This window comes from Pleurodeles waltl, chromosome 5 (assembly GCF_031143425.1).
Source record: "Pleurodeles waltl isolate 20211129_DDA chromosome 5, aPleWal1.hap1.20221129, whole genome shotgun sequence".
In the NCBI taxonomy this organism is placed as follows: domain Eukaryota; kingdom Metazoa; phylum Chordata; class Amphibia; order Caudata; family Salamandridae; genus Pleurodeles; species Pleurodeles waltl.
This window is the reverse complement of record NC_090444.1, coordinates 1,566,982,994-1,567,053,888: the sequence shown is the minus strand read 5'-3', so window position 1 is coordinate 1,567,053,888 and position 70,895 is coordinate 1,566,982,994.

Here is a 70,895-nt window from a genome sequence, read left to right as displayed (position 1 = left end):
TGTCCACGTTGCGCTTTGGGGCGTTTCCTGTCGCGGGCGCTAGGCCTACTCACACAAGTGAGGTATCATTTTTATCGGGAGACTTAGGGGAACGTTGGGTGGAAGGAAATTTGAGGCTCCTCTCAGATTCCAGAACTTTCTGCCACAGAAATGTGAGGAACATGTGTTTTTTTAGCCAAATTTTGAGGTTTGCAAAGGATTCTGGGTAACAGAACCTGGTCAGAGCCAGACAAGTCACCCCATCTTGGATTCCCCTAGGTCTCTAGTTTTCAGAAATGCACAGGTTTGGTAGGTTTCCCTAGGTGCCGGCTGAGCTAGAGGCCAAAATCTACAGGTAGGCACTTTGCAAAAAACAGCTCTGTTTTCTTTCAAAAAATGGGATGTGTCCACGTTGCGTTTTGGGGTGTGTCTTGTCGGGCCGCTAGGCCTAACCACAGAAGTGAGGTATCATTTTTATCGGGAGACTTGGGGGAACGCTGGGTGGAAGGAAATTTGTGGCTCCTCTCAGATTCCAGAACTTTCTGCCACAGAAATGTGAGGAACATGTGTTTTTTTAGCCAAATTTTGAGGTTTGCAAAGGATTCTGGGTAACAGAACCTGGTCCGAGCCACACAAGTCACCCCATCTTGGATTCCCCTAGTCTCTAGTTTTCAGAAATGCACAGGTTTGGTAGGTTTCCCTAGGTGCCGGTTGAGCTAGAGGCCAAAATCTACAGGTAGGCACTTTGCAAAAAACACCTCTGTTTTCTTTCAAAAAATTGGATGTGTCCACGTTGCGTTTTGGGGCGCCTCCTGTCGCGGGCGATAGGCCTACCCACACAAGTGAGATATCATTTTTATAGGGAGACTTGGGGGAACGCTTGGTGGAAGGAAATTTGTGGCTCCTCTTAGATTCCAGATCTTTCTGCCACAGAAATGTGAGGAACATGTTTTTTTTTAGCCAAATTTTGAGGTTTGCAAAGGATTCTGGGTAACAGAACCTGGTCCGGGCCACACAAGTCACCCCATCTTGTATTCCCCTAGGTCTCTAGTTTTCAGAAATGCACAGGTTTGGTAGGTTTCCCTATGTGGCAGCTGAGCTTGAGGCCAAAATCTACAGGTAGGCACTTTGCAAAAAACAGCTCTCTTTTCTTTCAAAAAATGGGATGTGTCCACGTTGCGTTTTTGGGTGTCCCCTGTCGCGGCCGCTAGGCCTACCCACAGAAGTGAGGTATCATTTTTATCGGGAGACTTGGGGGAACGCTGGGTGGAAGGAAATTTGTGGCTCCTCTCAGATTCCAGAACTTTCTGCCACAGAAATATGAGGAACATGTGTTCTTTTAGCCAAATTTTGAGGTTTGCAAAGGATTCTGGGTAACAGAACCTGGTCCGAGCCACACAAGTCACCCCATCTTGGATTCCCCTAGGTCTCTAGTTTTCAGAAATGCACAGGTTTGGTAGTTTTCCCTAGGTGCCGGCTGAGCTAGAGGCCAAAATCTACAGGTAGGCACTTTGCAAAAAACACCTCTGTTTTCTTTAAAAAATGTGGATGTGTCCACGTTGCGCTTTGGGGCGTTTCCTGTCGCGGGCGCTAGGCCTACCCACACAAGTGAGGTATCATTTTTATCGGGAGACTTGGGGGAACGTTGGGTGGAAGGAAATTTGTGGCTCCTCTCAGATTCCAGAACTTTCTGCCACAGAAATGTGAGGAACATGTGTTTTTTAGCCAAATTTTGAGGTTTGCAAAGGATTCTGAGTAACAGAACCTGGTCCTAGCCACACAATTCACCCCATCTTGGATTCCCCTAGGTCTCTAGTTTTCAGAACTGCACAGGTTTGGCAGGTTTCCCTAGGTGCCGGCTGAGCTAGAGGCCAAAATCTACAGGTAGGCACTTTGCAAAAACACCTCTGTTTTCTTTCAAAAATTTTGATGTGTCTACGTTGCGCTTTGGGGCGTTTCCTGTCGCGGGCGCTAGGCCTACCCACACAAGTGAGGTATCATTTTTATCGGGAGACTTGGGGGAATGCTGGGTGGAAGGAAATGTGTGGCTCCTCTCAGATTCCAGAACTTTCTGCCACAGAAATGTGAGGAACATGTGTTTTTTTCGCCAAATTTTGAGGTTTGCAAAGGATTCTGGGTAACAGAACCTGGTCCGAGCCACACAAGTCACCCCATCTTGGATTACCCTAGGTCTTTAGTTTTCAGAAATGCACTGGTTTGGTAGGTTTCCCTAGGGGCCGGCTGAGCTAGAGGCCAAAATCTACAGGTAGGCACTTTGCAAAAAACACCTCTGTTTTCTTTCAAAAAATTGGATGTGTCCACGTTGCGCTTTGGGGCGCCTCCTGTCGCGGGCGATAGGCCTACCCACACAAGTGAGATATCATTTTTATAGGGAGACGTGGGGGAACGCTTGGTGGAAGGAAATCTGTGGCTCCCCTTAGATTCCAGAACTTTCTGCCACAGAAATGTGAGGAACATGTTTTTTTTAGCCAAATTTTGAGGTTTGCAAAGGATTCTGGGTAACAGAACCTGGTCCGAGCCACACAAGTCACCCCATCTTGTATTCCCCTAGGTCTCTAGTTTTCAGAAATGCACAGGTTTGGTAGGTTTCCCTAGGTGGCAGCTGAGCTTGAGGCCAAAATCTACAGGTAGGCACTTTGCAAAAAACAGCTCTGTTTTCTTTCAAAAAATGGGATGTGTCCACGTTGCGTTTTGGGGCGTCTTCTGTCGCGGCCGCTAGGCCTACCCACAGAAGTGAGGTATCATTTTTATCGGGAGACTTGGGGGAATGCTGGGTGGAAGGAAATGTGTGGCTCCTCTCAGATTCCAGAACTTTCTGCCACAGAAATGTGAGGAACATGTGTTTTTTTAGCCAAATTTTGAGGTTTGCAAAGGATTCTGGGTAACAGAACCTGGTCCGAGCCACACAAGTCACCCCATCTTGGATTCCCCTAGTCTCTAGTTTTCAGAAATGCACAGGTTTGGTAGGTTTCCCTAGGTGCCGGTTGAGCTAGAGGCCAAAATCTACAGGTAGGCACTTTGCAAAAAACACCTCTGTTTTCTTTCAAAAAATTGGATGTGTCCACGTTGCGTTTTGGGGCGCCTCCTGTCGCGGGCGATAGGCCTACCCACACAAGTGAGATATCATTTTTATAGGGAGACTTGGGGGAACGCTTGGTGGAAGGAAATTTGTGGCTCCTCTTAGATTCCAGATCTTTCTGCCACAGAAATGTGAGGAACATGTTTTTTTTTAGCCAAATTTTGAGGTTTGCAAAGGATTCTGGGTAACAGAACCTGGTCCGGGCCACACAAGTCACCCCATCTTGTATTCCCCTAGGTCTCTAGTTTTCAGAAATGCACAGGTTTGGTAGGTTTCCCTATGTGGCAGCTGAGCTTGAGGCCAAAATCTACAGGTAGGCACTTTGCAAAAAACAGCTCTCTTTTCTTTCAAAAAATGGGATGTGTCCACGTTGCGTTTTTGGGTGTCCCCTGTCGCGGCCGCTAGGCCTACCCACAGAAGTGAGGTATCATTTTTATCGGGAGACTTGGGGGAACGCTGGGTGGAAGGAAATTTGTGGCTCCTCTCAGATTCCAGAACTTTCTGCCACAGAAATATGAGGAACATGTGTTCTTTTAGCCAAATTTTGAGGTTTGCAAAGGATTCTGGGTAACAGAACCTGGTCCGAGCCACACAAGTCACCCCATCTTGGATTCCCCTAGGTCTCTAGTTTTCAGAAATGCACAGGTTTGGTAGTTTTCCCTAGGTGCCGGCTGAGCTAGAGGCCAAAATCTACAGGTAGGCACTTTGCAAAAAACACCTCTGTTTTCTTTAAAAAATGTGGATGTGTCCACGTTGCGCTTTGGGGCGTTTCCTGTCGCGGGCGCTAGGCCTACCCACACAAGTGAGGTATCATTTTTATCGGGAGACTTGGGGGAACGTTGGGTGGAAGGAAATTTGTGGCTCCTCTCAGATTCCAGAACTTTCTGCCACAGAAATGTGAGGAACATGTGTTTTTTAGCCAAATTTTGAGGTTTGCAAAGGATTCTGAGTAACAGAACCTGGTCCTAGCCACACAATTCACCCCATCTTGGATTCCCCTAGGTCTCTAGTTTTCAGAACTGCACAGGTTTGGCAGGTTTCCCTAGGTGCCGGCTGAGCTAGAGGCCAAAATCTACAGGTAGGCACTTTGCAAAAACACCTCTGTTTTCTTTCAAAAATTTTGATGTGTCTACGTTGCGCTTTGGGGCGTTTCCTGTCGCGGGCGCTAGGCCTACCCACACAAGTGAGGTATCATTTTTATCGGGAGACTTGGGGGAATGCTGGGTGGAAGGAAATGTGTGGCTCCTCTCAGATTCCAGAACTTTCTGCCACAGAAATGTGAGGAACATGTGTTTTTTTCGCCAAATTTTGAGGTTTGCAAAGGATTCTGGGTAACAGAACCTGGTCCGAGCCACACAAGTCACCCCATCTTGGATTACCCTAGGTCTTTAGTTTTCAGAAATGCACTGGTTTGGTAGGTTTCCCTAGGGGCCGGCTGAGCTAGAGGCCAAAATCTACAGGTAGGCACTTTGCAAAAAACACCTCTGTTTTCTTTCAAAAAATTGGATGTGTCCACGTTGCGCTTTGGGGCGCCTCCTGTCGCGGGCGATAGGCCTACCCACACAAGTGAGATATCATTTTTATAGGGAGACGTGGGGGAACGCTTGGTGGAAGGAAATCTGTGGCTCCCCTTAGATTCCAGAACTTTCTGCCACAGAAATGTGAGGAACATGTTTTTTTTAGCCAAATTTTGAGGTTTGCAAAGGATTCTGGGTAACAGAACCTGGTCCGAGCCACACAAGTCACCCCATCTTGTATTCCCCTAGGTCTCTAGTTTTCAGAAATGCACAGGTTTGGTAGGTTTCCCTAGGTGGCAGCTGAGCTTGAGGCCAAAATCTACAGGTAGGCACTTTGCAAAAAACAGCTCTGTTTTCTTTCAAAAAATGGGATGTGTCCACGTTGCGTTTTGGGGCGTCTTCTGTCGCGGCCGCTAGGCCTACCCACAGAAGTGAGGTATCATTTTTATCGGGAGACTTGGGGGAATGCTGGGTGGAAGGAAATGTGTGGCTCCTCTCAGATTCCAGAACTTTCTGCCACAGAAATGTGAGGAACATGTGTTTTTTTCGCCAAATTTTGAGGTTTGCAAAGGATTCTGGGTAACAGAACCTGGTCCGAGCCACACAAGTCACCCCATCTTGGATTACCCTAGGTCTTTAGTTTTCAGAAATGCACTGGTTTGGTAGGTTTCCCTAGGGGCCGGCTGAGCTAGAGGCCAAAATCTACAGGTAGGCACTTTGCAAAAAACACCTCTGTTTTCTTTCAAAAAATTGGATGTGTCCACGTTGCGCTTTGGGGCGCCTCCTGTCGCGGGCGATAGGCCTACCCACACAAGTGAGATATCATTTTTATAGGGAGACGTGGGGGAACGCTGGGTGGAAGGAAATTTGTGGCTCCTCTCAGATTCTAGAACTTTCTGCCACAGAAATATGAGGAACATGTGTTTTTTTAGCCAAATTTTGAGGTTTGCAAAGGATTCTGGGTAACAGAACCTGGTCCGAGCCACACAAGTCACCCCATCTTGGATTCCCCTAGGTCTCTAGTTTTCAGAACTGCACAGGTTTGGTAGGTTTCCCTAGGTGCCGGTTGAGCTAGAGGCCAAAATCTACAGGTAGGCACTTTGCAAAAAACACCTCTGTTTTCTTTTAAAAATTTGGATGTGTCCACGTTGCGCTTTGGGGCGTTTCCTGTCGCGGGCGCTAGGCCTACCCACACAAGTGAGGTATCATTTTTATCGGGAGACTTGGGGGAACGTTGGGTGGAAGGAAATTTGTGGCTCCTCTCAGATTCCAGAACTTTCTGCCACAGAAATGTGAGGAACATGTGTTTTTTTAGCCAAATTTTGAGGTTTGCAAAGGATTCTGGGTAACAGAACCTGGTCCGAGCCAGACAAGTCACCCCATCTTGGATTCCCCTAGGTCTCTAGTTTTCAGAAATGCACAGGTTTGGTAGGTTTCCCTAGGTGCCGGCTGAGCTAGAGGCCAAAATCTACAGGTAGGCACTTTGCAAAAAACAGCTCTGTTTTCTTTCAAAAAATGGCATGTGTCCACGTTGCGTTTTGGGGTGTTTTTTGTTGGGGCCGCTAGGCCTACCCACACAAGTGAGGTATCATTTTTATCGGGAGACTTGGGGGAACGTTGGGTGGAAGGAAATTTGTGGCTCCTCTCAGATTCCAGAACTTTGTGCCTCAGAAATGTGAGGAACATGTGTTTTTTTAGCCAAATTTTGAGGTTTTCAGAGGATTCTGGGTAACAGAACCTGGTCCGAGCCACACAAGTCACCCCATCTTGGATTCCCCTAGGTCTCTAGTTTTCAGAAATGCACAGGTTTGGTAGGTTTCCCTAGGTGCCGGCTGAGCTCGAGGCCAAAATCTACAGGTAGGCACTTGGCAAAAAACACCTCTGTTTTCTTTAAAAAATTTGGATGTGTCCACGTTGCGCTTTGGGGCGTTTCCTGTCCCGGGCGCTAGGCCTACCCACACAAGTGAGGTATCATTTTTATCGGGAGACTTGGGGGAACGTTGGATGGAAGGACATTTGTGGCTCCTCTCAGATTCCAGAACTTTCTGCCACAGAAATGTGAGGAACATGTGTTTTTTTAGCCAAATTTTGAGGTTTGCAAAGGATTCTGGGTAACAGAACCTGGTCCTAGCCACACAATTCACCCCATCTTGGATTCCCCTACGTCTCTAGTTTTCAGAACTGCACAGGTTTGGCAGGTTTCCCCAGGTGCCGGCTGAGCTAGAGGCCAAAATCTACAGGTAGGCACTTTGCAAAAACACCTCTGTTTTCTTTCAAAAATTTGGATGTGTCTACGTTGCGCTTTGGGGCGTTTCCTGTCGCGGGCGCTAGGCCTACCAACACAAGTGAGGTATCATTTTTATCGGGAGACTTGGGGGAATGCTGGGTGGAAGGAAATGTGTGGCTCCTCTCAGATTCCAGAACTTTCTGCCACAGAAATGTGAGGAACATGTGTTTTTTTCGCCAAATTTTGAGGTTTGCAAAGGATTCTGGGTAACAGAACCTGGTCCGAGCCACACAAGTCACCCCATCTTGGATTACCCTAGGTCTTTAGTTTTCAGAAATGCACAGGTTTGGTAGGTTTCCCTAGGTGCCGGCTGAGCTAGAGGCCAAAATCTACAGGTAGGCACTTTGCAAAAAACACCTCTGTTTTCTTTCAAAAAATTGGATGTGTCCACGTTGTGCTTTGGGGCGCCTCCTATCGCGGGCGATAGGGCTACCCACACAAGTGAGATATCATTTTTATAGGGAGACGTGGGGGAACGCTTGGTGGAAGGAAATTTGTGGCTCCCCTTAGATTCCAGAACTTTCTGCCACAGAAATGTGAGGAACATGTTTTTTTTTAGCCAAATTTTGAGGTTTGCAAAGGATTCTGGGTAACAGAACCTGGTCCGAGCCACACAAGTCACCCCATCTTGGATTCCCCTAGGTCTCTAGTTTTCAGAAATGCACAGGTTTGGTAGGTTTCCCTAGGTGCCGGCTGAGCTCGAGGCCAAAATCTACAGGTAGGCACTTTGCAAAAAACACCTCTGTTTTCTTTAAAAAATTTGGATGTGTCCACGTTGCGCTTTGGGGCGTTTCCTGTCGCGGGCGCTAGGCCTACTCACACAAGTCAGGTATCATTTTTATCGGGAGACTTAGGGGAACGTTGGGTGGAAGGAAATTTGAGGCTCCTCTCAGATTCCAGAACTTTCTGCCACAGAAATGTGAGGAACATGTGTTTTTTTAGCCAAATTTTGAGGTTTGCAAAGGATTCTGGGTAACAGAACCTGGTCAGAGCCAGACAAGTCACCCCATCTTGGATTCCCCTAGGTCTCTAGTTTTCAGAAATGCACAGGTTTGGTAGGTTTCCCTATGTGCCGGCTGAGCTAGAGGCCAAAATCTACAGGTAGGCACTTTGCAAAAAACAGCTCTGTTTTCTTTAAAAAATTTGGATGTGTCCACGTTGCGCTTTGGGGCGTTTCCTGTCGCGGGCGCTAGGCCTACCCACACAAGTGAGGTATCATTTTTATCGGGAGAATTGGGGGAACGTTGGGTGGAAGGAAATTTGTGGCTCCTCTCAGATTCCAGAACTTTCTGCCACAGAAATGTGAGGAACATGTGTTTTTTTAGCCAAATTTTGAGGTTTGCAAAGGATTCTGGGTAACAGAACCTGGTCCGAGCCACACAAGTCACCCCATCTTGGATTCCCCTAGGTCTCTAGTTTTCAGAAATGCACAGGTTTGGTAGGTTTCCCTAGGTGCCGGCTGAGCTAGAGGCCAAAATCTACAGGTAGGCACTTTGCAAAAAACAGCTCTGTTTTCTTTCAAAAAATGGCATGTGTCCACGTTGCGTTTTGGGGTGTCTTCTGTTGGGGCCGCCAGGCCTACCCACACAAGTGAGGTATCATTTTTACCGGGAGACTTGGGGGAACGTTGGGTGGAAGGAAATTTGTGGCTCCTCTCAGATTCCAGAACTTTGTGCCACAGAAATGTGAGGAACATGTGTTTTTTAAGCCAAATTTTGAGGTTTTCAAAGGATTCTGGGTAACAGAACCTGGTCCGAGCCACACAAGTCACCCCATCTTGGATTCCCCTAGGTCTCTAGTTTTCAGAAATGCACAGGTTTGGTAGGTTTCCCTAGGTGCCGGCTGAGCTCGAGGCCAAAATCTACAGGTAGGCACTTTGCAAAAAACACCTCTGTTTTCTTTCAAAAATTTGGATGTGTCCACGTTGCACTTTGGGGCGTTTCCTGTCGCGGGTGCTAGGCCTACCCACACAAGTGAGGTATCATTTTTATCGGGAGACTTGGGGGAACGTTGGGTGGAAGGAAATGTGTGGCTCCTCTCAGATTCCAGAACTTTCTGCCACAGAAATGTGAGGAACATGTGTTTTTTTCGCCAAATTGTGAGGTTTGCAAAGGATTCTGGGTAACAGAACCTGGTCCGAGCCACACAAGTCACCCCATCTTGGATTACCCTAGGTCTTTAGTTTTCAGAAATGCACAGGTTTGGTAGGTTTCCCTAGGTGCCGGCTGAGCTAGAGGCCAAAATCTACAGGTAGGCACTTTGCAAAAAACACCTCTGTTTTCTTAAAAAAAATTGGATGTGTCCACGTTGCGCTTTGGGGCGCCTCCTGACGCGGGCGATAGGCCTACCCACACAAGTGAGATATCATTTTTATGGGGTGACGTGGGGGAACGCTTGGTGGAAGGAAATTTGTGGCTCCCCTTAGATTCCAGAACTTTCTGCCACAGAAATGTGAGGAACATGTTTTTTTTTAGCCAAATTTTGAGGTTTTCAAAGGATTCTGGGTAACAGAACCTGGTCCGAGCCACACAAGTCACCCCATCTTGTATTCCCCTAGGTCTCTAGTTTTCAGAAATGCACAGGTTTGGTAGGTTTCCCTAGGTGGCAGTTGAGCTTGAGGCCAAAATCTACAGGTAGGCACTTTGCAAAAAACAGCTCTGTTTTCTTTAAAAAAATGGGATGTGTCCACGTTGCGTTTCGGGGTGTGTCCTGTCGCGGCCGCTAGGCCTACCCACAGAAGTGAGGTATCATTTTTATCGGGAGACTTGGGGGAACGCTGGGTGGAAGGAAATTTGTGGCTCCTCTCAGATTCCAGAACTTTCTGCCACAGAAATGTGAGGAACATGTGTTTTTTTAGCCAAATTTTGAGGTTTGCAAAGGATTCTGGGTAACAGAACCTGGTCCGAGCCAGACAAGTCACCCCATCTTGGATTCCCCTAGGTCTCTAGTTTTCAGAAATGCACAGGTTTGGTAGGTTTCCCTAGGTGCCGGCTGAGCTAGAGGCAAAATCTACAGGTAGGCACTTTGCAAAAAACAGCTCTGTTTTCTTTCAAAAAATGGGATGTGTCCACGGTGCGTTTTGGGTTGTCTCCTGTTGGGGCCGCTAGGCCTACCCACAGAAGTGAGGAATCATTTTTATCGGGAGACTTGGGGGAACGCTGGGTGGAAGGAAATTTGTGGCTCCTCTCAGATTCCAGAACTTTGTGCCACAGAAATGTGAGGAACATGTGTTTTTTTAGCCAAATTTTGAGGTTTTCAAAGGATTCTGGGTAACAGAACCTGGTCCGAGCCACCCAAGTCACCCCATCTTGGATTCCCCTAGGTCTCTAGTTTTCAGAAATGCACAGGTTTGGTAGGTTTCCCTAGGTGCCGGCTGAGCTCGAGGCCAAAATCTACAGGTAGGCACTTTGCAAAAAACACCTCTGTTTTCTTTTTAAAATTTGGATGTGTCCACGTTGCGCTTTGGGGCGTTTCCTGTCGCGGGCGCTAGGCCTACCCACACAAGTGAGGTATAATTTTTATCGGGAGACTTAGGGGAACGTTGGGTGGAAGGAAATTTGTGGCTCCTCTCAGATTCCAGAACTTCTTGCCACAGAAATGTGAGGAACATGTGTTTTTTTAGCCAAATTTTGAGGTTTGCAAAGGATTCTGGGTAACAGAACCTGGTCCGAGCCAGACAAGTCACCCCATCTTGGATTCCCCTAGGTGTCTAGTTTTCAGAAATGCACAGGTTTGGTAGGTTTCCCTAGGTGCCGGCTGAGCTAGAGGCCAAAATCTACAGGTAGGCACTTTGCAAAAAACAGCTCTGTTTTCTTTAAAAAATGTGGATGTGTCCACGTTGCGCTTTGGGGCGTTTCCTGTTGTGGGCGCTAGGCCTACCCACACAAGTGAGGTATCATTTTTATCGGGAGACTTGGGGGAATGCTGGGTGGAAGGAAATGTGTGGCTCCTCTCAGATTCCAGAACTTTCTGCCACAGAAATGTGAGGAACATGTGTTTTTTTAGCCAAATTTTGAGGTTTGCAAAGGATTCTGGGTAACAGAACCTGGTCCTAGCCACACAATTCACCCCATCTTGGATTCCCCTAGGTCTCTAGATTTCAGAACTGCACAGGTTTGGCAGGTTTCCCCAGGTGCCGGCTGAGCTAGAGGCCAAAATCTACAGGTAGGCACTTTGCAAAAAACACCTCTGTTTTCTTTCAAAAATTTGGATGTGTCTACGTTGCGCTTTGGGGCGTTTCCTGTCGCGGGCGCTAGGCCTACCCACACAAGTGAGGTATCATTTTTATCGGGAGACTTGGGGGAATGCTGGGTGGAAGGAAATGTGTGGCTCCTCTCAGATTGCAGAACTTTCTGCCACAGAAATGTGAGGAACATGTGTTTTTTTAGCCAAATTTTGAGGTTTGCAAAGGATTCTGGGTAACAGAACCTGGTCCGAGCCAGACAAGTCACCCCATCTTGGATTCCCCTAGGTCTCTAGTTTTCAGAAAAGCTCAGGTTTGGTAGGTTTCCCTAGGTGCCGGCTGAGCTAGAGGCCAAAATCTACAGGTAGGCACTTTGCAAAAAACAGCTCTGTTTTCTTTAAAAAATTTGGATGTGTCCACGTTGCGCTTTGGGGCGTTTCCTGTCCCGGGCGCTAGGCCTACCCACTCAAGTGAGGTATCATTTTTATCGGGAGACTTGGGGGAACGTTGGGTGGAAGGAAATTTGTGGCTCCTCTCAGATTCCAGAACTTTCTGCCACAGAAATGTGAGGAACATGTGTTTTTTTAGCCAAATTTTGAGGTTTGCAAAGGATTCTGGGTAACAGAACCTGGTCCTAGCCACACAATTCACCCCATCTTGGATTTCCCTACGTCTCTAGTTTTCAGAACTGCACAGGTTTGACAGGTTTCCCCAGGTGCCGGCTGAGCTAGAGGCCAAAATCTACAGGTAGGCACTTTGCAAAAACACCTCTGTTTTCTTTCAAAAATTTGGATGTGTCTACGTTGCGCTTTGGGGCGTTTCCTGTCGCGGGCGCTAGGCCTACCAACACAAGTGAGGTATCATTTTTATCGGGAGACTTGGGGGAATGCTGGGTGGAAGGAAATGTGTGGCTCCTCTCAGATTCCAGAACTTTCTGCCACAGAAATGTGAGGAACATGTGTTTTTTTTGCCAAATTTTGAGTTTGCAAAGGATTCTGGGTAACAGAACCTGGTCCGAGCCACACAAGTCACCCCATCTTGGATTACCCTAGGTCTTTAGTTTTCAGAAATGCACAGGTTTGGTAGGTTTCCCTAGGTGCCGGCTGAGCTAGAGGCCAAAATCTACAGGTAGGCACTTTTCAAAAAACACCTCTGTTTTCTTTCAAAAAATTGGATGTGTCCACGTTGCGCTTTGGGGCGCCTCCTGTCGCGTGCGATAGGCCTACCCACACAAGTGAGATTTCATTTTTATAGGGAGACGTGGGGGAACGCTTGGTGGAAGGAAATTTGTGGTTCCCCTTAGATTCCAGAACTTTCTGCCACAGAAATGTGAGGAACATGTTTTTTTTTAGCCAAATTTTGAGGTTTGCAAAGGATTCTGGGTAACAGAACCTGGTCCGAGCCACACAAGTCACCCCATCTTGGATTCCCCTAGGTCTCTAGTTTTCAGAAATGCACAGGTTTGGTAGGTTTCCCTAGGTGCCGGCTGAGCTCGAGGCCAAAATCTACAGGTAGGCACTTTGCAAAAAACACCTCTGTTTTCTTTCAAAAATTTGGATGTGTCTACGTTGCGCTTTGGGGCGTTTCCTGTCGCGGGCGCTAGGCCTACCAACACAAGTGAGGTATCATTTTTATCGGGAGACTTGGGGGAATGCTGGGTGGAAGGAAATGTGTGGCTCCTCTCAGATTCCAGAACTTTCTGCCACAGAAATGTGAGGAACATGTGTTTTTTTCGCCAAATTTTGAGGTTTGCAAAGGATTCTGGGTAACAGAACCTGGTCCGAGCCACACAAGTCACCCCATCTTGGATTACCCTAGGTCTTTAGTTTTCAGAAATGCACAGGTTTGGTAGGTTTCCCTAGGTGCCGGCTGAGCTAGAGGCCAAAATCTACAGGTAGGCACTTTGCAAAAAACACCTCTGTTTTCTTTCAAAAAATTGGATGTGTCCACGTTGCGCTTTGGGGCGCCTCCTGTCGCGGGCGATAGGCCTACCCACACAAGTGAGATATCATTTTTATAGGGAGACGTGGGGGAACGCTTGGCGGAAGGAAATTTGTGGCTCCCCTTAGATTCCAGAACTTTCTGCCACAGAAATGTGAGGAACATGTTTTTTTTTTGCCAAATTTTGAGGTTTGCAAAGGATTCTGGGTAACAGAACCTGGTCCGAGCCACACAAGTCACCCCATCTTGGATTCCCCTAGGTCTCTAGTTTTCAGAAATGCACAGGTTTGGTAGGTTTCCCTAGGTGCCGGCTGAGCTCGAGGCCAAAATCTACAGGTAGGCACTTTGCAAAAAACACCTCTGTTTTCTTTAAAAAATTTGGATGTGTCCACGTTGCGCTTTGGGGCGTTTCCTGTCGCGGGCGCTAGGCCTACTCACACAAGTGAGGTATCATTTTTATCGGGAGACTTAGGGGAACGTTGGGTGGAAGGAAATTTGAGGCTCCTCTCAGATTCCAGAACTTTCTGCCACAGAAATGTGAGGAACATGTGTTTTTTTAGCCAAATTTTGAGGTTTGCAAAGGATTCTGGGTAACAGAACCTGGTCAGAGCCAGACAAGTCACCCCATCTTGGATTCCCCTAGGTCTCTAGTTTTCAGAAATGCACAGGTTTGGTAGGTTTCCCTAGGTGCCGGCTGAGCTAGAGGCCAAAATCTACAGGTAGGCACTTTGCAAAAAACAGCTCTGTTTTCTTTAAAAAATTTGGATGTGTCCACGTTGCGCTTTGGGGCGTTTCCTGTCCCGGGCGCTAGGCCTACCGACACAAGTGAGGTATCATTTTTATCGGGAGACTTGGGGGAACGTTGGGTGGAAGGACATTTGTGGCTCCTCTCAGATTCCAGAACTTTCTGCCACAGAAATGTGAGGAACATGTGTTTTTTTAGCCAAATTTTGAGGTTTGCAAAGGATTCTGGGTAACAGAACCTGGTCCTAGCCACACAATTCACCCCATCTTGGATTCCCCTACGTCTCTAGTTTTCAGAACTGCACAGGTTTGGCAGGTTTCCCCAGGTGCCGGCTGAGCTAGAAGCCAAAATCTACAGGTAGGCACTTTGCAAAAACACCTCTGTTTTCTTTCAAAAATTTGGATGTGTCTACGTTGCGCTTTGGGGCGTTTCCTGTCGCGGGCGCTAGGCCTACCAACACAAGTGAGGTATCATTTTTATCGGGAGACTTGGGGGAATGCTGGGTGGAAGGAAATGTGTGGCTCCTCTCAGATTCCAGAACTTTCTGCCACAGAAATGTGAGGAACATGTGTTTTTTTCGCCAAATTTTGAGGTTTGCAAAGGATTCTGGGTAACAGAACCTGGTCCGAGCCACACAAGTCACCCCATCTTGGATTACCCTAGGTCTTTAGTTTTCAGAAATGCACAGGTTTGGTAGGTTTCCCTAGGTGCCGGCTGAGCTAGAGGCCAAAATCTACAGGTAGGCACTTTGCAAAAAACACCTCTGTTTTCTTTAAAAAAATTGGATGTGTCCACGTTGCGCTTTGGGGCGCCTCCTGTCGCGGGCGATAGGCCTACCCACACAAGTGAGATTTCATTTTTATAGGGAGACGTGGGGGAACGCTTGGTGGAAGGAAATTTGTGGCTCCCCTTAGATTCCAGAACTTTCTGCCACAGAAATGTGAGGAACATGTTTTTTTTTAGCCAAATTTTGAGGTTTGCAAAGGATTCTGGGTAACAGAACCTGGTCCGAGCCACACAAGTCACCCCATCTTGGATTCCCCTAGGTCTCTAGTTTTCAGAAATGCACAGGTTTGGTAGGTTTCCCTAGGTGCCGGCTGAGCTCGAGGCCAAAATCTACAGGTAGGCACTTTGCAAAAAACACCTCTGTTTTCTTTCAAAAATTTGGATGTGTCTACGTTGCGCTTTGGGGCGTTTCCTGTCGCGGGCGCTAGGCCTACCAACACAAGTGAGGTATCATTTTTATCGGGAGACTTGGGGGAATGCTGGGTGGAAGGAAATGTGTGGCTCCTCTCAGATTCCAGAACTTTCTGCCACAGAAATGTGAGGAACATGTGTTTTTTTCGCCAAATTTTGAGGTTTGCAAAGGATTCTGGGTAACAGAACCTGGTCCGAGCCACACAAGTCACCCCATCTTGGATTACCCTAGGTCTTTAGTTTTCAGAAATGCACAGGTTTGGTAGGTTTCCCTAGGTGCCGGCTGAGCTAGAGGCCAAAATCTACAGGTAGGCACTTTGCAAAAAACACCTCTGTTTTCTTTCAAAAAATTGGATGTGTGCACGTTGCGCTTTGGGGCGCCTCCTGTCGCGGGCGATAGGCCTACCCACACAAGTGAGATATCATTTTTATAGGGAGACGTGGGGGAACGCTTGGTGGAAGGAAATTTGTGGCTCCCCTTAGATTCCAGAACTTTCTGCCACAGAAATGTGAGGAACATGTTTTTTTTTAGCCAAATTTTGAGGTTTGCAAAGGATTCTGGGTAACAGAACCTGGTCCGAGCCACACAAGTCACCCCATCTTGGATTCCCCTAGGTCTCTAGTTTTCAGAAATGCACAGGTTTGGTAGGTTTCCCTAGGTGCCGGCTGAGCTCGAGGCCAAAATCTACAGGTAGGCACTTTGCAAAAAACACCTCTGTTTTCTTTAAAAAATTTGGATGTGTCCACGTTGCGCTTTGGGGCGTTTCCTGTCGCGGGCGCTAGGCCTACTCACACAAGTGAGGTATCATTTTTATCGGGAGACTTAGGGGAACGTTGGGTGGAAGGAAATTTGAGGCTCCTCTCAGATTCCAGAACTTTCTGCCACAGAAATGTGAAGTACATGTGTTTTTTTAGCCAAATTTTGAGGTTTGCAAAGGATTCTGGGTAACAGAACCTGGTCAGAGCCAGACAAGTCACCCCATCTTGGATTCCCCTAGGTCTCTAGTTTTCAGAAATGCACAGGTTTGGTAGGTTTCCCTAGGTGCCGGCTGAGCTAGAGGCCAAAATCTACAGGTAGGCACTTTGCAAAAAACAGCTCTGTTTTCTTTCAAAAAATGGGATGTGTCCACGTTGCGTTTTGGGGTGTGTCTTGTCGGGCCGCTAGGCCTACCCACAGAAGTGAGGTATCATTTTTATCGGGAGACTTGGGGGAACGCTGGGTGGAAGGAAATTTGTGGCTCCTCTCAGATTCCGGAACTTTCTGCCACAGAAATGTGAGGAACATGTGTTTTTTTAGCCAAATTTTGAGGTTTGCAAAGGATTCTGGGTAACAGAACCTGGTCCGAGCCACACAAGTCACCCCATCTTGGATTACCCTAGGTCTTTAGTTTTCAGAAATGCACAGGTTTGGTAGGTTTCCCTAGGTGCCGGCTGAGCTAGAGGCCAAAATCTACAGGTAGGCACTTTGCAAAAAACACCTCTGTTTTCTTTAAAAAAATTGGATGTGTCCACGTTGCGCTTTGGGGCGCCTCCTGTCGCGGGCGATAGGCCTACCCACACAAGTGAGATTTCATTTTTATAGGGAGACGTGGGGGAACGCTTGGTGGAAGGAAATTTGTGGCTCCCCTTAGATTCCAGAACTTTCTGCCACAGAAATGTGAGGAACATGTTTTTTTTTAGCCAAATTTTGAGGTTTGCAAAGGATTCTGGGTAACAGAACCTGGTCCGAGCCACACAAGTCACCCCATCTTGGATTCCCCTAGGTCTCTAGTTTTCAGAAATGCACAGGTTTGGTAGGTTTCCCTAGGTGCCGGCTGAGCTCGAGGCCAAAATCTACAGGTAGGCACTTTGCAAAAAACACCTCTGTTTTCTTTCAAAAATTTGGATGTGTCTACGTTGCGCTTTGGGGCGTTTCCTGTCGCGGGCGCTAGGCCTACCAACACAAGTGAGGTATCATTTTTATCGGGAGACTTGGGGGAATGCTGGGTGGAAGGAAATGTGTGGCTCCTCTCAGATTCCAGAACTTTCTGCCACAGAAATGTGAGGAACATGTGTTTTTTTCGCCAAATTTTGAGGTTTGCAAAGGATTCTGGGTAACAGAACCTGGTCCGAGCCACACAAGTCACCCCATCTTGGATTACCCTAGGTCTTTAGTTTTCAGAAATGCACAGGTTTGGTAGGTTTCCCTAGGTGCCGGCTGAGCTAGAGGCCAAAATCTACAGGTAGGCACTTTGCAAAAAACACCTCTGTTTTCTTTCAAAAAATTGGATGTGTGCACGTTGCGCTTTGGGGCGCCTCCTGTCGCGGGCGATAGGCCTACCCACACAAGTGAGATATCATTTTTATAGGGAGACGTGGGGGAACGCTTGGTGGAAGGAAATTTGTGGCTCCCCTTAGATTCCAGAACTTTCTGCCACAGAAATGTGAGGAACATGTTTTTTTTTAGCCAAATTTTGAGGTTTGCAAAGGATTCTGGGTAACAGAACCTGGTCCGAGCCACACAAGTCACCCCATCTTGGATTCCCCTAGGTCTCTAGTTTTCAGAAATGCACAGGTTTGGTAGGTTTCCCTAGGTGCCGGCTGAGCTCGAGGCCAAAATCTACAGGTAGGCACTTTGCAAAAAACACCTCTGTTTTCTTTAAAAAATTTGGATGTGTCCACGTTGCGCTTTGGGGCGTTTCCTGTCGCGGGCGCTAGGCCTACTCACACAAGTGAGGTATCATTTTTATCGGGAGACTTAGGGGAACGTTGGGTGGAAGGAAATTTGAGGCTCCTCTCAGATTCCAGAACTTTCTGCCACAGAAATGTGAGGAACATGTGTTTTTTTAGCCAAATTTTGAGGTTTGCAAAGGATTCTGGGTAACAGAACCTGGTCAGAGCCAGACAAGTCACCCCATCTTGGATTCCCCTAGGTCTCTAGTTTTCAGAAATGCACAGGTTTGGTAGGTTTCCCTAGGTGCCGGCTGAGCTAGAGGCCAAAATCTACAGGTAGGCACTTTGCAAAAAACAGCTCTGTTTTCTTTCAAAAAATGGGATGTGTCCACGTTGCGTTTTGGGGTGTGTCTTGTCGGGCCGCTAGGCCTACCCACAGAAGTGAGGTATCATTTTTATCGGGAGACTTGGGGGAACGCTGGGTGGAAGGAAATTTGTGGCTCCTCTCAGATTCCAGAACTTTCTGCCACAGAAATGTGAGGAACATGTGTTTTTTTAGCCAAATTTTGAGGTTTGCAAAGGATTCTGGGTAACAGAACCTGGTCCGAGCCACACAAGTCACCCCATCTTGGATTCCCCTAGTCTCTAGTTTTCAGAAATGCACAGGTTTGGTAGGTTTCCCTAGGTGCCGGCTGAGCTAGAGGCCAAAATCTACAGGTAGGCACTTTGCAAAAAACACCTCTGTTTTCTTTCAAAAAATTGGATGTGTCCACGTTGCGTTTTGGGGCGCCTCCTGTCGCGGGCGATAGGCCTACCCACACAAGTGAGATATCATTTTTATAGGGAGACTTGGGGAAACGCTTGGTGGAAGGAAATTTGTGGCTCCTCTTAGATTCCAGATCTTTCTGCCACAGAAATGTGAGGAACATGTTTTTTTTTAGCCAAATTTTGAGGTTTGCAAAGGATTCTGGGTAACAGAACCTGGTCCGGGCCACACAAGTCACCCCATCTTGTATTCCCCTAGGTCTCTAGTTTTCAGAAATGCACAGGTTTGGTAGGTTTCCCTATGTGGCAGCTGAGCTTGAGGCCAAAATCTACAGGTAGGCACTTTGCAAAAAACAGCTCTCTTTTCTTTCAAAAAATGGGATGTGTCCACGTTGCGTTTTTGGGTGTCTCCTGTCGCGGCCGCTAGGCCTACCCACAGAAGTGAGGTATCATTTTTATCGGGAGACTTGGGGGAACGCTGGGTGGAAGGAAATTTGTGGCTCCTCTCAGATTCCAGAACTTTCTGCCACAGAAATATGAGGAACATGTGTTCTTTTAGCCAAATTTTGAGGTTTGCAAAGGATTCTGGGTAACAGAACCTGGTCCGAGCCACACAAGTCACCCCATCTTGGATTCCCCTAGGTCTCTAGTTTTCAGAAATGCACAGGTTTGGTAGTTTTCCCTAGGTGCCGGCTGAGCTAGAGGCCAAAATCTACAGGTAGGCACTTTGCAAAAAACACCTCTGTTTTCTTTAAAAAATTTGGATGTGTCCACGTTGCGCTTTGGGGCGTTTCCTGTCGCGGGCGCTAGGCCTACCCACACAAGTGAGGTATCATTTTTATCGGGAGACTTGGGGGAACGTTGGGTGGAAGGAAATTTGTGGCTCCTCTCAGATTCCAGAACTTTCTGCCACAGAAATGTGAGGAACATGTGTTTTTTAGCCAAATTTTGAGGTTTGCAAAGGATTCTGAGTAACAGAACCTGGTCCTAGCCACACAATTCACCCCATCTTGGATTCCCCTAGGTCTCTAGTTTTCAGAACTGCACAGGTTTGGCAGGTTTCCCTAGGTGCCGGCTGAGCTAGAGGCCAAAATCTACAGGTAGGCACTTTGCAAAAACACCTCTGTTTTCTTTCAAAAAATTTGATGTGTCTACGTTGCGCTTTGGGGCGTTTCCTGTCGCGGGCGCTAGGCCTACCCACACAAGTGAGGTATCATTTTTATCGGGAGACTTGGGGGAATGCTGGGTGGAAGGAAATGTGTGGCTCCTCTCAGATTCCAGAACTTTCTGCCACAGAAATGTGAGGAACATGTGTTTTTTTCGCCAAATTTTGAGGTTTGCAAAGGATTCTGGGTAACAGAACCTGGTCCGAGCCACACAAGTCACCCCATCTTGGATTACCCTAGGTCTTTAGTTTTCAGAAATGCACTGGTTTGGTAGGTTTCCCTAGGGGCCGGCTGAGCTAGAGGCCAAAATCTACAGGTAGGCACTTTGCAAAAAACACCTCTGTTTTCTTTCAAAAAATTGGATGTGTCCACGTTGCGCTTTGGGGCGCCTCCTGTCGCGGGCGATAGGCCTACCCACACAAGTGAGATATCATTTTTATAGGGAGACGTGGGGGAACGCTTGGTGGAAGGAAATCTGTGGCTCCCCTTAGATTCCAGAACTTTCTGCCACAGAAATGTGAGGAACATGTTTTTTTTAGCCAAATTTTGAGGTTTGCAAAGGATTCTGGGTAACAGAACCTGGTCCGAGCCACACAAGTCACCCCATCTTGTATTCCCCTAGGTCTCTAGTTTTCAGAAATGCACAGGTTTGGTAGGTTTCCCTAGGTGGCAGCTGAGCTTGAGGCCAAAATCTACAGGTAGGCACTTTGCAAAAAACAGCTCTGTTTTCTTTCAAAAAATGGGATGTGTCCACGTTGCGTTTTGGGGCGTCTTCTGTCGCGGCCGCTAGGCCTACCCACAGAAGTGAGGTATCATTTTTATCGGGAGACTTGGGGGAATGCTGGGTGGAAGGAAATGTGTGGCTCCTCTCAGATTCCAGAACTTTCTGCCACAGAAATGTGAGGAACATGTGTTTTTTTCGCCAAATTTTGAGGTTTGCAAAGGATTCTGGGTAACAGAACCTGGTCCGAGCCACAGAAGTCACCCCATCTTGGATTACCCTAGGTCTTTAGTTTTCAGAAATGCACTGGTTTGGTAGGTTTCCCTAGGGGCCGGCTTAGCTAGAGGCCAAAATCTACAGGTAGGCACTTTGCAAAAAACACCTGTTTTCTTTCAAAAAATTGGATGTGTCCACGTTGCGCTTTGGGGCGCCTCCTGTCGCGGGCGATAGGCCTACCCACACAAGTGAGATATCATTTTTATAGGGAGACGTGGGGGAACGCTGGGTGGAAGGAAATTTGTGGCTCCTCTCAGATTCTAGAACTTTCTGCCACAGAAATATGAGGAACATGTGTTTTTTTAGCCAAATTTTGAGGTTTGCAAAGGATTCTGGGTAACAGAACCTGGTCCGAGCCACACAAGTCACCCCATCTTGGATTCCCCTAGGTCTCTAGTTTTCAGAACTGCACAGGTTTGGTAGGTTTCCCTAGGTGCCGGTTGAGCTAGAGGCCAAAATCTACAGGTAGGCACTTTGCAAAAAACACCTCTGTTTTCTTTTAAAAATTTGGATGTGTCCACGTTGCGCTTTGGGGCGTTTCCTGTCGCGGGCGCTAGGCCTACCCACACAAGTGAGGTATCATTTTTATCGGGAGACTTGGGGGAACGTTGGGTGGAAGGAAATTTGTGGCTCCTCTCAGATTCCAGAACTTTCTGCCACAGAAATGTGAGGAACATGTGTTTTTTTAGCCAAATTTTGAGGTTTGCAAAGGATTCTGGGTAACAGAACCTGGTCCGAGCCAGACAAGTCACCCCATCTTGGATTCCCCTAGGTCTCTAGTTTTCAGAAATGCACAGGTTTGGTAGGTTTCCCTAGGTGCCGGCTGAGCTAGAGGCCAAAATCTACAGGTAGGCACTTTGCAAAAAACAGCTCTGTTTTCTTTCAAAAAATGGCATGTGTCCACGTTGCGTTTTGGGGTGTTTTTTGTTGGGGCCGCTAGGCCTACCCACACAAGTGAGGTATCATTTTTATCGGGAGACTTGGGGGAACGTTGGGTGGAAGGAAATTTGTGGCTCCTCTCAGATTCCAGAACTTTGTGCCACAGAAATGTGAGGAACATGTGTTTTTTTAGCCAAATTTTGAGGTTTTCAGAGGATTCTGGGTAACAGAACCTGGTCCGAGCCACACAAGTCACCCCATCTTGGATTCCCCTAGGTCTCTAGTTTTCAGAAATGCACAGGTTTGGTAGGTTTCCCTAGGTGCCGGCTGAGCTCGAGGCCAAAATCTACAGGTAGGCACTTGGCAAAAAACACCTCTGTTTTCTTTAAAAAATTTGGATGTGTCCACGTTGCGCTTTGGGGCGTTTCCTGTCCCGGGCGCTAGGCCTACCCACACAAGTGAGGTATCATTTTTATCGGGAGACTTGGGGGAACGTTGGGTGGAAGGACATTTGTGGCTCCTCTCAGATTCCAGAACTTTCTGCCACAGAAATGTGAGGAACATGTGTTTTTTTAGCCAAATTTTGAGGTTTGCAAAGGATTCTGGGTAACAGAACCTGGTCCTAGCCACACAATTCACCCCATCTTGGATTCCCCTACGTCTCTAGTTTTCAGAACTGCACAGGTTTGGCAGGTTTCCCCAGGTGCCGGCTGAGCTAGAGGCCAAAATCTACAGGTAGGCACTTTGCAAAAACACCTCTGTTTTCTTTCAAAAATTTGGATGTGTCTACGTTGCGCTTTGGGGCGTTTCCTGTCGCGGGCGCTAGGCCTACCAACACAAGTGAGGTATCATTTTTATCGGGAGACTTGGGGGAATGCTGGGTGGAAGGAAATGTGTGGCTCCTCTCAGATTCCAGAACTTTCTGCCACAGAAATGTGAGGAACATGTGTTTTTTTCGCCAAATTTTGAGGTTTGCAAAGGATTCTGGGTAACAGAACCTGGTCCGAGCCACACAAGTCACCCCATCTTGGATTACCCTAGGTCTTTAGTTTTCAGAAATGCACAGGTTTGGTAGGTTTCCCTAGGTGCCGGCTGAGCTAGAGGCCAAAATCTACAGGTAGGCACTTTGCAAAAAACACCTCTGTTTTCTTTCAAAAAATTGGATGTGTCCACGTTGCGCTTTGGGGCGCCTCCTATCGCGGGCGATAGGGCTACCCACACAAGTGAGATATCATTTTTATAGGGAGACGTGGGGGAACGCTTGGTGGAAGGAAATTTGTGGCTCCCCTTAGATTCCAGAACTTTCTGCCACAGAAATGTGAGGAACATGTATTTTTTTAGCCAAATTTTGAGGTTTGCAAAGGATTCTGGGTAACAGAACCTGGTCCGAGCCACACAAGTCACCCCATCTTGGATTCCCCTAGGTCTCTAGTTTTCAGAAATGCACAGGTTTGGTAGGTTTCCCTAGGTGCCGGCTGAGCTCGAGGCCAAAATCTACAGGTAGGCACTTTGCAAAAAACACCTCTGTTTTCTTTAAAAAATTTGGATGTGTCCACGTTGCGCTTTGGGGCGTTTCCTGTCGCGGGCGCTAGGCCTACTCACACAAGTCAGGTATCATTTTTATCGGGAGACTTAGGGGAACGTTGGGTGGAAGGAAATTTGAGGCTCCTCTCAGATTCCAGAACTTTCTGCCACAGAAATGTGAGGAACATGTGTTTTTTTAGCCAAATTTTGAGGTTTGCAAAGGATTCTGGGTAACAGAACCTGGTCAGAGCCAGACAAGTCACCCCATCTTGGATTCCCCTAGGTCTCTAGTTTTCAGAAATGCACAGGTTTGGTTGGTTTCCCTAGGTGCCGGCTGAGCTAGAGGCCAAAATCTACAGGTAGGCACTTTGCAAAAAACAGCTCTGTTTTCTTTCAAAAAATGGGATGTGTCCACGTTGCGTTTTGGGGTGTCTCTTGTCGGGCCGCTAGGCCTACCCACAGAAGTGAGGTATCATTTTTATCGGGAGACTTGGGGGAACGCTGGGTGGAAGGAAATTTGTGGCTCCTCTCAGATTCCAGAACTTTCTGCCACAGAAATGAGAGGAACATGTGTTTTTTTAGCCAAATTTTGAGGTTTGCAAAGGATTCTGGGTAACAGAACCTGGTCCGAGCCACACAAGTCACCCCATCTTGGATTCCCCTAGGTCTCTAGTTTTCAGAAATGCACAGGTTTGGTAGGTTTCCCTAGGTGCCGGCTGAGCTAGAGGCCAAAATCTACAGGTAGGCACTTTGCAAAAAACACCTCTGTTTTCTTTCAAAAAATTGGATGTGTCCACGTTGCGTTTTGGGGCGCCTCCTGTCGCGGGCGATAGGCCTACCCACACGAGTGAGATATCATTTTTATAGGGAGACTTGGGGGAACGCTTGGTGGAAGGAAATTTGTGGCTCCTCTTAGATTCCAGATCTTTCTGCCACAGAAATGTGAGGAACATGTTTATTTTTAGCCAAATTTTGAGGTTTGCAAAGGATTCTGGGTAACAGAACCTGGTCCGGGCCACACAAGTCACCCCATCTTGTATTCCCCTAGGTCTCTAGTTTTCAGAAATGCACAGGTTTGGTAGGTTTCCCTATGTGGCAGCTGAGCTTGAGGCCAAAATCTACAGGTAGGCACTTTGCAAAAAACAGCTCTGTTTTCTTTCAAAAAATGGGATGTGTCCACGTTGCGTTTTGGGGTGTCCCCTGTCGCGGCCGCTAGGCCTACCCACAGAAGTGAGGTATCATTTTTATCGGGAGACTTGGGGGAACGCTGGGTGGAAGGAAATTTGTGGCTCCTCTCAGATTCCAGAACTTTCTGCCACAGAAATATGAGGAACATGTGTTCTTTTAGCCAAATTTTGAGGTTTGCAAAGGATTCTGGGTAACAGAACCTGGTCCGAGCCACACAAGTCACCCCATCTTGGATTCCCCATGGTCTCTAGTTTTCAGAAATGCACAGGTTTGGTAGGTTTCCCCAGGTGCCGGCTGAGCTAGAGGCCAAAATCTACAGGTAGGCACTTGGCAAAAAACACCTCTGTTTTCTTTAAAAAATTTGGATGTGTCCACGTTGCGCTTTGGGGCGTTTCCTGTCCCGGGCGCTAGGCCTACCCACACAAGTGAGGTATCATTTTTATCGGGAGACTTGGGGGAACGTTGGGTGGAAGGACATTTGTGGCTCCTCTCAGATTCCAGAACTTTCTGCCACAGAAATGTGAGGAACATGTGTTTTTTTAGCCAAATTTAGAGGTTTGCAAAGGATTCTGGGTAACAGAACCTGGTCCTAGCCACACAATTCACCCCATCTTGGATTCCCCTACGTCTCTAGTTTTCAGAACTGCACAGGTTTGGCAGGTTTCCCCAGGTGCCGGCTGAGCTAGAGGCCAAAATCTACAGGTAGGCACTTTGCAAAAACACCTCTGTTTTCTTTCAAAAATTTGGATGTGTCTACGTTGCGCTTTGGGGCGTTTCCTGTCGCGGGCGCTAGGCCTACCAACACAAGTGAGGTATCATTTTTATCGGGAGACTTGGGGGAATGCTGGGTGGAAGGAAATGTGTGGCTCCTCTCAGATTCCAGAACTTTCTGCCACAGAAATGTGAGGAACATGTGTTTTTTTCGCCAAATTTTGAGGTTTGCAAAGGATTCTGGGTAACAGAACCTGGTCCGAGCCACACAAGTCACCCCATCTTGGATTACCCTAGGTCTTTAGTTTTCAGAAATGCACAGGTTTGGTAGGTTTCCCTAGGTGCCGGCTGAGCTAGAGGCCAAAATCTACAGGTAGGCACTTTGCAAAAAACACCTCTGTTTTCTTTCAAAAAATTGGATGTGTCCACGTTGCGCTTTGGGGCGTTTCCTGTCGCGGGCGCTAGGCCTACCCACACAAGTGAGGTATCATTTTTATCGGGAGACTTGGGGGAATGCTGGGTGGAAGGAAATGTGTGGCTCCTCTCAGATTGCAGAACTTTCTGCCACAGAAATGTGAGGAACATGTGTTTTTTTAGCCAAATTTTGAGGTTTGCAAAGGATTCTGGGTAACAGAACCTGGTCCGAGCCAGACAAGTCACCCCATCTTGGATTCCCCTAGGTCTCTAGTTTTCAGAAAAGCTCAGGTTTGGTAGGTTTCCCTAGGTGCCGGCTGAGCTAGAGGCCAAAATCTACAGGTAGGCACTTTGCAAAAAACAGCTCTGTTTTCTTTAAAAAATTTGGATGTGTCCACGTTGCGCTTTGGGGCGTTTCCTGTCCCGGGCGCTAGGCCTACCCACTCAAGTGAGGTATCATTTTTATCGGGAGACTTGGGGGAACGTTGGGTGGAAGGAAATTTGTGGCTCCTCTCAGATTCCAGAACTTTCTGCCACAGAAATGTGAGGAACATGTGTTTTTTTAGCCAAATTTTGAGGTTTGCAAAGGATTCTGGGTAACAGAACCTGGTCCTAGCCACACAATTCACCCCATCTTGGATTTCCCTACGTCTCTAGTTTTCAGAACTGCACAGGTTTGACAGGTTTCCCCAGGTGCCGGCTGAGCTAGAGGCCAAAATCTACAGGTAGGCACTTTGCAAAAACACCTCTGTTTTCTTTCAAAAATTTGGATGTGTCTACGTTGCGCTTTGGGGCGTTTCCTGTCGCGGGCGCTAGGCCTACCAACACAAGTGAGGTATCATTTTTATCGGGAGACTTGGGGGAATGCTGGGTGGAAGGAAATGTGTGGCTCCTCTCAGATTCCAGAACTTTCTGCCACAGAAATGTGAGGAACATGTGTTTTTTTTGCCAAATTTTGAGTTTGCAAAGGATTCTGGGTAACAGAACCTGGTCCGAGCCACACAAGTCACCCCATCTTGGATTACCCTAGGTCTTTAGTTTTCAGAAATGCACAGGTTTGGTAGGTTTCCCTAGGTGCCGGCTGAGCTAGAGGCCAAAATCTACAGGTAGGCACTTTTCAAAAAACACCTCTGTTTTCTTTCAAAAAATTGGATGTGTCCACGTTGCGCTTTGGGGCGCCTCCTGTCGCGTGCGATAGGCCTACCCACACAAGTGAGATTTCATTTTTATAGGGAGACGTGGGGGAACGCTTGGTGGAAGGAAATTTGTGGTTCCCCTTAGATTCCAGAACTTTCTGCCACAGAAATGTGAGGAACATGTTTTTTTTTAGCCAAATTTTGAGGTTTGCAAAGGATTCTGGGTAACAGAACCTGGTCCGAGCCACACAAGTCACCCCATCTTGGATTCCCCTAGGTCTCTAGTTTTCAGAAATGCACAGGTTTGGTAGGTTTCCCTAGGTGCCGGCTGAGCTCGAGGCCAAAATCTACAGGTAGGCACTTTGCAAAAAACACCTCTGTTTTCTTTCAAAAATTTGGATGTGTCTACGTTGCGCTTTGGGGCGTTTCCTGTCGCGGGCGCTAGGCCTACCAACACAAGTGAGGTATCATTTTTATCGGGAGACTTGGGGGAATGCTGGGTGGAAGGAAATGTGTGGCTCCTCTCAGATTCCAGAACTTTCTGCCACAGAAATGTGAGGAACATGTGTTTTTTTCGCCAAATTTTGAGGTTTGCAAAGGATTCTGGGTAACAGAACCTGGTCCGAGCCACACAAGTCACCCCATCTTGGATTACCCTAGGTCTTTAGTTTTCAGAAATGCACAGGTTTGGTAGGTTTCCCTAGGTGCCGGCTGAGCTAGAGGCCAAAATCTACAGGTAGGCACTTTGCAAAAAACACCTCTGTTTTCTTTCAAAAAATTGGATGTGTCCACGTTGCGCTTTGGGGCGCCTCCTGTCGCGGGCGATAGGCCTACCCACACAAGTGAGATATCATTTTTATAGGGAGACGTGGGGGAACGCTTGGCGGAAGGAAATTTGTGGCTCCCCTTAGATTCCAGAACTTTCTGCCACAGAAATGTGAGGAACATGTTTTTTTTTTGCCAAATTTTGAGGTTTGCAAAGGATTCTGGGTAACAGAACCTGGTCCGAGCCACACAAGTCACCCCATCTTGGATTCCCCTAGGTCTCTAGTTTTCAGAAATGCACAGGTTTGGTAGGTTTCCCTAGGTGCCGGCTGAGCTCGAGGCCAAAATCTACAGGTAGGCACTTTGCAAAAAACACCTCTGTTTTCTTTAAAAAATTTGGATGTGTCCACGTTGCGCTTTGGGGCGTTTCCTGTCGCGGGCGCTAGGCCTACTCACACAAGTGAGGTATCATTTTTATCGGGAGACTTAGGGGAACGTTGGGTGGAAGGAAATTTGAGGCTCCTCTCAGATTCCAGAACTTTCTGCCACAGAAATGTGAGGAACATGTGTTTTTTTAGCCAAATTTTGAGGTTTGCAAAGGATTCTGGGTAACAGAACCTGGTCAGAGCCAGACAAGTCACCCCATCTTGGATTCCCCTAGGTCTCTAGTTTTCAGAAATGCACAGGTTTGGTAGGTTTCCCTAGGTGCCGGCTGAGCTAGAGGCCAAAATCTACAGGTAGGCACTTTGCAAAAAACAGCTCTGTTTTCTTTAAAAAATTTGGATGTGTCCACGTTGCGCTTTGGGGCGTTTCCTGTCCCGGGCGCTAGGCCTACCGACACAAGTGAGGTATCATTTTTATCGGGAGACTTGGGGGAACGTTGGGTGGAAGGACATTTGTGGCTCCTCTCAGATTCCAGAACTTTCTGCCACAGAAATGTGAGGAACATGTGTTTTTTTAGCCAAATTTTGAGGTTTGCAAAGGATTCTGGGTAACAGAACCTGGTCCTAGCCACACAATTCACCCCATCTTGGATTCCCCTACGTCTCTAGTTTTCAGAACTGCACAGGTTTGGCAGGTTTCCCCAGGTGCCGGCTGAGCTAGAAGCCAAAATCTACAGGTAGGCACTTTGCAAAAACACCTCTGTTTTCTTTCAAAAATTTGGATGTGTCTACGTTGCGCTTTGGGGCGTTTCCTGTCGCGGGCGCTAGGCCTACCAACACAAGTGAGGTATCATTTTTATCGGGAGACTTGGGGGAATGCTGGGTGGAAGGAAATGTGTGGCTCCTCTCAGATTCCAGAACTTTCTGCCACAGAAATGTGAGGAACATGTGTTTTTTTCGCCAAATTTTGAGGTTTGCAAAGGATTCTGGGTAACAGAACCTGGTCCGAGCCACACAAGTCACCCCATCTTGGATTACCCTAGGTCTTTAGTTTTCAGAAATGCACAGGTTTGGTAGGTTTCCCTAGGTGCCGGCTGAGCTAGAGGCCAAAATCTACAGGTAGGCACTTTGCAAAAAACACCTCTGTTTTCTTTAAAAAAATTGGATGTGTCCACGTTGCGCTTTGGGGCGCCTCCTGTCGCGGGCGATAGGCCTACCCACACAAGTGAGATTTCATTTTTATAGGGAGACGTGGGGGAACGCTTGGTGGAAGGAAATTTGTGGCTCCCCTTAGATTCCAGAACTTTCTGCCACAGAAATGTGAGGAACATGTTTTTTTTTAGCCAAATTTTGAGGTTTGCAAAGGATTCTGGGTAACAGAACCTGGTCCGAGCCACACAAGTCACCCCATCTTGGATTCCCCTAGGTCTCTAGTTTTCAGAAATGCACAGGTTTGGTAGGTTTCCCTAGGTGCCGGCTGAGCTCGAGGCCAAAATCTACAGGTAGGCACTTTGCAAAAAACACCTCTGTTTTCTTTCAAAAATTTGGATGTGTCTACGTTGCGCTTTGGGGCGTTTCCTGTCGCGGGCGCTAGGCCTACCAACACAAGTGAGGTATCATTTTTATCGGGAGACTTGGGGGAATGCTGGGTGGAAGGAAATGTGTGGCTCCTCTCAGATTCCAGAACTTTCTGCCACAGAAATGTGAGGAACATGTGTTTTTTTCGCCAAATTTTGAGGTTTGCAAAGGATTCTGGGTAACAGAACCTGGTCCGAGCCACACAAGTCACCCCATCTTGGATTACCCTAGGTCTTTAGTTTTCAGAAATGCACAGGTTTGGTAGGTTTCCCTAGGTGCCGGCTGAGCTAGAGGCCAAAATCTACAGGTAGGCACTTTGCAAAAAACACCTCTGTTTTCTTTCAAAAAATTGGATGTGTGCACGTTGCGCTTTGGGGCGCCTCCTGTCGCGGGCGATAGGCCTACCCACACAAGTGAGATATCATTTTTATAGGGAGACGTGGGGGAACGCTTGGTGGAAGGAAATTTGTGGCTCCCCTTAGATTCCAGAACTTTCTGCCACAGAAATGTGAGGAACATGTTTTTTTTTAGCCAAATTTTGAGGTTTGCAAAGGATTCTGGGTAACAGAACCTGGTCCGAGCCACACAAGTCACCCCATCTTGGATTCCCCTAGGTCTCTAGTTTTCAGAAATGCACAGGTTTGGTAGGTTTCCCTAGGTGCCGGCTGAGCTCGAGGCCAAAATCTACAGGTAGGCACTTTGCAAAAAACACCTCTGTTTTCTTTAAAAAATTTGGATGTGTCCACGTTGCGCTTTGGGGCGTTTCCTGTCGCGGGCGCTAGGCCTACTCACACAAGTGAGGTATCATTTTTATCGGGAGACTTAGGGGAACGTTGGGTGGAAGGAAATTTGAGGCTCCTCTCAGATTCCAGAACTTTCTGCCACAGAAATGTGAAGTACATGTGTTTTTTTAGCCAAATTTTGAGGTTTGCAAAGGATTCTGGGTAACAGAACCTGGTCAGAGCCAGACAAGTCACCCCATCTTGGATTCCCCTAGGTCTCTAGTTTTCAGAAATGCACAGGTTTGGTAGGTTTCCCTAGGTGCCGGCTGAGCTAGAGGCCAAAATCTACAGGTAGGCACTTTGCAAAAAACAGCTCTGTTTTCTTTCAAAAAATGGGATGTGTCCACGTTGCGTTTTGGGGTGTGTCTTGTCGGGCCGCTAGGCCTACCCACAGAAGTGAGGTATCATTTTTATCGGGAGACTTGGGGGAACGCTGGGTGGAAGGAAATTTGTGGCTCCTCTCAGATTCCGGAACTTTCTGCCACAGAAATGTGAGGAACATGTGTTTTTTTAGCCAAATTTTGAGGTTTGCAAAGGATTCTGGGTAACAGAACCTGGTCCGAGCCACACAAGTCACCCCATCTTGGATTACCCTAGGTCTTTAGTTTTCAGAAATGCACAGGTTTGGTAGGTTTCCCTAGGTGCCGGCTGAGCTAGAGGCCAAAATCTACAGGTAGGCACTTTGCAAAAAACACCTCTGTTTTCTTTAAAAAAATTGGATGTGTCCACGTTGCGCTTTGGGGCGCCTCCTGTCGCGGGCGATAGGCCTACCCACACAAGTGAGATTTCATTTTTATAGGGAGACGTGGGGGAACGCTTGGTGGAAGGAAATTTGTGGCTCCCCTTAGATTCCAGAACTTTCTGCCACAGAAATGTGAGGAACATGTTTTTTTTTAGCCAAATTTTGAGGTTTGCAAAGGATTCTGGGTAACAGAACCTGGTCCGAGCCACACAAGTCACCCCATCTTGGATTCCCCTAGGTCTCTAGTTTTCAGAAATGCACAGGTTTGGTAGGTTTCCCTAGGTGCCGGCTGAGCTCGAGGCCAAAATCTACAGGTAGGCACTTTGCAAAAAACACCTCTGTTTTCTTTCAAAAATTTGGATGTGTCTACGTTGCGCTTTGGGGCGTTTCCTGTCGCGGGCGCTAGGCCTACCAACACAAGTGAGGTATCATTTTTATCGGGAGACTTGGGGGAATGCTGGGTGGAAGGAAATGTGTGGCTCCTCTCAGATTCCAGAACTTTCTGCCACAGAAATGTGAGGAACATGTGTTTTTTTCGCCAAATTTTGAGGTTTGCAAAGGATTCTGGGTAACAGAACCTGGTCCGAGCCACACAAGTCACCCCATCTTGGATTACCCTAGGTCTTTAGTTTTCAGAAATGCACAGGTTTGGTAGGTTTCCCTAGGTGCCGGCTGAGCTAGAGGCCAAAATCTACAGGTAGGCACTTTGCAAAAAACACCTCTGTTTTCTTTCAAAAAATTGGATGTGTGCACGTTGCGCTTTGGGGCGCCTCCTGTCGCGGGCGATAGGCCTACCCACACAAGTGAGATATCATTTTTATAGGGAGACGTGGGGGAACGCTTGGTGGAAGGAAATTTGTGGCTCCCCTTAGATTCCAGAACTTTCTGCCACAGAAATGTGAGGAACATGTTTTTTTTTAGCCAAATTTTGAGGTTTGCAAAGGATTCTGGGTAACAGAACCTGGTCCGAGCCACACAAGTCACCCCATCTTGGATTCCCCTAGGTCTCTAGTTTTCAGAAATGCACAGGTTTGGTAGGTTTCCCTAGGTGCCGGCTGAGCTCGAGGCCAAAATCTACAGGTAGGCACTTTGCAAAAAACACCTCTGTTTTCTTTAAAAAATTTGGATGTGTCCACGTTGCGCTTTGGGGCGTTTCCTGTCGCGGGCGCTAGGCCTACTCACACAAGTGAGGTATCATTTTTATCGGGAGACTTAGGGGAACGTTGGGTGGAAGGAAATTTGAGGCTCCTCTCAGATTCCAGAACTTTCTGCCACAGAAATGTGAGGAACATGTGTTTTTTTAGCCAAATTTTGAGGTTTGCAAAGGATTCTGGGTAACAGAACCTGGTCAGAGCCAGACAAGTCACCCCATCTTGGATTCCCCTAGGTCTCTAGTTTTCAGAAATGCACAGGTTTGGTAGGTTTCCCTAGGTGCCGGCTGAGCTAGAGGCCAAAATCTACAGGTAGGCACTTTGCAAAAAACAGCTCTGTTTTCTTTCAAAAAATGGGATGTGTCCACGTTGCGTTTTGGGGTGTGTCTTGTCGGGCCGCTAGGCCTACCCACAGAAGTGAGGTATCATTTTTATCGGGAGACTTGGGGGAACGCTGGGTGGAAGGAAATTTGTGGCTCCTCTCAGATTCCAGAACTTTCTGCCACAGAAATGTGAGGAACATGTGTTTTTTTAGCCAAATTTTGAGGTTTGCAAAGGATTCTGGGTAACAGAACCTGGTCCGAGCCACACAAGTCACCCCATCTTGGATTCCCCTAGTCTCTAGTTTTCAGAAATGCACAGGTTTGGTAGGTTTCCCTAGGTGCCGGCTGAGCTAGAGGCCAAAATCTACAGGTAGGCACTTTGCAAAAAACACCTCTGTTTTCTTTCAAAAAATTGGATGTGTCCACGTTGCGTTTTGGGGCGCCTCCTGTCGCGGGCGATAGGCCTACCCACACAAGTGAGATATCATTTTTATAGGGAGACTTGGGGAAACGCTTGGTGGAAGGAAATTTGTGGCTCCTCTTAGATTCCAGATCTTTCTGCCACAGAAATGTGAGGAACATGTTTTTTTTTAGCCAAATTTTGAGGTTTGCAAAGGATTCTGGGTAACAGAACCTGGTCCGGGCCACACAAGTCACCCCATCTTGTATTCCCCTAGGTCTCTAGTTTTCAGAAATGCACAGGTTTGGTAGGTTTCCCTATGTGGCAGCTGAGCTTGAGGCCAAAATCTACAGGTAGGCACTTTGCAAAAAACAGCTCTCTTTTCTTTCAAAAAATGGGATGTGTCCACGTTGCGTTTTTGGGTGTCTCCTGTCGCGGCCGCTAGGCCTACCCACAGAAGTGAGGTATCATTTTTATCGGGAGACTTGGGGGAACGCTGGGTGGAAGGAAATTTGTGGCTCCTCTCAGATTCCAGAACTTTCTGCCACAGAAATATGAGGAACATGTGTTCTTTTAGCCAAATTTTGAGGTTTGCAAAGGATTCTGGGTAACAGAACCTGGTCCGAGCCACACAAGTCACCCCATCTTGGATTCCCCTAGGTCTCTAGTTTTCAGAAATGCACAGGTTTGGTAGTTTTCCCTAGGTGCCGGCTGAGCTAGAGGCCAAAATCTACAGGTAGGCACTTTGCAAAAAACACCTCTGTTTTCTTTAAAAAATTTGGATGTGTCCACGTTGCGCTTTGGGGCGTTTCCTGTCGCGGGCGCTAGGCCTACCCACACAAGTGAGGTATCATTTTTATCGGGAGACTTGGGGGAACGTTGGGTGGAAGGAAATTTGTGGCTCCTCTCAGATTCCAGAACTTTCTGCCACAGAAATGTGAGGAACATGTGTTTTTTAGCCAAATTTTGAGGTTTGCAAAGGATTCTGAGTAACAGAACCTGGTCCTAGCCACACAATTCACCCCATCTTGGATTCCCCTAGGTCTCTAGTTTTCAGAACTGCACAGGTTTGGCAGGTTTCCCTAGGTGCCGGCTGAGCTAGAGGCCAAAATCTACAGGTAGGCACTTTGCAAAAACACCTCTGTTTTCTTTCAAAAAATTTGATGTGTCTACGTTGCGCTTTGGGGCGTTTCCTGTCGCGGGCGCTAGGCCTACCCACACAAGTGAGGTATCATTTTTATCGGGAGACTTGGGGGAATGCTGGGTGGAAGGAAATGTGTGGCTCCTCTCAGATTCCAGAACTTTCTGCCACAGAAATGTGAGGAACATGTGTTTTTTTCGCCAAATTTTGAGGTTTGCAAAGGATTCTGGGTAACAGAACCTGGTCCGAGCCACACAAGTCACCCCATCTTGGATTACCCTAGGTCTTTAGTTTTCAGAAATGCACTGGTTTGGTAGGTTTCCCTAGGGGCCGGCTGAGCTAGAGGCCAAAATCTACAGGTAGGCACTTTGCAAAAAACACCTCTGTTTTCTTTCAAAAAATTGGATGTGTCCACGTTGCGCTTTGGGGCGCCTCCTGTCGCGGGCGATAGGCCTACCCACACAAGTGAGATATCATTTTTATAGGGAGACGTGGGGGAACGCTTGGTGGAAGGAAATCTGTGGCTCCCCTTAGATTCCAGAACTTTCTGCCACAGAAATGTGAGGAACATGTTTTTTTTAGCCAAATTTTGAGGTTTGCAAAGGATTCTGGGTAACAGAACCTGGTCCGAGCCACACAAGTCACCCCATCTTGTATTCCCCTAGGTCTCTAGTTTTCAGAAATGCACAGGTTTGGTAGGTTTCCCTAGGTGGCAGCTGAGCTTGAGGCCAAAATCTACAGGTAGGCACTTTGCAAAAAACAGCTCTGTTTTCTTTCAAAAAATGGGATGTGTCCACGTTGCGTTTTGGGGCGTCTTCTGTCGCGGCCGCTAGGCCTACCCACAGAAGTGAGGTATCATTTTTATCGGGAGACTTGGGGGAATGCTGGGTGGAAGGAAATGTGTGGCTCCTCTCAGATTCCAGAACTTTCTGCCACAGAAATGTGAGGAACATGTGTTTTTTTCGCCAAATTTTGAGGTTTGCAAAGGATTCTGGGTAACAGAACCTGGTCCGAGCCACAGAAGTCACCCCATCTTGGATTACCCTAGGTCTTTAGTTTTCAGAAATGCACTGGTTTGGTAGGTTTCCCTAGGGGCCGGCTTAGCTAGAGGCCAAAATCTACAGGTAGGCACTTTGCAAAAAACACCTGTTTTCTTTCAAAAAATTGGATGTGTCCACGTTGCGCTTTGGGGCGCCTCCTGTCGCGGGCGATAGGCCTACCCACACAAGTGAGATATCATTTTTATAGGGAGACGTGGGGGAACGCTGGGTGGAAGGAAATTTGTGGCTCCTCTCAGATTCTAGAACTTTCTGCCACAGAAATATGAGGAACATGTGTTTTTTTAGCCAAATTTTGAGGTTTGCAAAGGATTCTGGGTAACAGAACCTGGTCCGAGCCACACAAGTCACCCCATCTTGGATTCCCCTAGGTCTCTAGTTTTCAGAACTGCACAGGTTTGGTAGGTTTCCCTAGGTGCCGGTTGAGCTAGAGGCCAAAATCTACAGGTAGGCACTTTGCAAAAAACACCTCTGTTTTCTTTTAAAAATTTGGATGTGTCCACGTTGCGCTTTGGGGCGTTTCCTGTCGCGGGCGCTAGGCCTACCCACACAAGTGAGGTATCATTTTTATCGGGAGACTTGGGGGAACGTTGGGTGGAAGGAAATTTGTGGCTCCTCTCAGATTCCAGAACTTTCTGCCACAGAAATGTGAGGAACATGTGTTTTTTTAGCCAAATTTTGAGGTTTGCAAAGGATTCTGGGTAACAGAACCTGGTCCGAGCCAGACAAGTCACCCCATCTTGGATTCCCCTAGGTCTCTAGTTTTCAGAAATGCACAGGTTTGGTAGGTTTCCCTAGGTGCCGGCTGAGCTAGAGGCCAAAATCTACAGGTAGGCACTTTGCAAAAAACAGCTCTGTTTTCTTTCAAAAAATGGCATGTGTCCACGTTGCGTTTTGGGGTGTTTTTTGTTGGGGCCGCTAGGCCTACCCACACAAGTGAGGTATCATTTTTATCGGGAGACTTGGGGGAACGTTGGGTGGAAGGAAATTTGTGGCTCCTCTCAGATTCCAGAACTTTGTGCCACAGAAATGTGAGGAACATGTGTTTTTTTAGCCAAATTTTGAGGTTTTCAGAGGATTCTGGGTAACAGAACCTGGTCCGAGCCACACAAGTCACCCCATCTTGGATTCCCCTAGGTCTCTAGTTTTCAGAAATGCACAGGTTTGGTAGGTTTCCCTAGGTGCCGGCTGAGCTCGAGGCCAAAATCTACAGGTAGGCACTTGGCAAAAAACACCTCTGTTTTCTTTAAAAAATTTGGATGTGTCCACGTTGCGCTTTGGGGCGTTTCCTGTCCCGGGCGCTAGGCCTACCCACACAAGTGAGGTATCATTTTTATCGGGAGACTTGGGGGAACGTTGGGTGGAAGGACATTTGTGGCTCCTCTCAGATTCCAGAACTTTCTGCCACAGAAATGTGAGGAACATGTGTTTTTTTAGCCAAATTTTGAGGTTTGCAAAGGATTCTGGGTAACAGAACCTGGTCCTAGCCACACAATTCACCCCATCTTGGATTCCCCTACGTCTCTAGTTTTCAGAACTGCACAGGTTTGGCAGGTTTCCCCAGGTGCCGGCTGAGCTAGAGGCCAAAATCTACAGGTAGGCACTTTGCAAAAACACCTCTGTTTTCTTTCAAAAATTTGGATGTGTCTACGTTGCGCTTTGGGGCGTTTCCTGTCGCGGGCGCTAGGCCTACCAACACAAGTGAGGTATCATTTTTATCGGGAGACTTGGGGGAATGCTGGGTGGAAGGAAATGTGTGGCTCCTCTCAGATTCCAGAACTTTCTGCCACAGAAATGTGAGGAACATGTGTTTTTTTCGCCAAATTTTGAGGTTTGCAAAGGATTCTGGGTAACAGAACCTGGTCCGAGCCACACAAGTCACCCCATCTTGGATTACCCTAGGTCTTTAGTTTTCAGAAATGCACAGGTTTGGTAGGTTTCCCTAGGTGCCGGCTGAGCTAGAGGCCAAAATCTACAGGTAGGCACTTTGCAAAAAACACCTCTGTTTTCTTTCAAAAAATTGGATGTGTCCACGTTGCGCTTTGGGGCGCCTCCTATCGCGGGCGATAGGGCTACCCACACAAGTGAGATATCATTTTTATAGGGAGACGTGGGGGAACGCTTGGTGGAAGGAAATTTGTGGCTCCCCTTAGATTCCAGAACTTTCTGCCACAGAAATGTGAGGAACATGTATTTTTTTAGCCAAATTTTGAGGTTTGCAAAGGATTCTGGGTAACAGAACCTGGTCCGAGCCACACAAGTCACCCCATCTTGGATTCCCCTAGGTCTCTAGTTTTCAGAAATGCACAGGTTTGGTAGGTTTCCCTAGGTGCCGGCTGAGCTCGAGGCCAAAATCTACAGGTAGGCACTTTGCAAAAAACACCTCTGTTTTCTTTAAAAAATTTGGATGTGTCCACGTTGCGCTTTGGGGCGTTTCCTGTCGCGGGCGCTAGGCCTACTCACACAAGTCAGGTATCATTTTTATCGGGAGACTTAGGGGAACGTTGGGTGGAAGGAAATTTGAGGCTCCTCTCAGATTCCAGAACTTTCTGCCACAGAAATGTGAGGAACATGTGTTTTTTTAGCCAAATTTTGAGGTTTGCAAAGGATTCTGGGTAACAGAACCTGGTCAGAGCCAGACAAGTCACCCCATCTTGGATTCCCCTAGGTCTCTAGTTTTCAGAAATGCACAGGTTTGGTTGGTTTCCCTAGGTGCCGGCTGAGCTAGAGGCCAAAATCTACAGGTAGGCACTTTGCAAAAAACAGCTCTGTTTTCTTTCAAAAAATGGGATGTGTCCACGTTGCGTTTTGGGGTGTCTCTTGTCGGGCCGCTAGGCCTACCCACAGAAGTGAGGTATCATTTTTATCGGGAGACTTGGGGGAACGCTGGGTGGAAGGAAATTTGTGGCTCCTCTCAGATTCCAGAACTTTCTGCCACAGAAATGAGAGGAACATGTGTTTTTTTAGCCAAATTTTGAGGTTTGCAAAGGATTCTGGGTAACAGAACCTGGTCCGAGCCACACAAGTCACCCCATCTTGGATTCCCCTAGGTCTCTAGTTTTCAGAAATGCACAGGTTTGGTAGGTTTCCCTAGGTGCCGGCTGAGCTAGAGGCCAAAATCTACAGGTAGGCACTTTGCAAAAAACACCTCTGTTTTCTTTCAAAAAATTGGATGTGTCCACGTTGCGTTTTGGGGCGCCTCCTGTCGCGGGCGATAGGCCTACCCACACGAGTGAGATATCATTTTTATAGGGAGACTTGGGGGAACGCTTGGTGGAAGGAAATTTGTGGCTCCTCTTAGATTCCAGATCTTTCTGCCACAGAAATGTGAGGAACATGTTTATTTTTAGCCAAATTTTGAGGTTTGCAAAGGATTCTGGGTAACAGAACCTGGTCCGGGCCACACAAGTCACCCCATCTTGTATTCCCCTAGGTCTCTAGTTTTCAGAAATGCACAGGTTTGGTAGGTTTCCCTATGTGGCAGCTGAGCTTGAGGCCAAAATCTACAGGTAGGCACTTTGCAAAAAACAGCTCTGTTTTCTTTCAAAAAATGGGATGTGTCCACGTTGCGTTTTGGGGTGTCCCCTGTCGCGGCCGCTAGGCCTACCCACAGAAGTGAGGTATCATTTTTATCGGGAGACTTGGGGGAACGCTGGGTGGAAGGAAATTTGTGGCTCCTCTCAGATTCCAGAACTTTCTGCCACAGAAATATGAGGAACATGTGTTCTTTTAGCCAAATTTTGAGGTTTGCAAAGGATTCTGGGTAACAGAACCTGGTCCGAGCCACACAAGTCACCCCATCTTGGATTCCCCATGGTCTCTAGTTTTCAGAAATGCACAGGTTTGGTAGGTTTCCCCAGGTGCCGGCTGAGCTAGAGGCCAAAATCTACAGGTAGGCACTTGGCAAAAAACACCTCTGTTTTCTTTAAAAAATTTGGATGTGTCCACGTTGCGCTTTGGGGCGTTTCCTGTCCCGGGCGCTAGGCCTACCCACACAAGTGAGGTATCATTTTTATCGGGAGACTTGGGGGAACGTTGGGTGGAAGGACATTTGTGGCTCCTCTCAGATTCCAGAACTTTCTGCCACAGAAATGTGAGGAACATGTGTTTTTTTAGCCAAATTTAGAGGTTTGCAAAGGATTCTGGGTAACAGAACCTGGTCCTAGCCACACAATTCACCCCATCTTGGATTCCCCTACGTCTCTAGTTTTCAGAACTGCACAGGTTTGGCAGGTTTCCCCAGGTGCCGGCTGAGCTAGAGGCCAAAATCTACAGGTAGGCACTTTGCAAAAACACCTCTGTTTTCTTTCAAAAATTTGGATGTGTCTACGTTGCGCTTTGGGGCGTTTCCTGTCGCGGGCGCTAGGCCTACCAACACAAGTGAGGTATCATTTTTATCGGGAGACTTGGGGGAATGCTGGGTGGAAGGAAATGTGTGGCTCCTCTCAGATTCCAGAACTTTCTGCCACAGAAATGTGAGGAACATGTGTTTTTTTCGCCAAATTTTGAGGTTTGCAAAGGATTCTGGGTAACAGAACCTGGTCCGAGCCACACAAGTCACCCCATCTTGGATTACCCTAGGTCTTTAGTTTTCAGAAATGCACAGGTTTGGTAGGTTTCCCTAGGTGCCGGCTGAGCTAGAGGCCAAAATCTACAGGTAGGCACTTTGCAAAAAACACCTCTGTTTTCTTTCAAAAAATTGGATGTGTCCACGTTGCGCTTTGGGGCGCCTCCTATCGCGGGCGATAGGGCTACCCACACAAGTGAGATATCATTTTTATAGGGAGACGTGGGGGAACGCTTGGTGGAAGGAAATTTGTGGCTCCCCTTAGTTTCCAGAACTTTCTGCCACAGAAATGTGAGGAACATGTATTTTTTTAGCCAAATTTTGAGGTTTGCAAAGGATTCTGGGTAACAGAACCTGGTCCGAGCCACACAAGTCACCCCATCTTGGATTCCCCTAGGTCTCTAGTTTTCAGAAATGCACAGGTTTGGTAGGTTTCCCTAGGTGCCGGCTGAGCTCGAGGCCAAAATCTACAGGTAGGCACTTTGCAAAAAACACCTCTGTTTTCTTTAAAAAATTTGGATGTGTCCACGTTGCGCTTTGGGGCGTTTCCTGTCGCGGGCGCTAGGCCTACTCACACAAGTCAGGTATCATTTTTATCGGGAGACTTAGGGGAACGTTGGGTGGAAGGAAATTTGAGGCTCCTCTCAGATTCCAGAACTTTCTGCCACAGAAATGTGAGGAACATGTGTTTTTTTAGCCAAATTTTGAGGTTTGCAAAGGATTCTGGGTAACAGAACCTGGTCAGAGCCAGACAAGTCACCCCATCTTGGATTCCCCTAGGTCTCTAGTTTTCAGAAATGCACAGGTTTGGTTGGTTTCCCTAGGTGCCGGCTGAGCTAGAGGCCAAAATCTACAGGTAGGCACTTTGCAAAAAACAGCTCTGTTTTCTTTCAAAAAATGGGATGTGTCCACGTTGCGTTTTGGGGTGTCTCTTGTCGGGCCGCTAGGCCTACCCACAGAAGTGAGGTATCATTTTTATCGGGAGACTTGGGGGAACGCTGGGTGGAAGGAAATTTGTGGCTCCTCTCAGATTCCAGAACTTTCTGCCACAGAAATGAGAGGAACATGTGTTTTTTTAGCCAAATTTTGAGGTTTGCAAAGGATTCTGGGTAACAGAACCTGGTCCGAGCCACACAAGTCACCCCATCTTGGATTCCCCTAGGTCTCTAGTTTTCAGAAATGCACAGGTTTGGTAGGTTTCCCTAGGTGCCGGCTGAGCTAGAGGCCAAAATCTACAGGTAGGCACTTTGCAAAAAACACCTCTGTTTTCTTTCAAAAAATTGGATGTGTCCACGTTGCGTTTTGGGGCGCCTCCTGTCGCGGGCGATAGGCCTACCCACACGAGTGAGATATCATTTTTATAGGGAGACTTGGGGGAACGCTTGGTGGAAGGAAATTTGTGGCTCCTCTTAGATTCCAGATCTTTCTGCCACAGAAATGTGAGGAACATGTTTATTTTTAGCCAAATTTTGAGGTTTGCAAAGGATTCTGGGTAACAGAACCTGGTCCGGGCCACACAAGTCACCCCATCTTGTATTCCCCTAGGTCTCTAGTTTTCAGAAATGCACAGGTTTGGTAGGTTTCCCTATGTGGCAGCTGAGCTTGAGGCCAAAATCTACAGGTAGGCACTTTGCAAAAAACAGCTCTGTTTTCTTTCAAAAAATGGGATGTGTCCACGTTGCGTTTTGGGGTGTCCCCTGTCGCGGCCGCTAGGCCTACCCACAGAAGTGAGGTATCATTTTTATCGGGAGACTTGGGGGAACGCTGGGTGGAAGGAAATTTGTGGCTCCTCTCAGATTCCAGAACTTTCTGCCACAGAAATATGAGGAACATGTGTTCTTTTAGCCAAATTTTGAGGTTTGCAAAGGATTCTGGGTAACAGAACCTGGTCCGAGCCACACAAGTCACCCCATCTTGGATTCCCCTAGGTCTCTAGTTTTCAGAAATGCACAGGTTTGGTAGGTTTCCCCAGGTGCCGGCTGAGCTAGAGGCCAAAATCTACAGGTAGGCACTTTGCAAAAAACACCTCTGTTTTCTTTAAAAAATTTGGATGTGTCCACGTTGCGCTTTGGGGCGTTTCCTGTCGCGGGCGCTAGGCCTACCCACACAAGTGAGGTATAATTTTTATCGGGAGACTTGGGGCAACGTTGGGTGGAAGGAAATTTGTGGCTCCTCTCAGATTCCAGAACTTTCTGCCACAGAAATGTGAGGAACATGTGTTTTTTAGCCAAATTTTGAGGTTTGCAAAGGATTCTGAGTAACAGAACCTGGTCCTAGCCACACAATTCACCCCATCTTGGATTCCCCTAGGTCTCTAGTTTTCAGAACTGCACAGGTTTGGCAGGTTTCCCTAGGTGCCGGCTGAGCTAGAGGCCAAAATCTACAGGTAGGCACTTTGCAAAAACACCTCTGTTTTCTTTCAAAAATTTGGATGTGTCTACGTTGCGCTTTGGGGCGTTTCCTGTCGCGGGCGCTAGGCCTACCCACACAAGTGAGGTATTATTTTTATCGGGAGACTTGGGGGAATGCTGGGTGGAAGGAAATGTGTGGCTCCTCTCAGATTCCAGAACTTTCTGCCACAGAAATGTGAGGAACATGTGTTTTTTTCGCCAAATTTTGAGGTTTGCAAAGGATTCTGGGTAACAGAACCTGGTCCGAGCCACACAAGTCACCCCATCTTGGATTACCCTAGGTCTTTAGTTTTCAGAAATGCACAGGTTTGGTAGGTTTCCCTAGGGGCCGGCTGAGCTAGAGGCCAAAATCTACAGGTAGGCACTTTGCAAAAAACACCTCTGTTTTCTTTCAAAAAATTGGATGTGTCCACGTTGCGCTTTGGGGCGCCTCCTGTCGCGGGCGATAGGCCTACCCACACAAGTGAGATATCATTTTTATAGGGAGACGTGGGGGAACGCTTGGTGGAAGGAAATTTGTGGCTCCCCTTAGATTCCAGAACTTTCTGCCACAGAAATGTGAGGAACATGTTTTTTTTAGCCAAATTTTGAGGTTTGCAAAGGATTCTGGGTAACAGAACCTGGTCCGAGCCACACAAGTCACCCCATCTTGTATTCCCCTAGGTCTCTAGTTTTCAGAAATGCACAGGTTTGGTAGGTTTCCCTAGGTGGCAGCTGAGCTTGAGGCCAAAATCTACAGGTAGGCACTTTGCAAAAAACAGCTCTGTTTTCTTTCAAAAAATGGGATGTGTCCACGTTGCGTTTTGGTGTGCCTTCTGTCGCGGCCGCTAGGCCTACCCACAGAAGTGAGGTATCATTTTTATCGGGAGACTTGGGGGAACGCTGGGTGGAAGGAAATTTGTGGCTCCTCTCAGATTCTAGAACTTTCTGCCACAGAAATATGAGGAACATGTGTTTTTTTAGCCAAATTTTGAGGTTTGCAAAGGATTCTGGGTAACAGAACCTGGTCCGAGCCACACAAGTCACCCCATCTTGGATTCCCCTAGGTCTCTAGTTTTCAGAACTGCACAGGTTTGGTAGGTTTCCCTAGGTGCCGGTTGAGCTAGAGGCCAAAATCTACAGGTAGGCACTTTGCAAAAAACACCTCTGTTTTCTTTTAAAAATTTGGATGTGTCCACGTTGCGCTTTGGGGCGTTTCCTGTCGCGGGCGCTAGGCCTACCCACACAAGTGAGGTATCATTTTTATCGGGAGACTTGGGGGAACGTTGGGTGGAAGGAAATTTGTGGCTCCTCTCAGATTCCAGAACTTTCTGCCACAGAAATGTGAGGAACATGTGTTTTTTTAGCCAAATTTTGAGGTTTGCAAAGGATTCTGGGTAACAGAACCTGGTCCGAGCCAGACAAGTCACCCCATCTTGGATTCCCCTAGGTCTCTAGTTTTCAGAAATGCACAGGTATGGTAGGTTTCCCTAGGTGCCGGCTGAGCTAGAGGCCAAAATCTACAGGTAGGCACTTTGCAAAAAACAGCTCTGTTTTCTTTCAAAAAATGGCATGTGTCCACGTTGCGTTTTGGGGTGTTTTTTGTTGGGGCCGCTAGGCCTACCCACACAAGTGAGGTATCATTTTTATCGGGAGACTTGGGGGAACGTTGGGTGGAAGGAAATTTGTGGCTCCTCTCAGATTCCAGAACTTTGTGCCACAGAAATGTGAGGAACATGTGTTTTTTTAGCCAAATTTTGAGGTTTTCAGAGGATTCTGGGTAACAGAACCTGGTCCGAGCCACACAAGTCACCCCATCTTGGATTCCCCTAGGTCTCTAGTTTTCAGAAATGCACAGGTTTGGTAGGTTTCCCTAGGTGCCAGCTGAGCTCGAGGCCAAAATCTACAGGTAGGCACTTTGCAAAAAACACCTCTGTTTTCTTTAAAAAATTTGGATGTGTCCACGTTGCGCTTTGGGGCGTTTCCTGTCGTGGGCGCTAGGCCTACCCACACAAGTGAGGTATCATTTTTATCGGGAGACTTAGCGGAACGTTGGGTGGAAGGAAATTTGAGGCTCCTCTCAGATTCCAGAACTTTCTGCCACAGAAATGTGAGGAACATGTGTGTTTTTAGCCAAATTTTGAGGTTTGCAAAGGATTCTGGGTAACAGAACCTGGTCCGAGCCAGACAAGTCAACCCATCTTGGATTCCCCAAGGTCTCTAGTTTTCGGAAATGCACAGGTTTGGTCGGTTTCCCTAGGTGCCGGCTGAGCTAGAGGCCAAAATCTACAGGTAGGCACTTTGCAAAAAACAGCTCTGTTTTCTTTCAAAAAATGGGATGTGTCCACGTTGCGTTTTGGGGTGTCTCTTGTCGGGCCGCTAGGCCTACCCACAGAAGTGAGGTATCATTTTTATCGGGAGACTTGGGGGAACGCTGGGTGGAAGGAAATTTGTGGCTCCTCTCAGATTCCAGAACTTTCTGCCACAGAAATGTGAGGAACATGTGTTTTTTTAGCCAAATTTTGAGGTTTGCAAAGGATTCTGGGTAACAGAACCTGGTCCGAGCCACACAAGTCACCCCATCTTGGATTCCCCTAGTCTCTAGTTTTCAGAAATGCACAGGTTTGGTAGGTTTCCCTAGGTGCCGGCTGAGCTAGAGGCCAAAATCTACAGGTAGGCACTTTGCAAAAAACACCCTCTGTTTTCTTTCAAAAAATTGGATGTGTCCACGTTGCGTTTTGGGGCGCCTCCTGTCGCGGGCGATAGGCCTACCCACACAAGTGAGATATCATTTTTATAGGGAGACTTGGGGAAACGCTTGGTGGAAGGAAATTTGTGGCTCCTCTTAGATTCCAGATCTTTCTGCCACAGAAATGTGAGGAACATGTTTTTTTTTAACCAAATTTTGAGGTTTGCAAAGGATTCTGGGTAACAGAACCTGGTCCGGGCCACACAAGTCACCCCATCTTGTATTCCCCTAGGTCTCTAGTTTTCAGAAATGCACAGGTTTGGTAGGTTTCCCTATGTGGCAGCTGAGCTTGAGGCCAAAATCTACAGGTAGGCACTTTGCAAAAAACAGCTCTCTTTTCTTTCAAAAAATGGGATGTGTCCACGTTGCGTTTTTGGGTGTCTCCTGTCGCGGCCGCTAGGCCTACCCACAGAAGTGAGGTATAATTTTTATCGGGAGACTTGGGGGAACGCTGGGTGGAAGGAAATTTGTGGCTCCTCTCAGATTCCAGAACTTTCTGCCACAGAAATATGAGGAACATGTGTTCTTTTAGCCAAATTTTGAGGTTTGCAAAGGATTCTGGGTAACAGAACCTGGTCCGAGCCACACAAGTCACCCCATCTTGGATTCCCCTAGGTCTCTAGTTTTCAGAAATGCACAGGTTTGGTAGTTTTCCCTAGGTGCCGGCTGAGCTAGAGGCCAAAATCTACAGGTAGGCACTTTGCAAAAAACACCTCTGTTTTCTTTAAAAAATTTGGATGTGTCCACGTTGCGCTTTGGGGCGTTTCCTGTCGCGGGCGCTAGGCCTACCCACACAAGTGAGGTATCATTTTTATCGGGAGACTTGGGGGAACGTTGGGTGGAAGGAAATTTGTGGCTCCTCTCAGATTCCAGAACTTTCTGCCACAGAAATGTGAGGAACATGTGTTTTTTAGCCAAATTTTGAGGTTTGCAAAGGATTCTGAGTAACAGAACCTGGTCCTAGCCACACAATTCACCCCATCTTGGATTCCCCTAGGTCTCTAGTTTTCAGAACTTCACAGGTTTGGCAGGTTTCCCTAGGTGCCGGCTGAGCTAGAGGCCAAAATCTACAGGTAGGCACTTTGCAAAAACACCTCTGTTTTCTTTCAAAAATTTTGATGTGTCTACGTTGCGCTTTGGGGCGTTTCCTGTCGCGGGCGCTAGGCCTACCCACACAAGTGAGGTATCATTTTTATCGGGAGACTTGGGGGAATGCTGGGTGGAAGGAAATGTGTGGCTCCTCTCAGATTCCAGAACTTTCTGCCACAGAAATGTGAGGAACATGTGTTTTTTTCGCCAAATTTTGAGGTTTGCAAAGGATTCTGGGTAACAGAACCTGGTCCGAGCCACACAAGTCACCCCATCTTGGATTACCCTAGGTCTTTAGTTTTCAGAAATGCACTGGTTTGGTAGGTTTCCCTAGGGGCCGGCTGAGCTAGAGGCCAAAATCTACAGGAAGGCACTTTGCAAAAAACACCTCTGTTTTCTGTCAAAAAATTGGATGTGTCCACGTTGTGCTTTGGGGCGCCTCCTGTCGCGGGCGATAGGCCTACCCACACAAGTGAGATATCATTTTTATAGGGAGACGTGGGGGAACGCTTGGTGGAAGGAAATCTGTGGCTCCCCTTAGATTCCAGAACTTTCTGCCACAGAAATGTGAGGAACATGTTTTTTTTAGCCAAATTTTGAGGTTTGCAAAGGATTCTGGGTAACAGAACCTGGTCCGAGCCACACAAGTCACCCCATCTTGTATTCCCCTAGGTCTCTAGTTTTCAGAAATGCACAGGTTTGGTAGGTTTCCCTAGGTGGCAGCTGAGCTTGAGGCCAAAATCTACAGGTAGGCACTTTGCAAAAAACAGCTCTGTTTTCTTTCAAAAAATGGGATGTGTCCACGTTGCGTTTTGGGGCGTCTTCTGTCGCGGCCGCTAGGCCTACCCACAGAAGTGAGGTATCATTTTTATCGGGAGACTTGGGGGAATGCTGGGTGGAAGGAAATGTGTGGCTCCTCTCAGATTCCCGAACTTTCTGCCACAGAAATGTGAGGAACATGTGTTTTTTTCGCCAAATTTTGAGGTTTGCAAAGGATTCTGGGTAACAGAACCTGGTCCGAGCCACACAAGTCACCCCATCTTGGATTACCCTAGGTCTTTAGTTTTCAGAAATGCACTGGTTTGGTAGGTTTCCCTAGGGGCCGGCTGAGCTAGAGGCCAAAATCTACAGGTAGGCACTTTGCAAAAAACACCTCTGTTTTCTTTCAAAAAATTGGATGTGTCCACGTTGCGCTTTGGGGCGCCTCCTGTCGCGGGCGATAGGCCTACCCACACAAGTGAGATATCATTTTTATAGGGAGACGTGGGGGAACGCTGGGTGGAAGGAAATTTGTGGCTCCTCTCAGATTCTAGAACTTTCTGCCACAGAAATATGAGGAACATGTGTTTTTTTAGCCAAATTTTGAGGTTTGCAAAGGATTCTGGGTAACAGAACCTGGTCCGAGCCACACAAGTCACCCCATCTTGGATTCCCCTAGGTCTCTAGTTTTCAGAACTGCACAGGTTTGGTAGGTTTCCCTAGGTGCCGGTTGAGCTAGAGGCCAAAATCTACAGGTAGGCACTTTGCAAAAAACACCTCTGTTTTCTTTTAAAAATTTGGATGTGTCCACGTTGCGCTTTGGGGCGTTTCCTGTCGCGGGCGCTAGGCCTACCCACACAAGTGAGGTATCATTTTTATCGGGAGACTTGGGGGAACGTTGGGTGGAAGGAAATTTGTGGCTCCTCTCAGATTCCAGAACTTTCTGCCACAGAAATGTGAGGAACATGTGTTTTTTTAGCCAAATTTTGAGGTTTGCAAAGGATTCTGGGTAACAGAACCTGGTCCGAGCCAGACAAGTCCCCCATCTTGGATTCCCCTAGGTCTCTAGTTTTCAGAAATGCACAGGTTTGGTAGGTTTCCCTAGGTGCCGGCTGAGCTAGAGGCCAAAATCTACAGGTAGGCACTTTGCAAAAAACAGCTCTGTTTTCTTTCAAAAAATGGCATGTGTCCACGTTGCGTTTTGGGGTGTTTTTTGTTGGTGCCGCTAGGCCTACCCACACAAGTGAGGTATCATTTTTATCGGGAGACTTGGGGGAACGTTGGGTGGAAGGAAATTTGTGGCTCCTCTCAGATTCCAGAACTTTGTGCCACAGAAATGTGAGGAACATGTGTTTTTTTAGCCAAATTTTGAGGTTTTCAGAGGATTCTGGGTAACAGAACCTGGTCCGAGCCACACAAGTCACCCCATCTTGGATTCCCCTAGGTCTCTAGTTTTCAGAAATGCACAGGTTTGGTAGGTTTCCCTAGGTGCCGGCTGAGCTCGAGGCCAAAATCTACAGGTAGGCACTTGGCAAAAAACACCTCTGTTTTCTTTAAAAAATTTGGATGTGTCCACGTTGCGCTTTGGGGCGTTTCCTGTCCCGGGCGCTAGGCCTACCCACACAAGTGAGGTATCATTTTTATCGGGAGACTTGGGGGAACGTTGGGTGGAAGGACATTTGTGGCTCCTCTCAGATTCCAGAACTTTCTGCCACAGAAATGTGAGGAACATGTGTTTTTTTAGCCAAATTTTGAGGTTTGCAAAGGATTCTGGGTAACAGAACCTGGTCCTAGCCACACAATTCACCCCATCTTGGATTCCCCTACGTCTCTAGTTTTCAGAACTGCACAGGTTTGGCAGGTTTCCCCAGGTGCCGGCTGAACTAGAGGCCAAAATCTACAGGTAGGCACTTTGCAAAAACACCTCTGTTTTCTTTCAAAAATTTGGATGTGTCTACGTTGCGCTTTGGGGCGTTTCCTGTCGCGGGCGCTAGGCCTACCAACACAAGTGAGGTATCATTTTTATCGGGAGACTTGGGGGAATGCTGGGTGGAAGGAAATGTGTGGCTCCTCTCAGATTCCAGAACTTTCTGCCACAGAAATGTGAGGAACATGTGTTTTTTTCGCCAAATTTTGAGGTTTGCAAAGGATTCTGGGTAACAGAACCTGGTCCGAGCCACACAAGTCACCCCATCTTGGATTACCCTAGGTCTTTAGTTTTCAGAAATGCACAGGTTTGGTAGGTTTCCCTAGGTGCCGGCTGAGCTAGAGGCCAAAATCTACAGGTAGGCACTTTGCAAAAAACACCTCTGTTTTCTTTCAAAAAATTGGATGTGTCCACGTTGCGCTTTGGGGCGCCTCCTATCGCGGGCGATAGGGCTACCCACACAAGTGAGATATCATTTTTATAGGGAGACGTGGGGGAACGCTTGGTGGAAGGAAATTTGTGGCTCCCCTTAGATTCCAGAACTTTCTGCCACAGAAATGTGAGGAACATGTTTTTTTTTAGCCAAATTTTGAGGTTTGCAAAGGATTCTGGGTAACAGAACCTGGTCCGAGCCACACAAGTCACCCCATCTTGGATTCCCCTAGGTCTCTAGTTTTCAGAAATGCACAGGTTTGGTAGGTTTCCCTAGGTGCCGGCTGAGCTCGAGGCCAAAATCTACAGGTAGGCACTTTGCAAAAAACACCTCTGTTTTCTTTAAAAAATTTGGATGTGTCCACGTTGCGCTTTGGGGCGTTTCCTGTCGCGGGCGCTAGGCCTACTCACACAAGTCAGGTATCATTTTTATCGGGAGACTTAGGGGAACGTTGGGTGGAAGGAAATTTGAGGCTCCTCTCAGATTCCAGAACTTTCTGCCACAGAAATGTGAGGAACATGTGTTTTTTTAGCCAAATTTTGAGGTTTGCAAAGGATTCTGGGTAACAGAACCTGGTCAGAGCCAGACAAGTCACCCCATCTTGGATTCCCCTAGGTCTCTAGTTTTCAGAAATGCACAGGTTTGGTTGGTTTCCCTAGGTGCCGGCTGAGCTAGAGGCCAAAATCTACAGGTAGGCACTTTGCAAAAAACAGCTCTGTTTTCTTTCAAAAAATGGGATGTGTCCACGTTGCGTTTTGGGGTGTCTCTTGTCGGGCCGCTAGGCCTACCCACAGAAGTGAGGTATCATTTTTATCGGGAGACTTGGGGGAACGCTGGGTGGAAGGAAATTTGTGGCTCCTCTCAGATTCCAGAACTTTCTGCCACAGAAATGTGAGGAACATGTGTTTTTTTAGCCAAATTTTGAGGTTTGCAAAGGATTCTGGGTAACAGAACCTGGTCCGAGCCACACAAGTCACCCCATCTTGGATTCCCCTAGGTCTCTAGTTTTCAGAAATGCACAGGTTTGGTAGGTTTCCCTAGGTGCCGGCTGAGCTAGAGGCCAAAATCTACAGGTAGGCACTTTGCAAAAAACACCTCTGTTTTCTTTCAAAAAATTGGATGTGTCCACGTTGCATTTTGGGGCGCCTCCTGTCGCGGGCGATAGGCCTACCCACACGAGTGAGATATCATTTTTATAGGGAGACTTGGGGGAACGCTTGGTGGAAGGAAATTTGTGGCTCCTCTTAGATTCCAGATCTTTCTGCCACAGAAATGTGAGGAACATGTTTATTTTTAGCCAAATTTTGAGGTTTGCAAAGGATTCTGGGTAACAGAACCTGGTCCGGGCCACACAAGTCACCCCATCTTGTATTCCCCTAGGTCTCTAGTTTTCAGAAATGCACAGGTTTGGTAGGTTTCCCTATGTGGCAGCTGAGCTTGAGGCCAAAATCTACAGGTAGGCACTTTGCAAAAAACAGCTCTGTTTTCTTTCAAAAAATGGGATGTGTCCACGTTGCGTTTTGGGGTGTCCCCTGTCGCGGCCGCTAGGCCTACCCACAGAAGTGAGGTATCATTTTTATCGGGAGACTTGGGGGAACGCTGGGTGGAAGGAAATTTGTGGCTCCTCTCAGATTCCAGAACTTTCTGCCACAGAAATATGAGGAACATGTGTTCTTTTAGCCAAATTTTGAGGTTTGCAAAGGATTCTGGGTAACAGAACCTGGTCCGAGCCACACAAGTCACCCCATCTTGGATTCCCCTAGGTCTCTAGTTTTCAGAAATGCACAGGTTTGGTAGGTTTCCCCAGGTGCCGGCTGAGCTAAAGGCCAAAATCTACAGGTAGGCACTTTGCAAAAAACACCTCTGTTTTCTTTAAAAAATTTGGATGTGTCCACGTTGCGCTTTGGGGCGTTTCCTGTCGCGGGCGCTAGGCCTACCCACACAAGTGAGGTATAATTTTTATCGGGAGACTTGGGGCAACGTTGGGTGGAAGGAAATTTGTGGCTCCTCTCAGATTCCAGAACTTTCTGCCACAGAAATGTGAGGAACATGTGTTTTTTAGCCAAATTTTGAGGTTTGCAAAGGATTCTGAGTAACAGAACCTGGTCCTAGCCACACAATTCACCCCATCTTGGATTCCCCTAGGTCTCTAGTTTTCAGAACTGCACAGGTTTGGCAGGTTTCCCTAGGTGCCGGCTGAGCTAGAGGCCAAAATCTACAGGTAGGCACTTTGCAAAAACACCTCTGTTTTCTTTCAAAAATTTGGATGTGTCTACGTTGCGCTTTGGGGCGTTTCCTGTCGCGGGCGCTAGGCCTACCCACACAAGTGAGGTATTATTTTTATCGGGAGACTTGGGGGAATGCTGGGTGGAAGGAAATGTGTGGCTCCTCTCAGATTCCAGAACTTTCTGCCACAGAAATGTGAGGAACATGTGTTTTTTTCGCCAAATTTTGAGGTTTGCAAAGGATTCTGGGTAACAGAACCTGGTCCGAGCCACACAAGTCACCCCATCTTGGATTACCCTAGGTCTTTAGTTTTCAGAAATGCACAGGTTTGGTAGGTTTCCCTAGGGGCCGGCTGAGCTAGAGGCCAAAATCTACAGGTAGGCACTTTGCAAAAAACACCTCTGTTTTCTTTCAAAAAATTGGATGTGTCCACGTTGCGCTTTGGGGCGCCTCCTGTCGCGGGCGATAGGCCTACCCACACAAGTGAGATATCATTTTTATAGGGAGACGTGGGGGAACGCTTGGTGGAAGGAAATTTGTGGCTCCCCTTAGATTCCAGAACTTTCTGCCACAGAAATGTGAGGAACATGTTTTTTTTAGCCAAATTTTGAGGTTTGCAAAGGATTCTGGGTAACAGAACCTGGTCCGAGCCACACAAGTCACCCCATCTTGTATTCCCCTAGGTCTCTAGTTTTCAGAAATGCACAGGTTTGGTAGGTTTCCCTAGGTGGCAGCTGAGCTTGAGGCCAAAATCTACAGGTAGGCACTTTGCAAAAAACAGCTCTGTTTTCTTTCAAAAAATGGGATGTGTCCACGTTGCGTTTTGGTGTGCCTTCTGTCGCGGCCGCTAGGCCTACCCACAGAAGTGAGGTATCATTTTTATCGGGAGACTTGGGGGAACGCTGGGTGGAAGGAAATTTGTGGCTCCTCTCAGATTCTAGAACTTTCTGCCACAGAAATATGAGGAACATGTGTTTTTTTAGCCAAATTTTGAGGTTTGCAAAGGATTCTGGGTAACAGAACCTGGTCCGAGCCACACAAGTCACCCCATCTTGGATTCCCCTAGGTCTCTAGTTTTCAGAACTGCACAGGTTTGGTAGGTTTCCCTAGGTGCCGGTTGAGCTAGAGGCCAAAATCTACAGGTAGGCACTTTGCAAAAAACACCTCTGTTTTCTTTTAAAAATTTGGATGTGTCCACGTTGCGCTTTGGGGCGTTTCCTGTCGCGGGCGCTAGGCCTACCCACACAAGTGAGGTATCATTTTTATCGGGAGACTTGGGGGAACGTTGGGTGGAAGGAAATTTGTGGCTCCTCTCAGATTCCAGAACTTTCTGCCACAGAAATGTGAGGAACATGTGTTTTTTTAGCCAAATTTTGAGGTTTGCAAAGGATTCTGGGTAACAGAACCTGGTCCGAGCCAGACAAGTCACCCCATCTTGGATTCCCCTAGGTCTCTAGTTTTCAGAAATGCACAGGTTTGGTAGGTTTCCCTAGGTGCCGGCTGAGCTAGAGGCCAAAATCTACAGGTAGGCACTTTGCAAAAAACAGCTCTGTTTTCTTTCAAAAAATGGCATGTGTCCACGTTGCGTTTTGGGGTGTTTTTTGTTGGGGCCGCTAGGCCTACCCACACAAGTGAGGTATCATTTTTATCGGGAGACTTGGGGGAACGTTGGGTGGAAGGAAATTTGTGGCTCCTCTCAGATTCCAGAACTTTGTGCCACAGAAATGTGAGGAACATGTGTTTTTTTAGCCAAATTTTGAGGTTTTCAGAGGATTCTGGGTAACAGAACCTGGTCCGAGCCACACAAGTCACCCCATCTTGGATTCCCCTAGGTCTCTAGTTTTCAGAAATGCACAGGTTTGGTAGGTTTCCCTAGGTGCCGGCTGAGCTCGAGGCCAAAATCTACAGGTAGGCACTTTGCAAAAAACACCTCTGTTTTCTTTAAAAAATTTGGATGTGTCCACGTTGCGCTTTGGGGCGTTTCCTGTCGTGGGCGCTAGGCCTACCCACACAAGTGAGGTATCATTTTTATCGGGAGACTTAGCGGAACGTTGGGTGGAAGGAAATTTGAGGCTCCTCTCAGATTCCAGAACTTTCTGCCACAGAAATGTGAGGAACATGTGTGTTTTTAGCCAAATTTTGAGGTTTGCAAAGGATTCTGGGTAACAGAACCTGGTCCGAGCCAGACAAGTCAACCCATCTTGGATTCCCCAAGGTCTCTAGTTTTCGGAAATGCACAGGTTTGGTCGGTTTCCCTAGGTGCCGGCTGAGCTAGAGGCCAAAATCTACAGGTAGGCACTTTGCAAAAAACAGCTCTGTTTTCTTTCAAAAAATGGGATGTGTCCACGTTGCGTTTTGGGGTGTCTCTTGTCGGGCCGCTAGGCCTACCCACAGAAGTGAGGTATCATTTTTATCGGGAGACTTGGGGGAACGCTGGGTGGAAGGAAATTTGTGGCTCCTCTCAGATTCCAAAACTTTCTGCCACAGAAATGTGAGGAACATGTGCTTTTTTAGCCAAATTTTGAGGTTTGCAAAGGATTCTGGGTAACAGAACCTGGTCCGAGCCAGACAAGTCACCCCATCTTGGATTCCCTTAGGTCTCTAGTTTTCAGAAATGCACAGGTTTGGTAGGTTTCCCTAGGTGCCGGCTGAGCTAGAGGCCAAAATCTACAGGTAGGCACTTTGCAAAAAACACCTCTGTTTTCTTTCAAAAAATTGGATGTGTCCACGTTGCGTTTTGGGGCGCCTCCTGTCGTGGGCGATAGGCCTACCCACACAAGTGAGATATCATTTTTATAGGGAGACTTGGGGGAACGCTTGGTGGAAGGAAATTTGTGGCTCCTCTTAGATTCCAGATCTTTCTGCCACAGAAATATGAGGAACATGTTTTTTTTTAGCCAAATTTTGAGGTTTGCATAGGATTCTGGGTAACAGAACCTGGTCCGAGCCACACAAGTCACCCCATCTTGTATTCCCCTAGGTCTCTAGTTTTCAGAAATGCACAGGTTTGGTAGGTTTCCCTAGGTGGCAGCTGAGCTTGAGGCCAAAATCTACAGGTAGGCACTTTGCAAAAAACAGCTCTGTTTTCTTTCAAAAAATGGGATGTGTCCACCTTGCGTTTTGGGGTGTCTCATGTCGCGGCCGCTAGGCCTACCCACAGAAGTGAGGTATCATTTTTATCGGGAGACTTGGGGGAACGCTGGGTGGAAGGAAATTTGTGGCTCCTCTCAGATTCCAGAACTTTCTGCCACAGAAATATGAGGAACATGTGTTTTTTTAGCCAAATTTTGAGGTTTGCAAAGGATTCTGGGTAACAGAACCTGGTCCGAGCCACACAAGTCACCCCATCTTGGATTCCCCATGGTCTCTAGTTTTCAGAAATGCACAGGTTTGGTAGGTTTCCCTAGGTGCCGGCTGAGCTAGAGGCCAAAATCTACAGGTAGGCACTTTGCAAAAAACACCTCTGTTGTCTTTAAAAAATTTGGATGTGTCCACGTTGCGCTTTGGGGCGTTTCCTGTCGCGGGCGCTAGGCCTACCCACACAAGTGAGGTATCATTTTTATCGGGAGACTTGGGGGAACGTTGGGTGGAAGGAAATTTGTGGCTGCTCTCAGATTCCAGAACTTTCTGCCACAGAAATGTGAGGATCATGTGTTTTTTTAGCCAAATTTTGAGGTTTGCAAAGGATTCTGGGTAACAGAACCTGGTCCGAGCCAGACAAGTCACCCCATCTTGGATTCCCCTAGGTCTCTAGTTTTCAGAAATGCACAGGTTTGGTAGGTTTCCCTAGGTGCCGGCTGAGCTTGAGGCCAAAATCTACAGGTAGGCACTTTGCAAAAAACACCTCTGTTTTCTTTAAAAAATTTGGATGTGTCCACGTTGCGCTTTGGGGCGTTTCCTGTCGCGGGCGCTAGGCCTACCCACACAAGTGAGGTATCATTTTTATCGGGAGACTTAGCGGAACGTTGGGTGGAAGGAAATTTGAGGCTCCTCTCAGATTCCAGAACTTTCTGCCACAGAAATGTGAGGAACATGTGTTTTTTTAGCCAAATTTTGAGGTTTGCAAAGGATTCTGGGTAACAGAACCTGGTCCGAGCCAGACAAGTCAACCCATCTTGGATTCCCCAAGGTCTCTAGTTTTCAGAAATGCACAGGTTTGGTCGGTTTCCCTAGGTGCCGGCTGAGCTAGAGGCCAAAATCTACAGGTAGGCACTTTGCAAAAAACACCTCTGTTTTCTTTAAAAAATTTGGATGTGTCCACGTTGCGCTTTGGGGCGTTTCCTGTCGCGGGCGCTAGGCCTACCCACACAAGTGAGGTATCATTTTTATCGGGAGACTTAGCGGAACGTTGGGTGGAAGGAAATTTGAGGCTCCTCTCAGATTCCAGAACTTTCTGCCACAGAAATGTTAGGAACATGTGCTTTTTTAGCCAAATTTTGAGGTTTGCAAAGGATTCTGGGTAACAGAACCTGGTCCGAGCCAGACAAGTCACCCCATCTTGGATTCCCTTAGGTCTCTAGTTTTCAGAAATGCACAGCATTTGGTAGGTTTCCCTAGGTGCCGGCTGAGCTAGAGGCCAAAATCTACAGGTAGGCACTTTGCAAAAAACACCTCTGTTTTCTTTCAAAAAATTGGATGTGTCCACGTTGCGTTTTGGGGCGCCTCCTGTCGTGGGCGATAGGCCTACCCACACAAGTGAGATATCATTTTTATAGGGAGACTTGGGGGAACGCTTGGTGGAAGGAAATTTGTGGCTCCTCTTAGATTCCAGATCTTTCTGCCACAGAAATGTGAGGAACATGTTTTTTTTTAGCCAAATTTTGAGGTTTGCATAGGATTCTGGGTAACAGAACCTGGTCCGAGCCACACAAGTCACCCCATCTTGTATTCCCCTAGGTCTCTAGTTTTCAGAAATGCACATGTTTGGTAGGTTTCCCTAGGTGCCGGCTGAGCTAGAGGCCAAAATCTACAGGTAGGCACTTTGCAAAAAACAGCTCTGTTTTCTTTCAAAAAATGGGATGTGTCCACGTTGCGTTTTGGGGTGTCTCCTGTCGGGGCCGCTAGGCCTACCCACAGAAGTGAGGTATCATTTTTATCGGGAGACTTGGGGGAACGCTGGGTGGAAGGAAATTTGTGGCTCCTCTCAGATTCCAGAACTTTCTGCCACAGAAGTGTGAGGAACATGTGTTTTTTTAGCCAAATTTTTAGGTTTGCAAAGGATTCTGGGTAACAGAACCTGGTCCGAGCCACACAAGTCACCCCATCTTGGATTCCCCTAGGTCTCTAGTTTTCAGAAATGCACAGGTTTGGTAGGTTTCCCTAGGTGCCGGCTGAGGTAGAGGCCAAAATCTACAGGTAGGCACTTTGCAAAAAACACCTCTGTTTTCTTTAAAAAATTTGGATGTGTCCACGTTGCGCTTTGGGGCGTTTCCTGTCGCGGGCGCTAGGCCTACCCACACAAGTGAGGTATCATTTTTATCGGGAGACTTGGGGGAACGTTGGGTGGAAGGAAATTTGTGGCTCCTCTCAGATTCCAGAACTTTCTGCCACAGAAATGTGAGGAACATGTGTTTTTTTAGCCAAATTTTGAGGTTTGCAAAGGATTCTGGGTAACAGAACCTGGTCCGAGCCAGACAAGTCACCCCATCTTGGATTCCCCTAGGTCTCTAGTTTTCAGAAATGCACAGGTTTGGTAGGTTTCCCTAGGTGCCGGCTGAGCTAGAGGCCAAAATCTACAGGTAGGCACTTTGCAAAAAACAGCTCTGTTTTCTTTAAAAAAAATGGGATGTGTCAACGTTGCGTTTTGGGGTGTCTCCTGTCGGGGTCGCTAGGCCTACCCACAGAAGTGAGGTATCATTATTATCGGGAGACTTGGGGGAACGCTGGGTGGAAGGAAATTTGTGGCTCCTCTCAGATTCCAGAACTTTCTGCCACAGAAATGTGAGGAACATGTGTTTTTTTAGCCAAATTTTGAGGTTTGCAAAGGATTCTGGGTAACAGAACCTGGTCCGAGCCACACAAGTCAGCCCATCTTGGATTCCCCTAGGTCTCAATTTTTAGAAATGCACGGGTTTGGTAGGTTTCCCTTGGTGGCGGCTGAGCTAGATGCCAAAATCTACAGGTAGGCACTTAGCAAAAAAACCTCTGTTTTCTTTAAAAAATTTGGATGTGTCCACGTTGCGCTTTGGGGCGTTTCCTGTCGCGGGCGCTAGGCCTACCCACACAAGTGAGGTATCATTTTTATCGCGAGACTTGGGGGAACGCTGGGTGGATGGAAATTTGTGGCTCCTCTCAGATTCCAGAACTTTCTGCCACAGAAATGTGAGGAACATGTGTTTTTTTCGCCAAATTTTGAGGTTTGCAAAGGATTCTGGGTAACAGAACCTGGTCCGAGCCACACAAATCACCCCATCTTGGATTCCCCTAGGTCTCTAGTTTTCAGAAATGCACAGGTTTGGTAGGTTTCCCTAGGTGCCGGCTGAGCTAGAGGCCAAAATCTACAGGTAGGCACTTTGCAAAAAACAGCTCTGTTTTCTTTCAAAAAATGGGATGTGTCCACGTTGCGTTTTGGGGTGTCTCCTGTCGGGGCCGCTAGGCCTACCCACAGAAGTGAGGTATCATTTTTATCGGGAGACTTGGGGGAACGCTGGGTGGAAGGAAATTTGTGGCTACTCTCAGATTCCAGAACTTTCTGCCACAGAAATATGAGGAACATGTGTTTTCTTATCCAAATTTTGAGGTTTGCAAAGGATTCTGGGTAACAGAACCTGGTCCGAGCCACACAAGTCACCCCATCTTGGATTCCCCTAGGTCTCTAGATTTCAGAAATGCACAGGTTTGGTAGGTTTCCCTAGGTGCCGGCTGAGCTAGCGGCCAAAATCTACAGGTAGGCACTTTGCAAAAAACACCTCTGTTTTCTTTAAAAAATTTGGATGTGTTCACGTTGCGCTTTGGGGCGTTTCCTGTCGCGGGCGCTAGGCCTACCCACACAAGTGAGGTATCATTTTTATCGGGAGACTTGGGGGAAGGTTGGGTGGAAGGAAATTTGTGGCTCCTCTCAGATTCCAGAACTTTCTGCCACAGAAATGTGAGGAACATGTGTTTTTTTAGCCAAATGTTGAGGTTTGCAAAGGATTCTGAGTAACAAAACCTGGTCCTAGCCACACAATTCACCCCATCTTGGATTCCCCTAGGTCTCTAGTTTTCTGAACTGCACAGGTTTGGTAGGTTTCCCTAGGTGCCGGCTGAGCTAGAGGCCAAAATCTACAGGTAGGCACTTTGCAAAAACACCTCTGTTTTCTTTCAAAAATTTGGATGTGTCTACGTTGCGCTTTGGGGCGTTTCCTGTCGCGGGCGCTAGGCCTACCCACACAAGTGAGGTATCATTTTTATCGGGAGACTTGGGGGAATGCTGGGTGGAAGGAAATGTGTGGCTCCTCTCAGATTCCAGAACTTTCTGCCACAGAAATGTGAGGAACATGTGTTTTTTTCACCAAATTTTGAGGTTTGCAAAGGATTCTGGGTAACAGAACCTGGTCCGAGCCACACAAGTCACCCCATCTTGGATTACCCTAGGTCTTTAGTTTTCAGAAATGCACAGGTTTGGTGGGTTTCCCTAGGTGCCGGCTGAGCTAGAGGCCAAAATCTACAGGTAGGCACTTTGCAAAAAACACCTCTGTTTTCTTTAAAAAAATTGGATGTGTCCACGTTGCGCTTTGGGGCGCCTCCTGTCGCGGGCGATAGGCCTACCCACACAAGTGAGATATCATTTTTATAGGGAGACGTGGGGGAACGCTTGGTGGAAGGAAATTTGTGGCTCCCCTTAGATTCCAGAACTTTCTGCCACAGAAATGTGAGCAACATGTTTTTTTTTGCCAAATTTTGAGGTTTGCAAAGGATTCTGGGTAACAGAACCTGGTCCGAGCCACACAAGTCACCCCATCTTGTATTCCCCTAGGTCTCTAGTTTTCAGAAATGCACAGGTTTGGTAGGTTTCCCTAGGTGGCAGCTGAGCTTGAGGCCAAAATCTACAGGTAGGCACTTTGCAAAAAACAGCTCTGTTTTCTTTCAAAAAATGGGATGTGTCCACGTTGCGTTTTGGGGTGTCTCCTGTCGCGGCCGCTTGGCCTACCCACAGAAGGGAGGTATCATTTTTATCGGGAGACTTGGGGGAACGCTGGGTGGAAGGAAATTTGTGGCTCCTCTCAGATTCCAGAACTTTCTGCCACAGAAATGTGAGGAACATGTGTTTTTTTAGCCAAATTTTGAGGTTTGCAAAGGATTCTGGGTAACAGAACCTGGTCCGAGCCACACAAGTCACCCCATCTTGGATTCCCCTAGGTCTCTAGTTTTCAGAACTGCACAGGTTTGGTAGGTTTCCCTAGGTGCCGGTTGAGCTAGAGGCCAAAATCTACAGGTAGGCACTTTGCAAAAAACACCTCTGTTTTCTTTAAAAAATTTGGATGTGTCCACGTTGCGCTTTGGGGCGTTTCCTGTTGCGGGCGCTAGGCCTACCCACACAAGTGAGGTATCATTTTTATCGGGAGACTTGGGGGAACGTTGTGTGGAAGGAAATTTGTGGCTCCCCTTAGATTCCAGAACTTTCTGCCACAGAAATGTGTGGAACATGTGTTTTTTTAGCCAAATTTTGAGGTTTGCAAAGGATTCTGGGTAACAGAACCTGGTCCGAGCCACACAAGTCACCCCATCTTGGATTCCCCTAGGTCTCTAGTTTTCAGAAATGCACAGGTTTGGTAGGTTTCCCTAGGTGCCGGCTGAGCTAGAGGCCAAAATCTACAGGTAGGCACTTTGCAAAAAACAGCTCTGTTTTCTTTCAAAAAATGGCATGTGTCCACGTTGCGTTTTGGGGTGTCTTCTGTTGGGGCCGCTAGGCCTACCCACACAAGTGAGGTATCATTTTTATCGGGAGACTTGGGGGAACGTTGGGTGGAAGGAAATTTGTGGCTCCTCTCAGATTCCAGAACTTTGTGCCACAGAAATGTGAGGAACATGTGTTTTTTTAGCCAAATTTTGAGGTTTTCAAAGGATTCTGGGTAACAGAACCTGGTCCGAGCCACACAAGTCACCCCATCTTGGATTCCCCTAGGTCTCTAGTTTTCAGAAATGCACAGGTTTGGTAGGTTTCCCTAGGTGCCGGCTGAGCTCGAGGCCAAAATCTACAGGTAGGCACTTTGCAAAAAACACCTCTGTTTTCTTTCAAAAATTTGGATGTGTCCACGTTGCACTTTGGGGCGTTTCCTGTCGCGGGTGCTAGGCCTACCCACACAAGTGAGGTATCATTGTTATCGGGAGACTTGGGGGAACGTTGGGTGGAAGGAAATTTGTGGCTCCTCTCAGATTCCAGAACTTTCTGCCACAGAAATATGAGCAACATGTGTTTTTTTAGCCAAATTTGGAGGTTTGCAAAGGATTCTGGGTAACAGAACCTGGTCCTAGCCACACAATTCACCCCATCTTGGATTCCCCTAGGTCTCTAGTTTTTAGAACTGCACAGGTTTGGCAGGTTTCCCCAGGTGCCGGCTGAGCTAGAGGCCAAAATCTACAGGTAGGCACTTTGCAAAAACACCTCTGTTTTCTTTCAAAAATTTGGATGTGTCTACATTGCGCTTTGGGGCGTTTCCTGTCGCGGGCGCTAGGCCTACCCACACAAGTGAGGTATCATTTTTATCGGGAGACTTGGGGGAATGCTGGGTGGAAGGAAATGTGTGGCTCCTCTCAGATTCCAGAACTTTCTGCCACAGAAATGTGAGGAACATGTGTTTGTTTCGCCAAATTTTGAGGTTTGCAAAGGATTCTGGGTAACAGAACCTGGTCCGAGCCACACAAGTCACCCCATCTTGGATTACCCTAGGTCTTTAGTTTTCAGAAATGCACAGGTTTGGTAGGTTTCCCTAGGTGCCGGCTGAGCTAGAGGCCAAAATCTACAGGTAGGCACTTTGCAAAAAACACCTCTGTTTTCTTTCAAAAAATTGGATGTGTCCACGTTGCGCTTTGGGGCGCCTCCTGTCGCGGGCGATAGGCCTACCCACACAAGTGAGATATCATTTTTATGGGGAGACGTGGGGGAACGCTTGGTGGAAGGAAATTTGTGGCTCCCCTTAGATTCCAGAACTTTCTGCCACAGAAATGTGAGGAACATGTTTTTTTTTAGCCAAATTTTGAGGTTTGCAAAGGATTCTGGGTAACAGAACCTGGTCCGAGCCACACAAGTCACCCCATCTTGTATTCCCCTAGGTCTCTAGTTTTCAGAAATGCACAGGTTTGGTAGGTTTCCCTAGGTGGCAGTTGAGCTTGAGGCCAAAATCTACAGGTAGGCACTTTGCAAAAAACAGCTCTGTTTTCTTTTAAAAAATGGGATGTGTCCACGTTGCGTTTTGGGGTGTCTCCTGTCGCGGCCGCTAGGCCTACCCACAGAAGTGAGGTATCATTTTTATCGGGAGACTTGGGGGAACGCTGGGTGGAAGGAAATTTGTGGCTCCTCTCAGATTCCAGAACTTTCTGCCACAGAAATGTGAGGAACATGTGTTTTTTTAGCCAAATTTTGAGGTTTGCAAAGGATTCTGGGTAACAGAACCTGGTCCGAGCCAGACAAGTCACCCCATCTTGGATTCCCCTAGGTCTCTAGTTTTCAGAAATGCACAGGTTTGGTAGGTTTCCCTAGGTGCCGGCTGAGCTAGAGGCAAAATCTACAGGTAGGCACTTTGCAAAAAACAGCTCTGTTTTCTTTCAAAAAATGGGATGTGTCCACGGTGCGTTTTGGGGCGTCTCCTGTTGGGGCCGCTAGGCCTACCCACAGAAGTGAGGTATCATTTTTATCGGGAGACTTGGGGGAACGTTGGGTGGAAGGAAATTTGTGGCTCCTCTCAGATTCCAGAACTTTGTGCCACAGAAATGTGAGGAACATGTGTTTTTTTAGCCAAATTTTGAGGTTTTCAAAGGATTCTGGGTAACAGAACCTGGTCCGAGCCACACAAGTCACCCCATCTTGGATTCCCCTAGGTCTCTAGTTTTCAGAAATGCACAGGTTTGGTAGGTTTCCCTAGGTGCCGGCTGAGCTCGAGGCCAAAATCTACAGGTAGGCACTTTGCAAAAAACACCTCTGTTTTCTTTCAAAAATTTGGATGTGTCCACGTTGCACTTTGGGGCGTTTCCTGTCGCGGGTGCTAGGCCTACCCACACAAGTGAGGTATCATTGTTATCGGGAGACTTGGGGGAACGTTGGGTGGAAGGAAATTTGTGGCTCCTCTCAGATTCCAGAACTTTCTGCCACAGAAATATGAGCAACATGTGTTTTTTTAGCCAAATTTGGAGGTTTGCAAAGGATTCTGGGTAACAGAACCTGGTCCTAGCCACACAATTCACCCCATCTTGGATTCCCCTAGGTCTCTAGTTTTTAGAACTGCACAGGTTTGGCAGGTTTCCCCAGGTGCCGGCTGAGCTAGAGGCCAAAATCTACAGGTAGGCACTTTGCAAAAACACCTCTGTTTTCTTTCAAAAATTTGGATGTGTCTACATTGCGCTTTGGGGCGTTTCCTGTCGCGGGCGCTAGGCCTACCCACACAAGTGAGGTATCATTTTTATCGGGAGACTTGGGGGAATGCTGGGTGGAAGGAAATGTGTGGCTCCTCTCAGATTCCAGAACTTTCTGCCACAGAAATGTGAGGAACATGTGTTTGTTTCGCCAAATTTTGAGGTTTGCAAAGGATTCTGGGTAACAGAACCTGGTCCGAGCCACACAAGTCACCCCATCTTGGATTACCCTAGGTCTTTAGTTTTCAGAAATGCACAGGTTTGGTAGGTTTCCCTAGGTGCCGGCTGAGCTAGAGGCCAAAATCTACAGGTAGGCACTTTGCAAAAAACACCTCTGTTTTCTTTCAAAAAATTGGATGTGTCCACGTTGCGCTTTGGGGCGCCTCCTGTCGCGGGCGATAGGCCTACCCACACAAGTGAGATATCATTTTTATGGGGAGACGTGAGGGAACGCTTGGTGGAAGGAAATTTGTGGCTCCCCTTAGATTCCAGAACTTTCTGCCACAGAAATGTGAGGAACATGTTTTTTTTTAGCCAAATTTTGAGGTTTGCAAAGGATTCTGGGTAACAGAACCTGGTCCGAGCCACACAAGTCACCCCATCTTGTATTCCCCTAGGTCTCTAGTTTTCAGAAATGCACAGGTTTGGTAGGTTTCCCTAGGTGGCAGTTGAGCTTGAGGCCAAAATCTACAGGTAGGCACTTTGCAAAAAACAGCTCTGTTTTCTTTTAAAAAATGGGATGTGTCCACGTTGCGTTTTGGGGTGTCTCCTGTCGCGGCCGCTAGGCCTACCCACAGAAGTGAGGTATCATTTTTATCGGGAGACTTGGGGGAACGCTGGGTGGAAGGAAATTTGTGGCTCCTCTCAGATTCCAGAACTTTCTGCCACAGAAATGTGAGGAACATGTGTTTTTTTAGCCAAATTTTGAGGTTTGCAAAGGATTCTGGGTAACAGAACCTGGTCCGAGCCAGACAAGTCACCCCATCTTGGATTCCCCTAGGTCTCTAGTTTTCAGAAATGCACAGGTTTGGTAGGTTTCCCTAGGTGCCGGCTGAGCTAGAGGCAAAATCTACAGGTAGGCACTTTGCAAAAAACAGCTCTGTTTTCTTTCAAAAAATGGGATGTGTCCACGGTGCGTTTTGGGGCGTCTCCTGTTGGGGCCGCTAGGCCTACCCACAGAAGTGAGGTATCATTTTTATCGGGAGACTTGGGGGAACGCTGGGTGGAAGGAAATTTGTGGCTCCTCTCAGATTCCAGAACTTTGTGCCACAGAAATGTGAGGAACATGTGTTTTTTTAGCCAAATTTTGAGGTTTGCAAAGGATTCTGGGTAACAGAACCTGGTCCTAGCCACACAAGTCACCCCATCTTGGATTCCCCTAGGTATCTATTTTTCAGAACTGCACAGGTTTGGCAGGTTTCCCTAGGTGCCGGCTGAGCTAGAGGCCAAAATCTACAGGTAGGCACTTTGCAAAAAACAGCTCTGTTTTCTTTAAAAAATGTGGATGTGTCCACGTTGCGCTTTGGGGCGTTTCCTGTCGTGGGCGCTAGGCCTACCCACACAAGTGAGGTATCATTTTTATCGGGAGACTTGGGGGAACGTTGGGTGGAAGGAAATTTGTGGCTCCTCTCAGATTCCAGAACTTTCTGCCACAGAAATGTGAGGAACATGTGTTTTTTTAGCCAAATTTTGAGGTTTGCAAAGGATTCTGGGTAACAGAACCTGGTCCTAGCCACACAATTCACCCCATCTTGGATTCCCCTAGGTCTCTAGTTTTCAGAACTGCACAGGTTTGGCAGGTTTCCCCAGGTGCCGGCTGAGCTAGAGGCCAAAATCTACAGGTAGGCACTTTGCAAAAACACCTCTGTTTACTTTCAAAAATTTGGATGTGTCTACGTTGCGCTTTGGGGCGTTTCCTGTCGCGGGCGCTAGGCCTACCCACACAAGTGAGGTATCATTTTTATCGGGAGACTTGGGGGAATGCTGGGTGGAAGGAAATGTGTGGCTCCTCTCAGATTCCAGAACTTTCTGCCACAGAAATGTGAGGAACATGTGTTTTTTTCGCCAAATTTTGAGGTTTGCAAAGGATTCTGGGTAACAGAACCTGGTCCGAGCCACACAAGTCACCCCATCTTGGATTACCCTAGGTCTTTAGTTTTCAGAAATGCACAGGTTTGGTAGGTTTCCCTAGGTGCCGGCTGAGCTAGAGGCCAAAATCTACAGGTAGGCACTTTGCAAAAAACACCTCTGTTTTCTTTCAAAAAATTGGATGTGTCCACGTTGCGCTTTGGGGCGCCTCCTGTCGCGGGCGATAGGCCTAAGAACACAAGTGAGATATCATTTTTATAGGGAGACGTGGGGGAACGCTTGGTGGAAGGAAATTTGTGGCACCCCTTAGATTCCAGAACTTTCTGCCACAGAAATGAGAGGAACATATTTTTTTTTAGCCAAATTTTGAGGTTTGCAAAGGATTCTGGGTAACAGAACCTGGTCCGAGCCACACAAGTCACCCCATCTTGGATTCCCCTAGGTCTCTAGTTTTCAGAAATGCACAGGTTTGGTAGGTTTCCCTAGGTGCCGGCTGAGCTCGAGGCCAAAATCTACAGGTAGGCACTTTGCAAAAAACACCTCTGTTTTCTTTAAAAAATTTGGATGTGTCCACGTTGCGCTTTTGGGCGTTTCCTGTCGCGGGCGCTAGGCCTACCCACACAAGTGAGGTATCATTTTTATCGGGAGACTTGGGGGAACGTTGGGTGGAAGGAAATTTGTGGCTCCTCTCAGATTCCAGAACTTTCTGCCACAGAAATGTGAGGAACATGTGTTTTTTTAGCCAAATTTTGAGGTTTGCAAAGGATTCTGGGTAACAGAACCTGGTCCGAGCCACACAAGTCACCCCATCTTGGATTCCCCTAGGTCTCTAGTTTTCAGAAATGCACAGGTTTGGTAGGTTTCCCTAGGTGCCGGCTGAGCTAGAGGCCAAAATCTACAGGTAGGCACTTTGCAAAAAACAGCTCTGTTTTCTTTTAAAAAATGGCATGTGTCCACGTTGCGTTTTGGGGTGTCTTCTGTTGGGGCCGCCAGGCCTACCCACACAAGTGAGGTATCATTTTTACCGGGAGACTTGGGGGAACGTTGGGTGGAAGGAAATTTGTGGCTCCTCTCAGATTCCAGAACTTTGTGCCACAGAAATGTGAGGAACATGTGTTTTTTAAGCCAAATTTTGAGGTTTTCAAAGGATTCTGGGTAACAGAACCTGGTCCGAGCCACACAAGTCACCCCATCTTGGATTCCCCTAGGTCTCTAGTTTTCAGAAATGCACAGGTTTGGTAGGTTTCCCTAGGTGCCGGCTGAGCTCGAGGCCAAAATCTACAGGTAGGCACTTTGCAAAAAACACCTCTGTTTTCTTTCAAAAATTTGGATGTGTCCACGTTGCACTTTGGGGCGTTTCCTGTCGCGGGTGCTAGGCCTACCCACACAAGTGAGGTATCATTTTTATCGGGAGACTTGGGGGAATGTTGGGTGGAAGGAAATGTGTGGCTCCTCTCAGATTCCAGAACTTTCTGCCACAGAAATGTGAGGAACATGTGTTTTTTTCGCCAAATTTTGAGGTTTGCAAAGGATTCTGGGTAACAGAACCTGGTCCGAGCCACACAAGTCACCCCATCTTGGATTACCCTAGGTCTTTAGTTTTCAGAAATGCACAGGTTTGGTAGGTTTCCCTAGGTGCCGGCTGAGCTAGAGGCCAAAATCTACAGGTAGGCACTTTGCAAAAAACACCTCTGTTTTCTTTAAAAAAATTGGATGTGTCCACGTTGCGCTTTGGGGCGCCTCCTGACGCGGGCGATAGGCCTACCCACACAAGTGAGATATCATTTTTATGGGGTGACGTGGGGGAACGCTTGGTGGAAGGAAATTTGTGGCTCCCCTTAGATTCCAGAACTTTCTGCCACAGAAATGTGAGGAACATGTTATTTTTTAGCCAAATTTTGAGGTTTGCAAAGGATTCTGGGTAACAGAACCTGGTCCGAGCCACACAAGTCACCCCATCTTGTATTCCCCTAGGTCTCTAGTTTTCAGAAATGCACAGGTTTGGTAGGTTTCCCTAGGTGGCAGTTGAGCTTGAGGCCAAAATCTACAGGTAGGCACTTTGCAAAAAACAGCTCTGTTTTCTTTAAAAAAATGGGATGTGTCCACGTTGCGTTTCGGGGTGTCCCCTGTCGCAGCCGCTAGGCCTACCCACAGAAGTGAGGTATCATTTTTATCGGGAGACTTGGGGGAACGCTGGGTGGAAGGAAATGTGTGGCTCCTCTCAGATTCCAGAACTTTCTGCCACAGAAATGTGAGGAACATGTGTTTTTTTAGCCAAATTTTGAGGTTTGCAAAGGATTCTGGGTAACAGAACCTGGTCCGAGCCAGACAAGTCACCCCATCTTGGATTCCCCTAGGTCTGTAGTTTTCAGAAATGCACAGGTTTGGTAGGTTTCCCTAGGTGCCGGCTGAGCTAGAGGCAAAATCTACAGGTAGGCACTTTGCAAAAAACAGCTCTGTTTTCTTTCAAAAAATGGGATGTGTCCACGGTGCGTTTTGGGGTGTCTCCTGTTGGGGCCGCTAGGCCTACCCACAGAAGTGAGGTATCATTTTTATCGGGAGACTTGGGGGAACGCTGGGTGGAAGGAAATTTGTGGCTCCTCTCAGATTCCAGAACTTTGTGCCACAGAAATGTGAGGAACATGTGTTTTTTTAGCCAAATTTTGAGGTTTTCAAAGGATTCTGGGTAACAGAACCTGGTCCGAGCCACCCAAGTCACCCCATCTTGGATTCCCCTAGGTCTCTAGTTTTCAGAAATGCACAGGTTTGGTAGGTTTCCCTAGGTGCCGGCTGAGCTCGAGGCCAAAATCTACAGGTAGGCACTTTGCAAAAAACACCTCTGTTTTCTTTTTAAAATTTGGATGTGTCCACGTTGCGCTTTGGGGAGTTTCCTGTCGCGGGCGCTAGGCCTACCCACACAAGTGAGGTATAATTTTTATCGGGAGACTTAGGGGAACGTTGGGTGGAAGGAAATTTGTGGCTCCTCTCAGATTCCAGAACTTCTTGCCACAGAAATGTGAGGAACATGTGTTTTTTTAGCCAAATTTTGAGGTTTGCAAAGGATTCTGGGTAACAGAACCTGGTCCGAGCCAGACAAGTCACCCCATCTTGGATTCCCCTAGGTCTCTAGTTTTCAGAAATGCACAGGTTTGGTAGGTTTCCCTAGGTGCCGGCTGAGCTAGAGGACAAAATCTACATGTAGGCACTTTGCAAAAAACACCTCTGTTTTCTTTCAAAAAATTGGATGTGTCCACGTTGCGTTTTGGGGCGCCTCCTGTCGTGGGCGATAGGCCTACCCACACAAGTGAGATATCATTTTTATAGGGAGACTTGGGGGAACGCTTGGTGGAAGGAAATTTGTGGCTCCTCTTAGATTCCAGAACTTTCTGCCACAGAAATGTGAGGAACATGTGTTTTTTTAGCCAAATTTTGAGGTTTGCAAAGGATTCTGGGTAACAGAACCTGGTCCTAGCCACACAATTCACCCCATCTTGGATTCCCCTAGGTCTCTAGATTTCAGAACTGCACAGGTTTGGCAGGTTTCCCCAGGTGCCGGCTGAGCTAGAGGCCAAAATCTACAGGTAGGCACTTTGCAAAAACACCTCTGTTTTCTTTCAAAAATTTGGATGTGTCTACGTTGCGCTTTGGGGCATTTCCTGTCGCGGGCGCTAGGCCTACCCACACAAGTGAGGTATCATTTTTATCGGGAGACTTGGGGGAATGCTGGGTGGAAGGAAATGTGTGGCTCCTCTCAGATTCCAGAACTTTCTGCCACAGAAATGTGAGGAACATGTGTTTTTTTAGCCAAATTTTGAGGTTTGCAAAGGATTCTGGGTAACAGAACCTGGTCCGAGCCAGACAAGTCACCCCATCTTGGATTCCCCTAGGTCTCTAGTTTTCAGAAAAGCTCAGGTTTGGTAGGTTTCCCTAGGTGCCGGCTGAGCTAGAGGCCAAAATCTACAGGTAGGCACTTTGCAAAAAACAGCTCTGTTTTCTTTAAAAAATTTGGATGTGTCCACGTTGCGCTTTGGGGCGTTTCCTGTCCCGGGCGCTAGGCCTACCCACACAAGTGAGGTATCATTTTTATCGGGAGACTTGGGGGAACGTTGGGTGGAAGGAAATTTGTGGCTCCTCTCAGATTCCAGAACTTTCTGCCACAGAAATGTGAGGAACATGTGTTTTTTTTAGCCAAATTTTGAGGTTTGCAAAGGATTCTGGGTAACAGAACCTGGTCCAAGCCACACAATTCACCCCATCTTGGATTCCCCTACGTCTCTAGTTTTCAGAACTGCACAGGTTTGGCAGGTTTCCCCAGGTGCCGGCTGAGCTAGAGGCCAAAATCTACAGGTAGGCACTTTGCAAAAACACCTCTGTTTTCTTTCAAAAATTTGGATGTGTCTACGTTGCGCTTTCGGGCGTTTCCTGTCCCGGGCGCTAGGCCTACCCACACAAGTGAGGTATCATTTTTATCGGGAGACTTGGGGGAACGTTGGGTGGAAGGACATTTGTGGCTCCTCTCAGATTCCAGAACTTTCTGCCACAGAAATGTGAGGAACATGTGTTTTTTTAGCCAAATTTTGAGGTTTGCAAAGGATTCTGGGTAACGGAACCTGGTCCTAGCCACACAATTCACCCCATCTTGGATTCCCCTACGTCTCTAGTTTTCAGAACTGCACAGGTTTGGCAGGTTTCCCCAGGTGCCGGCTGAGCTAGAAGCCAAAATCTACAGGTAGGCACTTTGCAAAAACACCTCTGTTTTCTTTCAAAAATTTGGATGTGTCTACGTTGCGCTTTGGGGCGTTTCCTGTCGCGGGCGCTAGGCCTACCAACACAAGTGAGGTATCATTTTTATCGGGAGACTTGGGGGAATGCTGGGTGGAAGGAAATGTGTGGCTCCTCTCAGATTCCAGAACTTTCTGCCACAGAAATGTGAGGAACATGTGTTTTTTTCGCCAAATTTTGAGGTTTGCAAAGGATTCTGGGTAACAGAACCTGGTCCGAGCCACACAAGTCACCCCATGTTGGATTACCCTAGGTCTTTAGTTTTCAGAAATGCACAGGTTTGGTAGGTTTCCCTAGGTGCCGGCTGAGCTAGAGGCCAAAATCTACAGGTAGGCACTTTGCAAAAAACACCTCTGTTTTCTTTCAAAAAATTGGATGTGTCCACGTTGCGCTTTGGGGCGCCTCCTGTCGCGTGCGATAGGCCTACCCACACAAGTGAGATTTCATTTTTATAGGGAGACGTGGGGGAACGCTTGGTGGAAGGAAATTTGTGGCTCCCCTTAGATTCCAGAACTTTCTGCCACAGAAATGTGAGGAACATGTTTTTTTTTAGCCAAATTTTGAGGTTTGCAAAGGATTCTGGGTAACAGAACCTGGTCCGAGCCACACAAGTCACCCCATCTTGGATTCCCCTAGGTCTCTAGTTTTCAGAAATGCACAGGTTTGGTAGGTTTCCCTAGGTGCCGGCTGAGCTCGAGGCCAAAATCTACAGGTAGGCACTTTGCAAAAAACACCTCTGTTTTCTTTCAAAAATTTGGATGTGTCTACGTTGCGCTTTGGGGCGTTTCCTGTCGCGGGCGCTAGGCCTACCAACACAAGTGAGGTATCATTTTTATCGGGAGACTTGGGGGAATGCTGGGTGGAAGGAAATGTGTGGCTCCTCTCAGATTCCAGAACTTTCTGCCACAGAAATGTGAGGAACATGTGTTTTTTTCGCCAAATTTTGAGGTTTGCAAAGGATTCTGGGTAACAGAACCTGGTCCGAGCCACACAAGTCACCCCATCTTGGATTACCCTAGGTCTTTAGTTTTCAGAAATGCACAGGTTTGGTAGGTTTCCCTAGGTGCCGGCTGAGCTAGAGGCCAAAATCTACAGGTAGGCACTTTGCAAAAAACACCTCTGTTTTCTTTCAAAAAATTGGATGTGTCCACGTTGCGCTTTGGGGCGCCTCCTGTCGCGGGCGATAGGCCTACCCACACAAGTGAGATATCATTTTTATAGGGAGACGTGGGGGAACGCTTGGTGGAAGGAAATTTGTGGCTCCCCTTAGATTCCAGAACTTTCTGCCACAGAAATGTGAGGAACATGTTTTTTTTTAGCCAAATTTTGAGGTTTGCAAAGGATTCTGGGTAACAGAACCTGGTCCGAGCCACACAAGTCACCCCATCTTGGATTCCCCTAGGTCTCTAGTTTTCAGAAATGCACAGGTTTGGTAGGTTTCCCTAGGTGCCGGCTGAGCTCGAGGCCAAAATCTACAGGTAGGCACTTTGCAAAAAACACCTCTGTTTTCTTTAAAAAATTTGGATGTGTCCACGTTGCGCTTTGGGGCGTTTCCTGTCGCGGGCGCTAGGCCTACTCACACAAGTGAGGTATCATTTTTATCGGGAGACTTAGGGGAACGTTGGGTGGAA